Source organism: Argiope bruennichi, chromosome X1 (assembly GCF_947563725.1).
Source record: "Argiope bruennichi chromosome X1, qqArgBrue1.1, whole genome shotgun sequence".
In the NCBI taxonomy this organism is placed as follows: domain Eukaryota; kingdom Metazoa; phylum Arthropoda; class Arachnida; order Araneae; family Araneidae; genus Argiope; species Argiope bruennichi.
This window is the reverse complement of record NC_079162.1, coordinates 60,172,275-60,244,363: the sequence shown is the minus strand read 5'-3', so window position 1 is coordinate 60,244,363 and position 72,089 is coordinate 60,172,275. Positions and strand designations below refer to the sequence as shown.

General features: G+C 27.5%; 2 protein-coding genes across 2 annotated transcripts in view; one reads left to right on the top strand and one right to left on the bottom strand.

The window, feature by feature from the left end:
• LOC129958902 (uncharacterized) overlaps window positions 1-1,539 on the bottom strand; it is a 3,697-nt gene extending 2,158 nt beyond the window's left edge. Inside the window, exons 1-2 of the mRNA XM_056071628.1 lie at window positions 1,328-1,539; window positions 574-763 (exon numbers count right to left, since the gene is read on the bottom strand). Of these exons, the coding sequence (XP_055927603.1) occupies window positions 574-763; window positions 1,328-1,503 (366 nt within the window). The 5' untranslated portion in view covers window positions 1,504-1,539. The remainder of the gene's footprint in view (window positions 1-573; window positions 764-1,327) is intronic.
• A 34,907-nt stretch (window positions 1,540-36,446) lies between these two features.
• LOC129958599 (xylosyl- and glucuronyltransferase LARGE2s-like) lies at window positions 36,447-58,391 on the top strand. Its single transcript, XM_056071186.1, has 14 exons — window positions 36,447-36,890; window positions 38,853-39,042; window positions 40,022-40,150; window positions 42,163-42,230; window positions 42,413-42,564; window positions 43,762-43,879; window positions 44,504-44,662; window positions 45,628-45,750; window positions 46,244-46,397; window positions 50,370-50,448; window positions 51,591-51,708; window positions 56,145-56,234; window positions 57,238-57,319; window positions 58,222-58,391. The coding sequence occupies exons 1-14, from the start codon at window positions 36,742-36,744 to the stop codon at window positions 58,321-58,323; spliced, it is 1,713 nt and encodes a 570-aa protein (XP_055927161.1). The 5' UTR covers window positions 36,447-36,741; the 3' UTR covers window positions 58,324-58,391.
• The last annotated feature ends 13,698 nt before the right edge of the window (window positions 58,392-72,089 follow it).

The following is a 72,089-nucleotide window of genomic DNA, read 5'->3' as shown; positions in this document are numbered from 1 at the left end:
AATTAATTCTAAAGCTTAATTAATTTTTTATACATTTATAAATTATTTTGTTCGTTTAAATATTCAGAATCTTGTAGTAAACTTTCAAAAAGCATTATTTAAAAAAAAATGAGAAAATTCTGTTATTAGTTTTTACGACATTATGAAATCAATATGGCAGTTCTGACATTTGAGACTTTTAAAACTACATTTATCATACTTCTGAATAGAAAGCAATGTAATGTCTAGCTTCCAGCTTTGAGACCCGCTTCTGTAGAAAATTGAAGCTTGTTTGTGTTAAGTATTATCAGTGTTATCGATAATATATTTTAATAAATTATGAAGTTTGATCAGCTTTCACAGATCTTAAACATGACATAATGCAGTTCGCAAAACCGTTACAACAGGACTTCTTGAATTTGAATTTCATTGAAAAATTAAGTCTAATAATAATAATAATAAATTGGTCTTATTACGAGAAAATATGCATTTATATTGAAATTCAAGAAAAATTCTAAAAGCGTTGAAAATTTACATCAAGAAAAATGCAAATATATCTTTAAGAATAAAATATGAGTGCAAAAAAATTTTTACCTTCGTACGGCCCAAAATAAAGTCGCCAAAACCTAGACCAAAGGAATCCATCTCCCTCTCATATGCTTCCACATCTCTATTGAAGGAATCTAACAACCTCACGAAAGCTTCTATATCGATATCAAAGGAATGTAGCTCCCACTCAAAAGTTTTTGTATCGATATTAGAGACCATAACGCTTCGTCCAAATCTGTAATAAAGAAAAAAATATAAATTAATTAATTTAATAAAACATTTCTCTGAAAAAAGATTACTTTTGTACCAAAAATGTAAATTTAAATTTAAAAAGATGAAATTTTAAAGTATTTTTTTAAGGATTTTAAAGTTTATTCATATATAGAAGTAACAGTAAAATTTATTAGCCTCTTTTAAATATATTTATTTGTCATGAAATATACTAAGATATTAACACTACTTTTCTCTTAAAATATTAATGAAGTTAATTTAAAGAAAAACAATCAAAACAAAGGACAATTAAATTGCTTGAAAAAAATCATTTTTCAAACTACATGCATTAAAAAGTTATAAAATCTAAATTTGTTTGTATGCTCTTTGAAATACTAAATTATGTTCACTTATATATGAAAAAAATTTCATTTCAATATTCAAAAATGGACTTTCTCATTATTTTTCAAATTTAGTGCTTCACTTCAAATACTTTTGAAAAGTACAAGAAATTTAGTCAAATGTCCATAAAACCATTTTTAAAATTTAAATGAAATTATATAAATTTATTTTTTGTAAAATACATTACCTTGGCCTGGCCAAATTTTGATAGCGATCATCATATCTTTTCAGATATTTGTAAATTAAAATTAAGTCTGCAGTAGGCAAATTCTCGTAGTTCTTAGGTAACTTGTTCCAATCAATTGGGAAACTGGCCACAGCAGTAAATACGGCTAATAAAACGCAAATACGGTAAAGCTCCATCTTCGTCTTTCTGGGAGACCAAAGTCCTCTTTTGACTGCAACAGTGTTTCTGGATGAATCCGAAACAAAACTGGCATTTTAAGAGGTAAGAGGCGTTTTTGACTCCGCCTTCACCATACGCAAGATGCTGTGAAGAAGCTTTCCAGCCATTGGGAAAACAATATAAAAATAGCTGAACCAATCATAATTGGTGTGTTTTTCAGTAGGTAGTTTAGCGGAGAGAAAAAAATCAGATGCTTTTTTTCCCATTCATTTAACGGTAATACAATCATATATTTTAACACGGAAGTAATTTTATTCAATTTATTTCTCATGTTGCTTCTGTTGTTTCGCATGTCTTATTTAAATTGCTTTTTTATCTAATACTCTAGATGTAAATGAAAGGAAACATAGTAATTAGATCATCTACATAAATGATATGTTAATGAATCGATAGTTCTTCAGCAACAAGTGTTAATGACATAATAAAATTCGATTCAGCAATAATTTTGCAACGTAATATCACTCAACACGCAAACTTGTGTGATCATAAGTAAATACTAATAATTCCAAAAAAAATAAAATGATTAAAGTGGGTAACCTTGAATAAAATGGTATTATTTAATATTTCTAGAAAAGGTGTTTTTAAAATATGTCAGTAACAAACTGTGATTAAACTCCTATTTATTGATATATTTCAGATTCGTTTATCTGTATTAATAGCATATTTATAGCATTTCAGAACTGATCACAACACAGATATTAATTTAAAGCACATTCATTATAAAAAAAGAAATAAAAGATATTTTCTTTCTTTGTCTGTTATTCCGACAGCCACATTAATACTATTTAAAGCCTTTCAAGAGAACAAGGATTTTATATTTCTTGATGAAAACCGTATTAATGGTCAATAAACTCTTAAGGGAAAAAAACCTATTAAATTGGCTTTGTCGTAAATGACTTTTATTTGATACCTGTCCGCATTTTCCACAGTAAATCGTAGAAAGGCTATCACCTATCTAAGGAAACAGCTCTTCAAAATGTGGCTTCAATTTGAAATCTGGTATCTTTTTAAAAGCTATATTATTGATTTAAAATATCTCTGGTCAGCTCAGGTGTCGTCCTCGTCATCTGACCGATATTCACAATTACAAGGTCCGTCCCAAAACAGCCCTAGTGTTGCTTTAAAACGGGGAGTTAATATAACTAAACTAAACTAAAACTTCATTACACGTCACTGCATTATGCTGTGATATCTAAAGGAAAAATAGAATTTGGTATCCATTAGAAAATGGAACCAGTTTCAAATATTTTCATTCATTATTCAGCTGTTTTTGTTTGTTTTTTTACTTTAATTTCTTGCTTCGTAGATCAAAAAAATTTTGATATTAAAATTTTGAACCATATATTTTAGAACTCAGAATTCACTGACTTTTAGGATTATTCAAAGACAAATATGTTCACAAAGATTAAAACCCCCTCAAATTATTAGGATTTAAAAATATTAAACATATCATAAAAATTAGCTGAATTTAGTTTGATTTTAATGTTTGTGTTTAAGGCTTATAAATTTAGTTAAAACTTAAGTAAGAATATATGATAAATTATGAAGGTGTTAGGTTATGTCTATGTGGTTTTATTCATTTTAAGAATATAATAATTACAAATTAATTAATTTCTAAATTATCAATTTCTTTAATTAATATAAATTGAATTCTATTAAATATTTCCTTAATCGAATATTTTACTCCAAACGTATTCGCCTCAGTCTTGTTTTCGATCATATAAAATGTTTTTGATGCCAATAAAGTAAAGACAGTTCCACGAAGAAAATTTATTTTTTTTCCGAGCTACATAAAAACTTTGGTAACTTAATCAGAGGTAAAATTATTTCATTTGTAAATGAAACCATACAGTAGAACCTCAACTACTCGACATGCGATTTACGTTTATTTCCTACAATAAATCTTCCTTTGAACGAAATTTAATTTTTTTTCACTGGAAAAATAAATCTCAGATTTTTTTCAATATCAAAATTGAATGGCGACGACAACTTCCAAGAACAAGAATATTTCGTTTCTAATTAAATTGACGAGTCAATACATAAGAAATAGATATGTATATGAAAGATTTAAGAAAGTAATTTTTTCGCTTTCTAGAATATATTTACAATTGCATTCACTCAAAATCCCTTTAAAATGTAAAATTTAAATCAATATGAAACATGTCATCAAAAAATATATATATCCAATTAAAAATGTTGTATCTTTTTCTAGACATGAACTGAACATCTAAAAATTCCTCTTGTAAAATAATCATTTTTCAAAAAGAAAAATAGATTGAAAGGGTAAGTGTACTCATTTTCTCAATTTTTTTTCTATTACTTTTTGACATAGAATTTTTTTTTTTCAAAAGACAAGGTCTTATCCTTTATTTCAGTTCATAATTTTTCTCCATTTTTCCTTACATAAAATTTTTTCAAAGATTTTACAACTCTGAAATTTTATATGTGTCAAAACATTGCAAAATGTTCCCTTTGAATCTTAAAGTCTTCTTAATGAAAACACGTGTTGTTGTACTATATACTCCCGTATTTAACATTAAGCTATTAAGAAGAGAAAACGTTCAACACTATAGAATTAAAGTTTCCATTACATGAAGGATGTATAAGATACTTCACTTCCGCAACAATATATCTGAAAATCGATACTTGCTACTTTTAAGTGCTCCTCATTTGTAGCTGGTTTAACTTTCATTTTTCCATTTAGAAATGTGTTCTGGCACTTAATTGCGTTACATACATTCACATTTCTTTATGATATATTTACAAAGCATTTCAATTAATTACTAAGAACAACAATGCTTCAATCAAGAAAAATATATTACTCTAAATTTTCTACAAAGATGCTACAATATCAAATAAATTAAAAACGATTCTATCATTAAAATAACAATAAAATTTCAATATAATCTTTCTATGTTTTTACTTCTAAGAATCATGAAAGAGAAATTTATTAAAATAATTGTAACGAATTAATTAGAATAATGAGAATTAAATGCTTTAAAAGTTAATGAAGTTAAAAAGTTATATTATAACACAATTACTAAATAAAATAAAAATCTAATTTTCATAATCAAATAAAAAAATTACTAAAAACAAAAGAGAAAGCAGTTTCTTTTTGAATTATTCAATTTTTCCCTTTACATGAGATTCTTTCTCTTCTGACAAAGGCTAAACATCAGGCACATCAATTTAAATAAAATCATAAATGTTCCTTTAGTTTAAAAACTTTAAATTTGACATAAACATTTGAGAAATTAATACAGGAATTAAAAATGCTTCTTACAAATATACAAATCATTTTTAGTTTATTTATTCAGTCTTTTAGTAAACATTTAAAAATTATTATTTAAATAAATGGGAAAAAAATCTATTTTTATACAACACTAATAAATTTGTATTGGCATTGTGTCACTTGAAACTTTTAAAACTAGATTTCTCATAGTTCTGATTAGTATCTTTTTTTTTTTCATGTAAATAGTGTATAATGTCTTGCCTGCAACCGTCACAATGGGCTGCTGTAGTCTCATGATAGAATATCAGCTTTCAAACCCGAGGAAAACAAGATAAGCAGACAAATTACATACAATATTGAAGCTTGTCTGTTTAGAAACGGTAACAACCAGCCACATTTTTTTTTTTTTTCAGATTTTTCACTTGAATAATTTACGAAATTTTATCAGTTTTAGAATTTTTTTTTAAATTCCAACTTGACATCTTGAATTTAAAATGTATAAAAAAAAAGTTAAACTGTGCAAAAAATGAATGATATTTAACTCGCTATATTTTAATAAAATACTCTTCTATCTACTCTACTCTTTACTCTTTAAAAAAAGTCTTGAAAATTTCCAATGTCTAGAATAGCTCAAAATTCTCCTTAAAAAACAAGAGTTTGTGTAAAATGGTTTTCTTTGTTACCTTCATAATTTCCTCGGAATAGAGCAGAATGCTTCATTCAAATCTGAAATTAAGCAAAAATATATACTAATTACATTAATATAACAATTCTTGGGTATAAGATTACTTAAGTGACATCAAAATGAAAATAGGAATTTAAAAAATTAAATTTTGAAATTAATTTTAAAATGATTATAAGCTTTATTCATTTAAGAAACAATATGGATAAGCATTTTTTAAACATGTACATTTGTTATATAAAATTTTACAGATTATCATATTTCACTTTCAAAACATAGACAAAATTAATTTTAAAAAATAGATTTCAATAAAAGGGCAGAAAAATTGCTTTAAAAAATTATTATCTAGAAAATAATAAAATATAATCATGTATGTATCTTTATCTTTATATATTAATCTTTATATATCTTTAATCTTTATAATCTTTATCTCTGTAATCTCTGTATCTTTTATCTCTGTAATCTTTATATATTAAATCATATACAGTTACATATCAGAATAAATGCTATTTCATTATTCAATAACAGGCTTCCTTCCAGAAAAATCTATTGCTCACACTGAATTATACATTTCCAAGATTTCATTATTAAACTCTGAATTCCCCAAAGTTGCATCCGTTTTTCAAAAATACAAAAACAATTATTTGTCTATAAAATATTTCTTAAAATTTCCATAAGATAATATAAATTTATTGTTTAAAATATATATTATCTTGAACAGACTAAATTTTCAAATACACTTTCAATCTCTTTAAAATAGATCAGAAGCAAACGTAATTGGGCCACCGTAAGCCGTTATGAAAAATCTTACAGATTATCATATTTCACTTTCAAAATATAGACAAAATTAATTTTTTTTAAACAGTATCCAATAAAAGGACAATAAAATTGCTTGAAAAAAAAATTTTATCTAGAAAATAATAAAATCTAATCCTGCTTGTATGGCTTTTTAGATATTAAGTCATATACGTTTAGATATTAGTATACATGCTCTTTCGTTATTCATACACTGGCTTCCTTCCGAAAAAACCCATTATTCCCTCTGAATTATTCACTTCAAAGATTTCATTATTGAACTCTGAATTCACCAAAGTTCCATCATTTTTTCAAAAATACAAAAAAAAAATTATTATTCTATAAAATATTTCTTAAAAATTTTATAAGATAATATAAATTAATTGTTTGAAATATACATTGGCCTGGATAAATTTTCAAATACGTGCTCAACTCTTTAAAATAGATCAGAAGCAAGCGTAATTGGGCGGCCGTAAGCTCTTTCTCATTTGCTGGATATTTTTCCTTTTCCTGTAAAAAACTCCCCACGACAATAAAAGCACTGAGATCAATAAATTTTCTTAATTCTAGAAAAGATATTTTTAAAAATAATGTGTTAACATTAAATTATCTTTTTTTTTTTTTTACTTTTTAACATCTTACTTTTTTATTTTATTATATTTAATAAAAGCGTATTTGGTTAAGGATATAATGCTTACTCAGTTTAATTAAATTTCCACTGTTTCAAATTACTTCAAATTGGCACAAAAATCCTTCTTTTATCAAAATGTCTTATAATAACTCAAGCAAAAAAATGCGTACTCAGTAAGAAATCATCCTGTTTCAGACGATAATTCGCCAAGTGTAGCAATCCACAAAATTTCAATTCCAATTCTACATAATTGGTAGAAATTGTTTTCAACATGGTTTAAATTGCTTTTATACTTACTTCTTTACGCATTATGTTATACATTTGTAATCCACGAGGAGGAGTTAATGTTCAGTTATAAATTAATAAATCTACATAACGAAAAGTGACATTTCTTGGCGAAATTTCATTTTTGTCCCATTATGGTAGACGTTTAGTGAGCATTTTAACTATTATCGAATATTTCACTAACTAACCGACGAATTGTATCATAAATATAACTTATAACTGCAACTAATGAAGGTTTGCTCTAATAAATTAATCAATATATTTGTCTCCTTTATAATTTCACATTCCGAAATCTTAATTCCAAGAAACCATATTTATAAATTTTCTTAATGAAACTTCAACATACGATTGGTGGCCCTGAGATTCATTTCTTATGGAAATATTTTCGATGGATATTTCAATCCATTCTCATCAAATTAATTCATCCGTTTGAACTCAGAATTAGGAAGGATAATCTGAATTAAAACAATCAACTAAAATATTCACGAAAACAGAAATTCGTAAATAAAAATATCTAAACATCTCATATTATTAACTACTAGATAGAAAATTTTAAATATCACATTATACATTTTCTTTCTAGTAAGCAGATTTTTCATATTACTCAAAAAAATTGAACCATTTGGATATCTTTTTTATTATTATTTATTTATTTGCTTCAAAAATATTATTTTATCTGTTCAAAGAAACACAAATGAATCGAATATGGTTTGAATAAAATATTCGATTAAGTGTAGTTAAAATAATTATCTCTAGAATTTAATTTGCAATGATTATATAAATTAATATTTTAGGAAATAAATAATCTGTAATTATTATATTATGAGACTAAATGAAATCTGAATACGATCTAACAGTTTCGAAATCTTTTACATAATCTTAATTAAACTGTATCGACAGTTTTACTAATTTTTACCTCTCCCTTTAATAAGGCAGCATTTGACAACAATTAGCTGTTAGAGGAATAAGAGGGATACTCCACATTCAAACATTAATATTTATTATAACTTTATTATTTCTATATTACTCAAGCACTATCTCTCACGTTTATCCTTTTCAACAAATGCCCTCATCACCGATAAACTCATCAGTCACACTACAACCTCACTACCACAAGCATACCCATACCCATTTTACGATACACTATGTGATGTCCAAGGTGAATCTGCTAGATAAAAATGGTCGATCGTATTATTCTAATTATAGGCAAATGTTCATATAATAATTTATGAATTCATCATAGTATGGCAACAATGCAAAAAAATTCGTTATTCCTGATATTATTTCATTATTAAAATAAAGGGTTTTCTGTTGTAAAACCAGAGGAAGTAGTCTTCTCGTGATTTTTTCGCGTTTTTCTCAATAAAGGTGCTAACCTGCTTCCTTAATTGAGAAGGATATGATAAAAAAAATTATGAACTTTAGCTGTGAAAGCCACGAGTTCTCCTTTCAGAGTTTCGGAAATGAGCGTTTAATGCTTCGTATTATAAAGAAGAAAATATAGTATGCATTTTGGGTACCTTTTTTTCGATAGAATGAATCCAGAATTTGACATTGAACAAAAATTTTAGTAAAGAGATCACATACCAAATTTTATTTAACTAAATCGTTGCATTTTCAATTATTCTATTTACATATACTCGATTACACAGACCGACAGAGGCAAGTCCAATTACGAATTTGATTCAAATCTCAACTTGAATCTACTCATCGTATGCAATAGATGTGCTCCAAATTTTAGCTATTTAATTTTTTACATATTATAATTATGGAGTACACGTGTATTCGGACCGACAAACAGATGGGCAAATTTCTTTTTAATGTATTATTTACAATTTTCTTAAAGAATCGACAAATTTGGTGCAATCACCACTTACAAATTTCATCTGTCTAGTTGAATTTTGAAGCTATCGTGAATGAATGAATTTTGGAGTTATCGTATTCTTAGAGAGAAAAAACACAATTTTTAAAAAAATGTTTTTCGCGTTCAGGAAAGTTTAAAACATGTAGATTCGTCAATATGAAAAAGTTTTGTTTTTAAGTTGAATTTAACATGCCCTAAGATAACAGTACAATAAGGAAGCAGCACGTATAAATGAAAAAAACTGATGTAACTAATAAAATGAGGCGTCATCTACCTTTTCAGATTAAATACTGGAAGTTCCCTGTGAATTGCCATCTACATCCAACCAGTCTAATTCGCTATACAGCAGGCCAAAAAGTCAGAGTTTTTTTCACTTGATATTCGAGGAGACATTCTTCTGCTTTCAGGAGCCATTTTCTTCGCCGTATTTTTTCAAATTATGTTGTTATTTGACCCTTTTTAAAATATTTTTATTAACTAGCTTTCTTGTCTGTCTGTTGGTATAAATTTTGCAATTGGTTTTAAATCAATAAAAATTTTCATTACCGACAGATTGCTCCATGACAAGTCGTAGTAGTATTTATGTTCTTTATTATTTTTTAACACCTTTTTATTAAACCGCTTTCTCATCTGTCTGCTTGTTTACTTGTTTGAAATGAATCTTACGATCGATTTTAAACTAATTTCCTGATGATCTAGGTATCTGAACCTCTAAAAAAGGCTCAGAATTGCATGAAAATGTAATATGAAATGGTTTTTTTATTTGTTCCGCGCAAATTTTGACATCGGATATAGTTTAAAATCGATTGTAAAATTTCACGCACACAAAACTAAAAAGGAGAAAATAATTATTTATGTTAAAAAATTTAAGGTACCACGTTTTTAAAACGTACTAAAAAGTATAAAATAATTTCTCCTAGCCCTATACAGATTTATTTCCCCATACACATTGTCTAGGAAAATTTGTAATAGCGAATTTTAAAAACACACAATCACAAATTTCCAGGACAATCTGTTGTGGATTTATAAAATAAACAAATTTTCAAGATAATCTAAAGAAGGTTAGGAATTTGTATGGGACTAGGAGAAATTATTTCATATTTTTTAATCAGTTTTAAAAACATGCTTTATTTTTTTAAAATATTTAAATAATTATTCTAATATCGATCTATGTACGGTATCTGAAAATAATACAGCCAGTGCTGCTAATACCGTAGTTTTTTCTGAGTTTAATTAAACATTTACCCAAAAAAGAGCCTGTTATATTGAAAAGGAAATTAAATTCTGTGTTACAGCAGAACACCAAGCTTTATTATTTCAACATTATATCTACAGAAAAGGAAATTTGTACGTACATATCTGTGTTAGTTTCTTTAATGCTGTACACCCCATTCGAAATTTTAAAGTAGATGTAAAATAAATCTTAAAGATTTTTTCAGTTTATGAAATTTAAATCATATCTGTTTGATGTTTCATCGTATTTTTTTTTTTTTTCTTTTTATTTATCTGAGCCCCTTTTTAATGATTCCGATGTTTATTTTCTGGAGAACTCTAGTTTCTCTTAAGAAAACTCTAATTACAAGAAATGAAATCTTTCGGTCGTTTCCTAATCCTTCTCTGAAAATGAAAAGACAAAACTGAATCTTATTTCATCAGAAATCGGGGAAACTGAGGGAAACAGAACACCACTTAGTCATAAATGCGCAATGACTTCCAATTAAATTGTTATTGTGAAAACATAAGAAAGTGTTTCTTCCTATGATGAAATACGTCAGCTGGAACGGGGTTTAAGTTAAATTAGCTTTGTTAAAACACAAGAGGAAAAATAATCTTTTTACTTTCTCGTATACGTAGCATAGAGAAAGTATAATAATCATCAAAAAGGTCGAAGTTTGAAAAGCACGTTTTGGGAAAATGTCCGTGACAAATGTCTGTGACAAAGACAACTCAAAAATGCTTTCAAAACGATGAAATTTGGTAACGGTTTTTTGTACCAAATTTGTAGATATCTATCAAGATTTCAACAAAATCCAATCAGAGGAAGTCTGTAGGTCCTGCTGTTCGAATATAGAATAACATGATAACTACAAAATGAAGAGAGCTAGATGGATAAAATTCGGCTCACACATTTAACATCTACAGTGTTTAAGGCTGGGCGATGACAAAACTTCAACACCGCGATACATCGTCCAACACATATCGATAATTTTCGATATATCTTGATATCATTATATATTTATAGCTGTTATAAGTTATAAATTGCTTCTCTTAACATACTGACTAATCAGAGCGATTCCAAATAAAAGCAAGTTTCATTTTATGTAATAAAAATATTCCTTTTGTTTTCAATAACAATAGTTAGAAAATAATTGTGCTAAAACCCCTTTAATAAAGTGAGTCAATATCAAAGCATGTTACAATTTATCATATTGAGTTTTTTTGTTTCAATAAAACGCTTTAAAAATATTTTTTTCAATAATATATATTTTTTTTAATTTTACCTTTTTTACAGCCAATTTATTAAAAAAAAAAAAAAAAAAAAAAAAAAAACTTCAATTCCTTTCATTCCTCATAAAAAAAGGGAAACGACATAATAATGCCTTTAACAAGTGAAATCAAGAAGTTTTAATAAAAATCGAATTCGAAATCTGATGTCTTGAAAAATTAATTTTGTAAATTAATTGCATAAATTTTTATTCTTATTTTAACAGTATTATTGGCAGATTTAATTTAAATATGCGCTAGAATTTTATCAATAGATGTATTAGATAATTAAACATTCAATTTACTGTTCCAAAATTCAAAAAGAGACGAAAAATAGTAATTCCGAAATGCGTAAAACATTAACAACAAATATTATCAAGGGTAAATTTATTTATGGACGAATGATGTAAAACATTAAAAATGTTAGGAAATACTGTATTGCGATCAAATAAAAGAAAAATATGCCATTATTATATATCATCAATAATATAAACTCAAAGAAAATGTCACCAGTTCTCAAGTAGAATGCTATGTTTCTGAATATTAAAATTCCAGCTAATTATCTATAATTTCTAATGAAATTCGAAATAAAATGAAAAAATTAAAATTAAAAAAAAGTATGAAAAATTAAAATAAAAGGGGAAAATGAAAAAGATTATACAAAAAAAGATGAAAAATTAGATAAAAAAACAGGTAAACGATTGAAAAATTACCACTAAAATATCTTTACATTAAACGCAAAAATAATAATAATTTCACAAACTATTTCTTAAACCAACTGGATGGGGAAATTTTCAAATCATCAAAAGATTGCATTTTTGAAAATAAAAAAGAATATGAATAAGAAAGGGAAAGAAAAGAAAACACTTTCAATCTGCGTGAAAATTTGAAGAAAGTGCAGCATATAATCCAATCACATAAAGCGAAATAAATCGGAGTAATAAAATTTATTCATTAAAAATCCTTTCCATCTTAAATAAAAAATAAAATATTGTAATGAAAAATATATTATTAAATTTAAAAAGAGCACGTTTTAAAGATATAAAACAAGAAAAATTATACACTTTTAGAAATATAAAAGCGCATACTACAGAAAAGCATGCGGATAAGCACAAAAAGAAAAAAAGAAAAACTGATATTTCCGACCGGTATACAAAACAATGCCTTGAAATCCAAAAAAATATTAGTAAAACATTGTCAGGACTAATTCTTTTTAGTCATAAAAATTCGAGAAGCAACGAAAATTCGGTATGTATTGAAAGTTGCCAATGTTTTACGAATGGAACATTGCCAATTTTATAAACATTTTATATAATATTTTTACATATAAAATAATATAAATATTATATATAATATTTGCGTAAAAAATTATTATAGTTAATTAAAATAGGATTATTGGATCACTATGTCAAAAAAAGGTTTTAAAAATAGGATTTTCGTTTAAATCGAATTTATAAAAAATTTAGTTTTTTGCTTTAGAATGTGTATATGTAAGTAAATTTTTGAAATGCGTTACAAAATTTGGATTTGTACAAAAAAATTAAATAAAAAAAATGCTTGGGAAATGATGGCAACATTCATATTTAAATACATTTGCTCTGAATTTCAAATTTAAATGAATGTATTGTTAATGAAATGATAATTAATATATTACTTGATGTTTTAATTGGACTGTAGTTTCTTAATTGGATAAATGCTTTATGTTTTTTTTAATTAAATGATTTTTAGCATTTGTTTCCGAGTAGATACATTTAGAGTTTTCAATTATTTGTATGATTTTTTAATTTATAAAAGTATTAAAAATTATTACAGAACTGCTTTACCATTATACCTGGAAGATATTTCGCATGTTTAGAACGAATAAATCCTAAAAAATTTACTTGAAATTTAAATATAAATGAAAATAAAAGATGCCTAATTCTTTTATTATATTTAAATATAAATTTGTTGGTGATTTAAATATAAATTTATTGATAAATTTCTTGATTTATTAGGTATCATTCAGTTAGAGAACAGAAAAGAGTTTATTCTAAAATGTCTTGCTTAAAACATGTCATTCTGGAATAATAATAATTTTATATATGATAATATGACAGTATTTATATAAATACTAGCCGCCTTTGGCGACCAGCCGGTTCGTCAATCTAAATGCTCGTTAAAATTTAAAAAAACTTCAAATTGTGATAGTCATATAATTCACTCAAGGCCTTATAAATGCCTTCAGTCATAACGTAATATGTGTCTCTCTAATTTTCTGTTAGCTCCCGTAGAATGTATGCTTTAAATTAAAGTGGAAATGATTAATCTGCAATTAATATGATAATATTTTTTTACTGAAACAAAGCATTTTTTTTAATATGAATACTGAAAACAGAGCCGCTGAGCACTATGGGCACTAAAGAATATCTTTCTTAGTTTATGTAATATATCAAGAAGTTTTCTACAAAATTTTCTCCGGTCCATCATCAACAGATCAATTAATTAACAATGTTTAGTTTTAAATGCATGAAACTCTAAGAAAATAAACAGAATCGTTTGAAATAATCGGTCGGAAACATGTTAAGCCTTCAAACCCAAGTCTGTATCAGTTGAAAATAGAGTTCAGAACACAATGCGCATTCGTGAATTTTCAACGCCAATTATGGTAACGCAAATGCGTGAATTTTCTACTCCAGTTGGGGTAACACTACGCAGATTAGAAATTTTTTATTTCCTTTAATCTGTTTTATTTTAATTCAGAAGCCCTTCAGAATGCATCTTATTTTAATGCATCAAACATTAAGAAAATAAGCAGAATCGTTTGAAATAATCGTTCGGAAAATGTTAAACCTAACCTCATTAGCGTGGGAAAAAAACTGAAGCCTTACTCATTTGGCGGTGGGAAAATGAAGATTTTTTGGTGGAAAAGTTAGTTTTCAATTAATAATTAAAATTCTAATTAAAAATTCAAAAAAGGGACCCCAGGTGGACATTCCCGACATCCAATGTATACATGTACCAAAATTGGTAGCTGTAGGTCAAACGGTGTGGTCTTTAGAGAGCCAACACACACACACATTGAGCTTAATTAAAAGTATAGATTAAGAAAAATTAAATATTAAAGTGAAAAACAAAGAAAAGCAACAAAAGCAAACATTATCTGAACACCAAAACGATATCGGAAACGCAAATTAACTGTGAAAATCGATTTATTGTATCGCGATTCATAGTGAGCCGTGATTAATGATCACGAAATCGATAAATCGATATTTTTCAAAAACTGATATCGAAAAATCATTTTTTTCGATTAATTGAAAATCGGTACATTCCTAATAGACACCTATCAAATTTTGAGCTAAATCCTATGAAGGGTTGACTGTCTGTAGGTCTGTACTTTTAGAAATATAAAAAGGCGATAACCCAAAAAAGCAACGATTTAAGTATATTAAATTTGGCATGGGATTTTATGCCTACAAGTGTAGCTTTTTAAGTATTTTTTGCTTCAATAGATTTGGAAAAACCTATTTAAAATATAGATTTGATTTTCGTATAATTAATCGCATAGCAGGGTTTAATCTCCAAATAACTCGCCAAGCATGATCGATAGATTGAGTAAAAGTGCTAAATCCATGCCAAACACTAATATTTCTTAACTATTGTACGTCAGTGCCATGCGAGGCGTTTTCTGGTGTAGCACCTTTATTAGAGAGTACTCGAGAAAGTTTTTGAAAGGTCTCTCTCGCTGATTTTAAATAAAACTTTTTACAAATCACTTTTAAAAAGTCTTCTAAAACGATGTAATCTGAGATCTTACTACTTTGTTATAGCTTTAAATGTGCAATAAACAATAATAGAACAAGATATTATTACATCTCCATGATGCTGTTGGTTATTCTTACTGTTGCACAATATAGCAAAGATACCATGGAAGCATTGTTGGGCATTTTGTGCAAACGGTACGGTTACTCCTTAGCTTGCACGATACTCAAATGACATATTTTTGGATTGATATTATTAAAAAGTGAGAATAACTTCCATTTATGTGTCTCAACCTCTTCCTATGTATAAATCACAGAAACTGAATAGATTTAGTTTAGTTATCGTAATGTTCCCTTTTAAATCAACACTAGGGCTATTTTGTCGGATGTCGTAATTTAGAGCCGCGGACAGATGACGAGGACAACACCTGAACTAACACCCCCTCTCCGACCTTCCTCACCACACTAGCTGGAAGACGTTTGACCCTGACAAATTTAATGTGCGCCAGCCCGCTTACACTACAGTTATTCGCTGGAATCGGGTATCGAACTTGAAACCATCTCAATCGGAAGCCGAGACTTTACCAGCAGGCCACCGCCGCACAAAACTGAATGGAATTTTGGTTTAAAATATTTTCAGGTGTGAGATCAAGAATGCAGTTATGCAAAACAGTTAGGTTATAGTGACAAAATTTCGAATGGCAACAGCTACTTTTCTTTATTGGAATGTTATCTCTGTAGAGAAAAACCATCAATAGCGGACAAAAATTGCCGGGCTATGACAAACTAAGAGAAAACAATGTGGCGTTCACCAGAGCACGACTTTCATTTCTAATGAAATCACATTTCCCAATGTGTCTTCGGCTCTGTTACCAGCTTGCTGAATCTCCTTCTAAACGAAAAGAAGAGACCAAGATACACATATTTTCTGGTTTCATGTAAGACACAGTCGCATTAGGTAAAAGAAAAAGTGGTGTGAAATATCTTTGGCAAATATCTTTCTTGAAATCTGAACAACATGTCACTTACAGGGGAACAACTTGGGGAAATCCTAAAGATTTATTACTTTAATAGACAAAATGCAGCAGAGACACTGCTCGTCTGCCTCAAAATCCATGAACTACAACGAAGTCTCTGTATGTAAAAGCTGAATAATCGATAATAAAATTCGATAATCAAATTTGAAGAAGTTGCACATACGATTGATCTCGGCTTGAATGACCATCTGTTCCTGCCGAGATGGTTGCAGAAGACCATGAGATGATAAGTGAAGTTCATCGTACAAGTAAATGTGATGTTCCACACGTTCTGCAAATTTTATGGCCCTGAAGATTCTTTCTGTTTTCTACATATTCCCATTCTGTTCCAGATAGCGGATGATTACCAGTTACGGTTAGATTTTGCTAATAAATTCCTCATTCGGTTTGAAGATGATAACAACTGTCCTTTACGCAATGTAGGAAAACGAGACCCATTTCGCGCAAACTGGTAAAGTTAATTCGAAGAACTGCGTCGACGAATAGGCAACAATTCTCATGATGAGCTTGCACTTCCATTAGAAAAATAAAAAGCGACTGTGTGGAGCAGTATAACAAGCACCTTTATCCTCGTATTTTACTGTTTTGCAGAAATTACTGCCGAATGTCTACAAATGCTTACGGTAATGGGTGCTCGCTATCTAGAAATATTGACTAATTACGTAATTCCCAAATTTCAGCAGCGAAATCCTCTATCTGACGTCATCTGGGTGCAAGATGGCTCTCTCCCACATGTGGGGTCTTTTGTCAAACATTTCTTAACACAAAAGTTTGGTGACAAAATCATCTCCCACAACTGCACTTATCTTACTCCAATGGATTTCCGACTGAGGGGTTATCTAAAGTCCAACGTCCATGATTTAATCTGCAAATATCATCTAATTTGTGAAATACCATCAGGTATCAGTATCAACAGATTCCTCTTACAATGGTACGTGCCGGAGTGCTATGCATCAATTGTCGCATGCAAAATGTGTTTATTTACTAAAAAAAGTGGTTATTTTCTAATCAAGGTCTTCAAGATAAATTCTATCATCACCTTCTACCAAAACACTGACTCACATGTCTTCTTACTAACAACTTATAATAGCTTCTATCTGACTGACTTTCGGCTTCGGCTTCTTTTTTCTTATATACACACATTTTACTAACGCATATTTATTTCTATATTTATACCTAAATCCATGTGCATTCCTATCAAGTTGTTACATATTTAAATAAAAATATATTTAATATCAACAATATTTATTTGAATGGTCAAAATGACCCCTTCAGTAAAAGTAGGTATACTATATACATTTCTCCAAAACTTAAAAAATAGAAAAATAATATTTGTTTTTTTGAATGTAAGAAAAATTAATTAAAATATTCTCATAAAATACGGCAATAATTTTCTTCAAGATAATTAAAGTAAAGTTTTCTCAGAGGGGTCAACCTTGGTAACCTTGTGTTAATTTGAAAAAAGATAAGTTCCGAACAATTGGCTTAGTATTTTACCAACCCAATCTTAAAATTTTTTCAATCTTTCTAAATTGAAGATAGAATTTTTAATTAAAAATATCTCTGCTTATTAATAAACGTTGCAAATATAACATAAGTGATTCGAAATCGCTCTTAATTGGTTTATAAAATCCTCATTATCGTTATTTTTAAGAAGTCTTTCAATATACGTGTAATATAATAATTAGACTCTTTAGGGAGACATTTTGAAATTAATTGAAATACATCAACATTTTTCTCTTTATTTTTAAAACCTTGAATTAGTTTCAATCATTTCAACAGATTAGAATATGCATTATTAAAAAAACTTTACCGTTTCAAAAATTTATTTCATTCCAAATTAATCTAAATATTTCTTAAGGGATATCAATCTCTTCCGCTCTATTTTATTTTCTGTTTTAAAGATTAATGAAGTCTTAACTTTAAACAGAAAAAAGCTTCGTATATCCTTCTTCCCACTCTATTTATTTGTTATTGAAAGAAAACATTTTGAAATGAGATTGAAATTAATCTCATAAAATGATACGATAAGATAAGGGCTTAAAAGTTATTTAACTTCAATGTTTATATCAATAAATACGTATTTTCCCTAATATTTATTTAATTTCTTTTTCCTTCATTTGTTTGTAATTGAAAAAAAAAGAAGTAGAATTTTAAATGGTAACATATTTAACGATTTAACGATCAAATTATATTATAATTTGATAGTTTGATCAAGCTTTGAACATCTTTTACCATAATCAATATTGTTCTCAGCTGTAATTAACAAACACAGTTTCAAAAATGAATCTCTCCCTATAAAATTTTTCTAAAAATTTATTTATTAAATGCCCTAAAGTTTTATATGCAGATGTACATGAAAATACTTCTGTTAAAAACTCAAGAACCACAATCTTGTGTTCTCTTTACATTTACTCTATATTTTTCTTTAATTTTCACATTTTTCCCCGTCTTCCATCTTACTTTAAAGAAAATGTTTACTTTATAGTTTTGATTATTAATTTACGCACTAGCTAAAAGTTTTTAAGGATTATAACTGATTTTAATCATACACTTTGTAGATAAAAGGGCTTCTAAAAAACTCAAAAACAACGGCCTTCTTTCTATATTTTTTCTCTGTTTTTCTTTACTTTACACATTTTACTTTATATGTCCTTTCAACTTTTCCAATATAGTTTTGCTAATGCAAATATATGCAAATGAAATATTTTAAACTGTTTCTAATCATAAATATTGTAGTTTAAAGTGCTTCTGATAGAAACACCAGCATTTTTTTTAATATTCCTCTCTATGTTTTATTTTACTTCAAACATTTTATTGCACATGAATTCTTATTTAATAATGATATTCCATGAACATTCACTAATATCAAATTTAAAATGTTAAATTAATATGATCATTTACTTGATTGACAGCTAGAAAATCTTTTTGGAAATATTCTAAGCAAAATTAATATTTAAATTTAAAAAAGTATTCTAATAGACTCCCCTAAATTATTTGGAATGACTTATTGAAAAGAGAAACCTGTTTTACAAAAGAATAATAATAATTTACAAAACTACCTTTACTTCTGCATACCTGAAAATAAATATGAATTTAAAATTTTCTTTTCTTGATCATTATTATATTAATAATAAAAAAACTCAATAAAACTTGTATTAAGTATTCCAATAAACGAAAATAAGACAAATAATAACAACACTATTGCAATGCAAGTAATTTATTTTAAACTCCAAACTATATAAGTAATGATACAACTACAAACTTAGTAATGATAACCAGTGATAATGATAAGTGAATTCCATGAACATATAATGATACTATATTATGCTGACAAAAACAGTTTTGCAATGTTTTTATTATACATCAGTAAATGCATCATTTCATCAATAAAAAATTAATGATTTAATTAGTTATTGCTTTTAAATTAATACCTTATTCAATGTTTTACTTAGTTTTGACTTCAAACATTTAAAAACATAGTTATAAAATATATTTTTATTACAAAACAGAATAATCTTTTCATGTCAACTTGATTTCCTTTTCGAAATGTATCCTTTAAAAGATATTCTATTACTTTCACTTTTTTTATAAATTTCTATTTAGTAGCACAAATTTAGTAAGTGTTTTAACCAATTTTTAGTATTCAATTGACATCACTACATAATAAATTTTTCACATACTCTTCACCAACTACCTGTTCATGAATTTTCATCTTATTTCAAAGACACATTATTAATCTCAGAAAGCTGGAATTTTGACATAGGTTATGAAAATTAATTAGATTTGTAAGATAAGTTGTGGAAAGATACATAAACAGAATGCCATAGTTTTAAAAGAATAATGCAATTAAGCACCGAATGCAACAATAATCTAATACTTTGGAAAGTAAAATCACTCATCAATCAGTTATTTTGCACAAAAAAATTAACTTGCATTGGCATTACATAAAATAATAAATACATGATATAACATAAAAGAATTTTATTTTCATGAAATAGATATAATGAAATAAACAAGAAACACATGAATGATATATAAAATCATTTTAATAACTTTATGTACAAAAGAGATAAGAATTCTTAAAATAGGCGAGAAACAAAGTAAGATTGATGTCTTGGAAATAGGAAAAATTTTAAATTTAGGAATTATTTTTGTGAAGAATTTTTTTTTCTTTTCAGATTTCTTAAGATACGCTTCAAACTTATCATGAAGGTCCTATGGATTCCCTCAAAACGATGAAAAGTTCGAAAAACGATGAAAACGAATAAACGATGAAAAGTTAGCAATTACATTAACAAAATTGTAATTTTATGTAATATATATGTGAAAACATCTTCTGAAAATCAAAAGCACTTAGTTTGTGCTGATTTAACTTAATTTTGACTAAAAATCTAACTAAGAATATAATACTCCTTATAAATTGCATTCAACGAAAGTAGTTTTAAAACAATATTAAATTTTCATAATTAATTGATACTTATTTGAATTTCATTTTTTAAATTTCTATATGGAATTAAATTAATTAAATTTCTATAAAACATGGAAATAAATGTAAACACCACGGAAATGCACAAAAAAGACTTGTGTACACTTTAATTCTTTTTTAACACTAAAAGATAAGTGTTAGATGTTTATTGTTGTAAAATTTATAGCCACGTATTCACATATAAAAAAAATATTACTTTTGTAAATGCATTTACACTGTAAAGCCTTATCCAGCCAACATATCATTTAGGTTTATTTAAAATATAATCCATCCTTTGAATGAATTTTTTTTTCATTATTTTCTCTTAACAAGTCTCAGAATATGTGTAAAAAATGCCAATAAGCACAAAAACAAGCACGTTTATTTTTCCTATTAAATTTACAGTGGAATATTTGATTTCAACGCAATAGAACCGAAAATGTTTCATTACATGAAAGGTGAAAGAATCATATTCTCTAAAATATATCACAAATTCATTGCTTGGGACCATTAAATGCTCCTCAGTTGTAATTCGAGCAAACCTTCATTGCATCGTGTATGAAGTACTCTTTCATTTAATTATTTTTATATACAAACACATATATTTCTAATATATTTAATATATTTATATAATATAATAAATAATTATTGAAACCAACAAGGCTTCAATCAAAAAATAAAAGTTGCTCTAATTTTTCTAAAAAAATTACTATACACATCAGAAAAATTAAAAATGTTTCTACTGTTAAAATAACTATGAAATTTTAAGATAGATTTTCATTACTCTTATTTTTCAGAATCATAGATGAATAAATAAAATAAAGGCAATTATATGTGTTAAAAACTTATAAAAATAAAAATGAAATTATGACACAGTTATTACATCATAAAATAATCTAATTTTCATAACTCTAATTTTCAGAATCATAAATGAATAAGTAAAATAAAGGCAATTAAATATTTTAAAAGCTTATAAAAATATAAATGAAATTATGACACAGTTATTATATCAAAAATCTTCTAATTTTCATAACTCTTATTTTTCAGAATCATAAATGAATAAGTAAAATAAAGGCAATTAAATGTTTTAGAAGCTTATAAAAATAAAAAAAGAAATTATGTCACAGTTTTTATATCATAAAGCGATCTAATTTTCATTACCAGACATTTAATATTTTTCAGCATGAATTGTCAATGAATGCAAGATTCATTTTTTTCTCCTTTGATGGAGATGCATCATGTTCTGACAACGGTGGATTATCCGAAATCCCCTTTTGCATAAAAAATAAAAAATATATATGCATGTAATTTTAAATAAAATCAGGAGTGTTACTTCATTTTACAAACCTTAAATAAGACGCTAATTTTAAAAAATACAAAAGTTTAAAAAAATTTAACAAATAAACTATTTAGCTAGTTTAAATATTCAAAATTTAATTGTAAACTTCCTAAAAGAATTTTTTTAATTGAAAAAAAAAATCTGTTTTATAAGACATCATGAGACCAGTTGGGCCATAATAACACTTGTGACTTCTAACTCTACATTTAATACAATTCTTCTACATTTATAACTTTTTTCTCATAAATACGTGTGTAATGTCTGAGTTCCCTCTATCCCATTGGGCTATGGGGATCACAGCTCGAGTTCGAGACACAATTTCACTTGGAACTCAAATTCATACGTTTAAAGATTTAACATTGCTAACAATCTGGCTGACTTTATAAAAATTTCAAAAAGAACATTTGCATAAATTATAGATTTAATCAGTTTTAACAGAATAAAGGGAAAATCGAATATATTTTCTTGAATTCAAAATACATTCAAAGTTTAAGCCATACAAAGATAATAATAATAAACTGATCATATTTGAAGAAAATATTCATTTACTTTGAGCCTAGAATAAAATTCTAAAAATTTTATAAATTTACGAATCTAAGAAGTAAGAATTAATGTAAAATTTATTTCTTTATTATTTGCCTTCAAAATATCCTCGGAAGAATGTATAATGCTTCGTCCAAATCTGAAGTTCAAAAATTGGTTTTTCTAATAAAATAACTATCGGATATAAAACTATTTACGCGAATTCAAAATGTAAAATTTGGTATGTATGAATTTGTATATTAAATGTATGAATTTGGGATATTAAAGGGACAGTGAACTTCGAAATAAGCAAAAATGGACGGAAACGTGCAATTTTATTTTTATCGTTTCATCACCAAAATATATATTATTCAATTAAAATAGTTCAATGAATATTTGAAGGGTCAAGAGAAAAAAGTGCATCGTTTCTCAAAATGATATTGTAATTAGATTTAAATATCTTTGAAATGTTCTAGGTGTCTTAATTTTTGAAGAAATTAAATGAAATTTATAATAAAAATTTCATTTAAGCATTTAAAGAAAATAGGGTATGTATTTTATGTTTCGATTTTTTTTTTTTTTTTTTTTTTTTTTAAGATAGTTAAAAATCAATTTTAGCTCAGAGAAGCATAAAATTCCTTTGAAAAATCAGTAAGTGTGCATAAAAATATTTCTAAAAAATTAGTATTTAATTGGAATCATACGCAGTTTTGTTCCAAAAAAATTTACATTGGGTAATAAGAAGAAAATAATAGAAAAAATTCAAAATTTAGTCACCAGGAATATTTTGAATTTTTTAAAAATTATATATCTTTTAAATTTTTTTAAAATAATATATTTCATTTTAAAATGCTTTTTAAGAAATTTGACGTATTTATATTTTAATACATATGCATAAAAAATTTCGCAACTCTAAGAGAATAACTCGCAAAAGTGTCTAATAGAGTCCACCGTCCTCTTACGTTTTACAATTAATTTCGAAAAGAATAAAGCAGTTTATTCATATAAAAAGTATCAATGAAGTAGATTAATGTTTTTAATATGCATATTTGTCATGAAAATACTTATATATCATCATATTTCACTTCTAAAACATGTAGAAAATTAAAAAATAAAATAAACCAAAAAAAACTTATCATTCAAACTGAGTACCTCATTCTTGACTGGACTCTGAATTCACCAAAAGCAAGTTTTTCCAAAACAGAAAAAAACCTTAGTCAATTATTTATAAAATAAAGTAAGATCATATAAAATTATTTTTCACGAAGCAGTTCCTTCATTTGTAGGGCAATATAGATTGCTTCACCAGTCAGACAGTAGTCCCTAAACATTCGCGTTCTTGTAAAGCAAGAATGAATGGCTAAGCATATGCGACAATTCTGAGCATTTACTGCTCCGTCTGGGGTAAAAGGTGCCTTATCTGACCACAAAATATTCCAAGGTCATGACGGCTGTTCTGTCTAGAAAACAGGTAACCAAAATCAATACGTTGCTCCCGGCCTTTAAAGTGCAGCTTTGGATCTCACCGACCTTGTATGGATACTACTTTAAAAGGAGCTCCATAGCATTTCGTACTATACACCAAGGGAGATGCAAATCAAGTGATACCGCTCAAAAACTTAGAAATATCTAAAAATATTAGGAATAGAACGCTCTTTCAATCATAGTAAAAACGACTTCTTCCACACTTTCATTTGAAATCCATTTCCGTCCTCTTCCTGGTAACACACCCCAATCTTTTCAAATTTAGTAATTATATTTTTTCAATCTATTCGGCATAGGTCCTTCTCTCAGCTTTTCAAAGACGGCGGCAGAAATTTTCTCACAGAGGGGACAAAACATCTCACATGGGGGTATTCATATCACTGACTTTCCACCCCGACCGAAGGCACACGAATAAATAATACCGAATGACCGGACCGCCGCAACAGCAACACTGGCGGAAACTGTGGTTGAGTCCTAAGGGCCATCACCGGCCCCGGTACAACCCTTCCCGAAGGAAGTACGTCCCGTCATAGATGGGAGGAGCCAAATCCTTCAACTTTTTTGTGTACCCTCCAGGGTAGCGCTCATCCTCATTTCGAGGTAATTACCCCCATCTGAGAGTAAAACCCCTTCAGGGGATTTACTCTCAGATGGGGGTAAACAAAGTTTCTCTAATTTACCTTTAAAATAGTACACAATAATTAATAATTAATTACAATTAAATAACGATAAGTAATTACATAGTCAAATCAAGATAATTAAATATGCAAAATCTAATTTAATTATAGTAAATAATTATTCACAATAATTAAATATTTTTATGTGTCAATATGTCATGAACGACCAAATAAAGATGAATAATAGAAAATGGCATGACTTCAATAGCATAATCCTGAAAGGGAAATTAATAATGAACACAAATTTTCACAGTATTATTTAAATTTTAAAACAAAGTAAAAAAATGGTAGAAACAAGTGAAGATAATTAATAATTTATTATTAAAATTGATTACTACATGGTATATTAAGCTGAATCAAACTTACATTAATTAAATGATCGTTATATGAAGTGAAATCAATCAAATCAAATGTTAAAGAACTTCTCAAAGCCATATTTAGATTGTTCTTCAAAGTATCCATTATTATTACTGTTATTTTTAGTAAATAAAATAAATACTTGCTAAAAAATAAACTTGCTCTTTCTTCAATAAAAATTAAAGTATTAACATCAAATTTTATTAGTTAAAAAGAACTTTTGAAGGAATAATTCTTCTGATAATTTTCTAAATATAAATATTTTTTTTAATTAGAAGTTTTTATTTTTCAAATCCTCAAAATAAATCCTGTATAAGTTCTTTTAAAAGCAAGAATTACAATGAAAATTGCGGAGAAGTATTTATGTATTGTAAAATTCATGTTAATTTCTTAAGTATTCAAATTCTTTTAAAAGTTTTTTCCATAAGTTTGACATGCGTTGAAAGATAACAATAGAATTTTTTTAGTTTGAACATCTAAATTATAATGCTAAAATTAAATCGTAAATTTTAAAAATGATTTTGATTAAAAAATTCAAAACATAACAGTTGAAGAAACATTAGAAATAAGTTTTGTGCATTCTTGGATAAATTTTTAACTGTGGATTACATATACCATATCATCACATATTTACTTTTTGTTCTCAAGATGCATTTGGTAATATTTTATTAGTGAGATAAGTGTAGTTAATGAATTAAATAAAAAAACATGTTTTACTTTAAAGCAAATCTAATTTTCAGTTACTTATTCCATTGGCTTATATATTGAATTCATATAATATGACTACAGAAAAAGAACTCTTCTAAGCAAGTTTATATTGCAAGAAAATGATAACAACAGCTGAATAAATTTTTACTCGATTGGCTTTAAGTTTTAATTAGGCAAAGAATTATCATAAAGAATTAAGAATATAATAAATTAGAAAATCTTGGAAAATGTATTGCTGCAAAAAGAAACGATTAGATAAATGAAATGTTGCTTCTTAGTTCTTCAGTAAAATTTAATTCAAAGAAAACAAATCGAAAGGTGTCCATTAAGGTGAAACGAAAATGGCCTTTATTTTTATTTTTTTTTAAGATTTTAATTTGGCAATAGTGGAAAAAGTTGCCTTTTAGGTTCAAAAAGAATATTTAAAAATTTGGTTGTAACAATTCATGATCTTGAGATGCCTCAAAAAATTGAAAAAAAAAAATGGACACATTTTAAATGGGCCTTTAAATTTTTTTTAAGATTTTAGTTTGGTAATAGAGAAAGAAAGTTTTATTTTAGATTCAAAAAGAATTTTTAAAAATTTGGTTACAATACTAAAAAATCTTGAGGTGCCACAAAGAGCTTTAAGTTTGAAAAAAAAACTGAAAAATTATGAACTAATTAATAATATATTTCTTATATATATTAATAATATATTTCTTAATAAATTATAAAAAAAATAATTAATATATTTCTTATGAATTTTCCTTACGTATATTGTTACGGAATATGGTTTCAAACGCATTTATAAACATTGCAATTGGAAAAAAAATTATTAATTACAAAATATAATAATAAATAAAAAAAATATTTGTTAATGTCAAATTTTGTGTTTCTTAATTCTGTAACCTTAATTATTATAAATGTTACAGCTGAAAAATGTTTGTTTCTACTTCATTGCCACATTAAACTTTTTTTTGTATTAAATTTTGGCATATCCACACGCGACTCAATTTTTGCTCTTAACGTATCCATCTTTTGAGACTGAACCACAGACATTTTGAGCCAATTCGGTCTCCAGTTGAATAGCTCTTTCCACTGCTTACATGTGACAAGGAAGCCAGGGATTGTCGATAACCGGGCCACTATACTATCTGGTTCAGCTTCAGATGCCTTCTAATTTTCATCCTTTCTATTAACTTGGTTTTGTCTTCTTCTGTGATTACTCCCAAGTCCTGTAAAGCAGCACAACAGCTCTATCTAATATTTCGATACGGCCAGCAAAGGAAGCTACAAATGACAATTTAATATGCATATTTAATTTGAGTGTTCTAGCTTTTGTTGTCAGCCTTGTAGTTTTATCTCTATTACACTTGTAGGAACTGGTTGTTTTGCCTCTTCTTCTAAAGAACACTCTTGTTCGTCAGCGCTGTCATTGTCATTAATAAAAATTTCTGACACACTAGTATGTTTTATGTCCTTTCTTGATTAAACTTAACTAATCTCTGTAGATCTTTACTTTTTCTCGCTTATTTCTTCCCCAAAGTGCTGTGGTAGCTACATCAATAATACCTATAACAAATTCTCCTGTTAAAGCATTGATCGTTTAGAAACTCTTGTTCCAAAACTGGTACTTTTTTTTCCTTTTATACAAGTTTTGAAGTTTACGCACTCACAAGCAATAATATCAAAGAAATGTTTAGCTCCTTCACTAAATTTTGTGGGGTTGGAATAAAACTTGTCTCACCCTTTTCTGATTTCAGATATTAGTAAATTCCAGTACTTAGCATGTTAAGCTTTTATCATATTTAAAATTCTTTTGCTAGAAACAACTGGAATAGAAACTCTTGACCATATTTGTTCTATTTTGGAAACTAAAGTGTCATATATTTCACTTGCAGAAGGTTCCCTATTCTAAAGCAATTTTGAGATTATATCTGATATAACAGTAGCACTTCATAATAGATTCGTAAGTCGGTAGTTCAACTTCAAGCAAATCACTAAATTTCCCAAAAATAGAACATTGTGACATTTATCTTGTCTTCACTAATTTAGAGTGTCATTTTTACTCAAATGAACGCGGCCAAGCCAGTTCGTTTGAGTAAACCTGACACCAGCTCTGACCTTATCACAAATATCCGCCTCTCCTCAATAACATCAGCTCCGGCGATAACTCAGTGTCCTGTATGACATACCAGTGTAACAGTAAGACTGTTTTTATACATCTATTCATATTATAACGCCTATTTAAAACTTTTTATCTCGCAATTAAGAAACGCAAAAAACTTTGAAAAAGTTCCAAAAAGTGTGTTTTTATGAAATGTTAAAGTCCTTACGGCACCTCAAGACCTCAATATTTTTCGTATTTTTAATTTGTCTTATCTAAACCAAAAGGCAATTTTACGCACTATTATAGATTGAAAGTCAAAAGTTGATTATTTTGTTAAAAAAAAACTTTAAAATGTAGCAAAAATTTTAATTTTATGAAACTTGAACGTTTTTGCGGCAGCTCCAGAATTACTCCAATATTTTTCATATTTATAATTTATTTTATCTATACCAAAAGGCAACTTTTCCTCGCTATTACAAATAAAAAATCAAAAGTTGCTTTTTTCGTTCCACCCTAGTGTCCATGCATTCGCTGCGTTAACTCAATTTCTTAGTCTTGAATAATGCCGATATTCTAAAAAAAAAAGGTCCATCAATAAATGATAAAATTATTCAAAGAAAGCGACAATCTATACAAATTTTCATCCATCTTGATTTCTAAGTCGGTAAACTATAATTAGTCGACGAAACGCGAAGTCTGATTCACTTGTCGACATATCGGTTATTTTGCCAAATGTAATGAACACTGCTGGCTGAAATAGGCGACAAGAAAATCAGATGTCCGATCAGATTTAATAATATCACGATCTCATATCAAATTTCATTGATCTAATTCGTTGTGTACAGACCAACAAACGGTCAACTCTCAGCTGGATTTAATTCAAAATTTGATAAGTATCTAATTTTAAATGCTAAATTTGTATATCAATTTTATTCATATAGATATTTATTGTCTATTGTGCTCACCTGTACTCGAACAGTCAAACAGACAGACTTCATTAAAAATTTGATGGAAATCTACAAATTTGCTGTAAAAACCATGCAACCAAATTTCAATTTATCTACTCAAGACGTATTTATGCTATTGTGTTCACAGACTTATAGACAGACATAATTTCCAAACTGTGCTATATGCACTCAGAGAAATCTGAAATGTTGAGATTTGTCAAAATCTCGAGTTGAATTTTTTTGAGAATTACAATACTTTCTCTTTATACACATCGTTATATTAGTAAGTAAAAATGGGGTTGAGTTTATATATTACTAAACTTTTTTATAAATTACAATAAATTTTATTACAAATAGAGGACTATTATGGGGAAAATTTTATATTCTTTCTCAACTTCGAATTGAAATAAACATTGTCAACTTTCTATAACCCGAATAGCATATTCTATAATACCATATTTTCTGATAGAGAAATATTTATTCCAAATAGCAAACAAAATTAAATTAAATTTTAGAGGGAAGTATAAAAGTGAATATCAAGTAGCATTAAATTTATACTTTTGAAATGGTAATAAAAGAAATGAGTGAAATGAAAGTAAAGTTTTGCAAACATAGAAATAGATATTAAAAGTCATCAAAATAAAAAAAGGTCTCTTTTAATTGGGAAAACTAGTCTATAATTCTTTGATAATATCATTTTCAAAAAGTCTATAACCCGAATAACATATTCTATAATACCATATTTTCTGATAGAGAAATATTTATTTCAAATAGCAAACAAAATAAAATTTAATTTTAGAGGGAAGTATAAAAGTGCATATCGAGTAGCATTAAATTTATACTTTTGAGATGGCAATAAAAATAATGAGTGAAATGAAAGTAAAGTTTTGCAAACATAGAAATAGATATTAAAAGTCATCAAAATAAAAAAAAAGTCTCTTTTAATTGGGAAAACTTGTCTATAATTCTTTGATAATATCATTTTCAATAAATAAGAGAAACAGTTGGTTCATATTATTCCACACATAGAAAAAACAATCTCTCTCAATTTGCATTACAGATTCGGCATGGCTCTCCATTAGATTTCAATTTGAAGAAAACTAAACAAAAAAAGCAATGAAAGAAATGTTACTTAAATATTTAGTCACCATTTATAACTTACTGAATTTAGAAAGTTTCCATTAATTTAGAAGAAAAATGTACTAATATTATTCTCATTCATTTAAATGATCTGACATTACTGAAAATGAAAGCATTCGCCAAGAGTGACTATGGCACCTTTGAGGGGAAGAAAATAAAATCCCCTCATCACTGGCAACTCTGATTCAAAGAGAAAAGAAAAATCGCTCTACAGCACCAGAATTCGAAGGTTGATGTAAATGATTGCTATTCAAAATTAACAATTTTCATTGGATGAACAAAAGATTGATCGATATTCTTGTTATACTTTTAGCTTAAAAGATACTAACTGCTTTTAACGATCAGCTGTTCGCCCTTTTTATTAAAAGTAATTATAATTTAACCATTTCAGCTACTTTTGATCAACTAAATTTTACCAAGAAAGATGAAATAACTTTAAAAACGGGGTGGCAGGTAGGACACATGATTATTGATGATTTATTTAGAGATCATGTGCTTCCTATGAAATTGGCGAAATCAAACTGGTGGTTGAGGCTGGATAATAGGTCAACGTTTTTCCTTATTATTTTAACTATAGATTATTGATTTAATAATACCATTTTTGTCCTTTAATTTGATTTAACGTTATGAATTCTTCATGGCAAGAAACCGCAGTTATTAATTTTTCTAATAAAATTTCAACATTCGATTGATCATTCTGAAACTAAATCAAACATCATATAAAAATATTTTCGATGAATATTTCATTACATCTTCACCAAATTAATTAATCTGTTTTAATTCGAAATTAAGAAAACAATCTGAGCTATATGAGCATTTAAAATATTCATGAAGCATAACTCGGAAATTAAAAATATACTGACATCTCGTTAAGTGAGTTGAACACTTGAGGTACGTACACATAATAATTAAGTTTTATATTTAATTAAAAAGAAAATTAAGTATTATTTGGCTTCTTTTTTTACTCAGATATTGATCTTTTTTTTTTCTTCTTTTTTTTTTTTTTTTTTTCATTGTTAAGAATTTAGAAAGATATTTGTAAAAAAATGTTCTCAGTTTCTTTTACTGACCATCAAAAGATTGTCAATATTTGAGTCTATTTTTTATGAGACTTGAGATTTCGGTGCACTGAGATCTTATTTCAGAAAAAGTATGGGTATATTTATTTCATTCCAAATAGTAGAATATAAATAGAAACACAGATAATGACGTGTCATGCTGAATGAACAAATGCATTCTGTTATCAAGAAAGCTATATAAAATAAATGTAGAAACTAAATTTAAAAAGTTTTATAAAAGAAACTTTTTAGAAATCCAGAATTATAAATAAAGAAAATTGATGTTATCGCCAACAATCGATATTTTTTTAGCGTAGTCCCTTACCTAAAGTAGTTTTTAAATAAGTATTGCAACAAGGAGCAGGAATTCAAATATATTTCGAATACGAGGTGAATAAAGGCACGTGTACAGCAATAATTTACTATATAGCTCAGACACGAATAATAATAATGCGGAAAAGATGCAATAATATTACTGTTTCTTAAGTAGGTTAGACAAAATATTTTGTAAATATATGTAAAAACTTACTATTTTACGTAAGATATGATAAATGTATTAATGAAAAAATGACTCTTTAAACATTAGATTCCCCATGTATTTCAATGTATAATTAGGTTCCAACGCATTTTATTAAAAAACAATTAGATCTTGAATAAGAACACAGCTTCTTGAATATGAATTCCCCTCTCTATTAAACATAGCATATGTTTTTATGGTTAATTACTTTTTCCCTCGAAGCTGTTGCAAGCTTATTCCTTCCAGAAAGTGAACTTTATCCGCTCAGTTTCATGCATGAGTTTTTCTTAACCCCTTCATATATAAAGACGAATCTGACTCGCGCATCGAATAAATAAATTTTTTTTAACTGAAATTAAGTGAAAATATTAAATAATTTAAAATGAAAAAATCACTTGAAAACGCATTATTACCTTAAATGTCCTTATATTATTCTAAGGAGGAAAATAATAATAATCGTTCCAAATGTGCCATCTAATTAGGAAGTTTAGTAAATTCATATGTCAAGTGGTTAATGTGTTATATATAAATATTCTATGAATAACTATTTTAATCGTCATTTTATCTTTATCCAAAACCTATTAAAAATTTAAAACTACCTGAAATTATGCAGTTTTGGCCGCGAAGAGTAATTGAAAGAAAAAGATGAAAAAGAAAATATAAAAAAAAAGCTCCTCGATTACATAGTTATAATGCTGAATTCAGAATCTGAAGAATTTGGGTAATAATTTATTTAACAAATTAGTATTCAGTTGGGTAAGCTCTTTTAGTGTAGCTAAAAAGCCACCATACCCAAATATTTATTTTTTGTTATCAATTGCAGTCGATAACAAAAAATAAATAAATCTAATAGCCTGATAAATTAGATTGCAAAAAGCAGATATTTTATGGATAAATAAACTTAATTTATAATTATACAATTTATTTATTTCACTGATTTATAATGAATTCACACAATTTGGCTAAAGCAAAGTAACTTTTCGGAGCATGCATATTGCGCAAGAGTGGCGAGAGAAGAGTGTTTTATTAAACTTACTTTAACCATTAACTAGAATTTAGTCAGAGAATTCTCACAGTGAAATAAACAAAATAAGTTTTCTAATTCATTACCGAGAAAGTTAAAATGAGATAAATAAAATGACGATTAGTCATTGAATTATTAGTCATTATTTGTCATTGAATTTGGAATTATGGAAAACAACACTATTAGTCTCTTTATGTATAATATAAAATAATATTTCCCTAATAATTCCACTGAAAGGTAATCGAAATACTCGATGAGAACAATTTCTTTTTTTTTTTTTTTTCATAACCTATGATAATACCTTGACCGAAAGACAAAGGAAAGTCGACAAAAATCTGACACTTTATTCACTTGCCAGCTTATCGATTATTCTTCTAAATATATTGCAAATTATATGCTGAAGGAAACAACATTTAAATCAGATGTCACTTAAGATAAACTTAACGTCGTTAACATCCATCACACTGATTTCTTAGTCGGCTGATCAGATGTTTCTTATACACTTATAGCTTTGCCTATTATATTGCTAAATGTAGTGCCCATTGTAAACTGAATGAAGGACATATATATCGATGTCTGAAAATCTATGGACTTAATCGACGACATCCAGCGCATTGAGTTCATAGTCAGCTGTCTAAAACTTGTCAGCAGAAGGTACTGTCATCTTCTAGATATCTTATTCGCCTGTCATCTTGTCGCTTATATTGCCAAAACTGGTGTAAATTATGACATTTTATAAACAACATTTGAACACTGAAACTCTGTGGACAACGTCTTCGACATCCATTACATTCAATTCTTAGTCGGTTGATAAAAATTTTCCGCAAAATGCGCATTTTTTGACATACCATCCTTTCGATTATTTTGCCAAATATAATCAAACCGTTTTAACCGGAACTTGGATATTTCGACTGTTTATAATATATTACCGTTAAGATGATTTCTAAATTATCATATTCAATAACATGCAGCTCTTCACAAACATTCTGAAGTGGTGAAGACTTTTGCCGATGAAACTCTCAATGTCTTGCCGACGAGGGGGGAGGCACAATTGATTGTCGACAGGGGGAAGTTTCTCTCTGCTAACGCTGCCTCTGATCCCATAACGATATTTTCTAACTGCCTGTGAAGTTACCTTCTAATGGCGTCCATTATGTATAATAGGGTAGAACGAAAAAAAAAATCAATTTTTGATTTTTAATTTGTTATAGCGTAAGAAAGTTGCCTTTTGGTATATATAAGATGAGTTATAAATATGAAAAATATTGGAGTAGGCCTTGAGATGCCACAAGGACGTTAAAGTTTCATAAAATAAAATTTTTGCTACATTTTAAAGGTGGTTTTTTTTTTTTTTAACGAAATAATCACCTTTTGAATTTGTAATAGCTCGGAAAAGTTGCCTTTTGGTATAGATAAGATAAATAAAAATTATAAAAAATATCAGAGTACATCTTGAGGTGCCACAAAGATGTTCAAGTCCTTTTTGCAACATTTTAAAGATTTTTGAGGGACTCGATTGTGAAATAAAAAGCTTTAAATAGGCGTTTTCATATGAATAAAAGTATAAAAACAGTTTTACTATTGCACTAAGTCGTCGCCGGAGTGGTTGTTATTGAGGTAAGGAGGAGAGGGGAGATTTGTCTGCTTCCGGTGACCAGAACAGAATTGGTTTCAAATCAGTAGCTTTGCCGAGTTCAGTTGAGTTGGCATCCCCGCTCCGTCTATTGTGTAACTGATTAACGTAACTGATTTGTTAGTTTGTGCACTTGTGTACTTTTCTGTAAGTAAAAATTATTCAGTCGAAATTAGTGAAGAGAAGACAAATATCTGAGTGTTCTATTTTTAGGAAATTTAGTGACTTACTTTAAGTTGAACTCACTACATACGAATCTAGTACTACTGTTAAATTATGTATAACCTCAAAATTGCTTCAGAGAAGAATCCTTCTGTAAGCGAAATATGTGGCAATTTAGTTCCGATAATAGAACAAATATGGTCAAGAGCTTCTATTCCAGTTGCTTGTAGCAAAAGAATTTCACAAATGATAAAAGCTTATCATGCTACATACAGGAATTTATTAAAAGCTAAAAGCAAAAAAATGTTCAGATAAATTTTGATTCCAACCTCACAGAATTTAGAGAAGAAAGTAAACGTTTATTTGATATTGCCGACTTGTATAAAAGAGAAAGTTCCAGTTATGGAATAAAAGGTTCTAAATGATAAACGTTCCAACAGGAAAATGTTTATAGGTAATATTGACTTTTGAATCTAAAAGTTAACTTTTCTCCACTAATACAAAACTAAAATCTTAAAAAAAAAAAAAAAAAAATTTAAGGCTCTTTTTAAAAATTTCCATTTTTTTTCAGTTTTTTTACAAATTTCAAGCTCTTTGCGGTACCTTAAGATAATGTAATATTTCAACCAAATTTTTAAAAAAATGTTTTTGAACCTAAAAGGCAGCTTTTCCGCACTATTACCCAACTAAAATCTTTAAAAAAAAATTTTAAGGCCTTTTTCGTTCCACCCTAATGTATAATATAAATACTGGAGCCATCTATGGACAGAATATAGAATTAAAATGAAAACTTTAACTATACTTTTTATGGTAATTAACAAGAAATTAATTATTTTAAATAAATTATAGTAATTTAAAAAATACTTTACTGCAATAAATAAATTAAACAAATGGTTTTCAAAAATATTAAATAAAAATAAAGCTTAAATCGATAAATTAAATCAACCACACTGTACATAAATTAATAAATTAATTATTAATCACAATTAACTAATTTAATTAATAATAATTAGTAATTTTTAATTAAAAGTGTGATTGAAGTAATCGTTATTTGGAAAAAATATTTGAAATTAACAATATCAAAAATATTTGTTAAATTAATAAATGAATTATTAATTACAATTAATAAATTTTATTATTAATAATTAATAATTTTTAATTAAAAGTGTGATTGCAGTAACAGTTATTTGGAACAAATATTTAAAATTAACAATAGCAAAGATATTTGTTATTAAAAAATTCTTGGATTATGCATCTCTTAATCCCTCCTCTCTTGAATAGTATTGATCACTGGTATTTGTGACTTTTTGATATTAGTTGCATAATAACAGTTCGTAAAATATTCGTCATCCTACTGTACAATCCCTTATTTGCATTATGTTAAAAAAATTTTATGAATCTTTATTAAATCTTCATTTATCTTAGCGTATATTAATATGATCCAGAGGATAATTATTCAATGTAGCTTTGAGTTTTTAATACTCTGAAAATAAATATACTGCGCTTCAGATGTAGGAACTTATTTTATTGACTATTCACTATTCTGATTTAGTGGCTTTGGTTTGGATTAGAGGGAGTCATCGATATTAAAATATTATTTCTTATAAAACACAGCATCTTGTTAACATTATCCTAAAATTCTCACCTGTAGTTAATTTTACTATATGATCAGTTAGTTGTATGTACCATACAAGGGGATATTAATGTATAAATTAATCAATATCTAATATCGCTAAACTTTCATAGCCAATGTTAAAATCACTGTAAGAAAAAATATTTACAAGGCATTATCAAAATAACTTTTTAAATATTTATAGTAAATATCATATTTTCATAAATGCTAATCTTTCTTAACTAGCTTTATTATTGATTTACAAAGCAACTTATAATTATCTGACAAATTTTCAGCAATGATACATGTAAACTTATTGACGCATTTTAACTTCATTCGTGCTGCCATCTATTAGCATAATATTGCAATCAGCATAGATACCGGTAAGTTAAAATCCATAGTTTGTTTACATTATTAATGAAAAAAGGAACTTACTGTGTGTGGGCTGTGTCAGAACATGTCAGTACTTATGCTGCATAGTTAAAGGTGGGGTTTGATTAAAAATGCTGTCGTAGAAATAAAGGTTACTTAAGTTCAAATAGTTTTTTTTTTTGTAATGGTTGTAATTATTTTCGGAATAATTTAAAATCTACTGGGTGCCAAGACTCTGTGAATCAATTCCTCTATCTGATAATATCAATTTTCAAGAACTGAACGTAGAATTTATTGCCGTAAATAGATAATCAAAATATGTTTAAAATTTAATTATGACATCTGTGGCAAAATGGAAAAGAACGTTTCGACAAACGAACACATTTCAGATAATACTGTGTGTTATTTTGTTTCATTCATTAGCCTCGATTTTTATTATCTACGTTCACCTTGCCTGGTTCTTTTCTGAAGAAGAAAAAATATGGTACGAATTATTTTTTAACAATTATATAGATTTTATTATATATCGAATACTGAAAATTTTCTCTAGTAGCAGTGTATTCTTTTTAATTATTGTTTATTGTTTTATCTCTAGATAATATTTTAACAACCTTCAGATCAATTTATTCCTCATAAGTATAAGATTATTTATAGTTAAGCCTTTAGTATTAATTCATTTCTATTCTATAAAGTATTGATGTTTAATATAGCATTTGATGTTTTCTTATTGCATAAAAATATTGGAAGAAACTACTATATTTTAATTAAAATAATTCTTTTAATTTGTTTAAACTATGAATAGGCTCTTCACATTTTTGACTAAAGTGTTTTCTTGTCTCTTTTTTAATGTTATTCTATAATCAAAGATATTTTTACATAATTGTGATTTTCATCAAAGACCTCTGAAATATTGTGCATTTCTTACAACCGTATTTTGGTAAACATTTAATATTTAAAATTCCATCTTTCAAATGTTTTAATTTGAAATCTGTTAATTTTTTGTTTAGAGAAACAATTATGCATTACATATATAATTCATATCCTCTAAAATTGATTAGTTAACTCATAAATAATAACTGAAACAATTCATATGCCCCAGGTAATAATTAGTTATAGACAATACTTATTCCATTCATGCAGAAAGTTCATTAAACTCAGAAATTTAATTTAGGGATTTCAAGTGTTTGATAAGTGATATAATCGTTTTTAAATAGATTTCAGAATTTTAGAGCAAAGGTACAAATTGTTTCTTTTGTTTTTTCAAATATTTGAAGATTTCCTATTTACTCAAGATTTGTTATTTTCTTGTTACTAGCAGTAATATTAAATTAAAATACAAAATGCTGGAAATACATTGATATTAACACTTTGCTGATAAAAAAGAATTATTTCAAAAAATCTGTTTTTAGATTATATATGTTCAGTTTATAACCTGATTGTTTATAACTATTTATATAAGGCATTATTAGGTCTTTGTATATTTATTTCAATAATAGCTGTGAATTGAACTATTGAAGCTGTCTATTTTCAGATACAGAAACTCTGCATTTTTTTACAATTGCCAGTCAGCTGTGACATTATTAAAACAGGAGTAAGTTAAAAGTTGTGGGTGAAAACATTAATTTTTTACTTAGCAGTATAAAATAGAAACTACAGAAGTTTTGGGTTAAAGCAAAGTAGTGAAAATTTAAAAAGAAAATTAATATCAATAGCAAAAAGGAAAAATAGAAAATACATCTAAGAACTGTATTAAAGAACTGTTTTTGCACACTGCATATAATTTTTTTAATAATGAAATCATCTGAAAATCATAACTGTGAAAATCTGAAATGAACAGCTTATTAATTTTTTTTTATCATAATAGTTGTTTTATTATTATCTCCAATGACTCACTTTGTAGTTTTATATACATTTAATTAGTCTGTATTATTTATGATTCAACTGCTGGGAAAAATTGACTAATTAGAACAAACAGTGTTTATTACATAATTATGAATTATGTAGTATAATAAATATATTTTGAATGCAACTTTTTTTTTATTTGACATGGTTTGTAAGCTAGTTTCTTATATTCTGTTTAAGAACAGAATTAATGTGATAACTTAAAAGGAAATTTTTCTGAAATGTAATTGTTTTGCTTTGTAATTACTTACTGTACACGTGGTAATATTTTTTTATTTTAAATTATTCTTTTTTTTTTTTTTTTTTTTTTGTCCCTTTATGCATTTAAATAACTTGAACCAGTTTGATGTTCAATTACCATAGTATATATGCAATCTTGTGTTATAATTTAGTTATTCAGATTTTGGGTTGAAGTAGGTGTGAAATACTGTATAGTTATCTTTTATCTTCAAATCCAGTTTCCTTTATCTTATTATTTTTTAAGTCTATATTTATGTTTATTAACTGCTTTGCATTTAATTTTGAATAAATCTTATTGTTTCAGGGACAAAACTGATGATGCCTATCATTCAAAGAAAGATTTTATTTTTTGGAATATGCGTTCTGTCCTCAATGTTCTCTCAAGCAAAGTTATTTCAAATGATGAAATTTCATTAATGGGATGGTGGATGGATCATGCTAGATGGGATACAGATATTAGATGTTTTAATCAGAAATGGACTTTATGCTCAAAGGTAAAATTTTGATATTTATTTCATGAATAATTTATAAGCTTTACTTTAAAATATTTTTTAGAAATTTGGGAAACACAGGTATTTTTTCTTCAAAGTTATAATTGTGAAATGTATTGTATGCATGAAATGCATTTGCTAAATTTTTATTTCTAAATCAGCTAAAACATTAAGAATTTTGTAGCTGATGTATGACTTTTTAGTTATGACCACAGAGACGTGTGAAAAAATATTAGGATTTTTTTTTTTTTTTAGGTCTTAAAAGAAGATTCTGAAATTAAATGTGTTGTGGCAGTGTTAATCAATGATTACTGGCCTAATCTTATTTCACAAATAGCTTTAATTACATGATTTAAAAACCTTTCTGATACAATTGATCAGTAAAATAAGCCACTAAGGTCTATAAAATAGGTTTCTTTTGTGTGTGAGAGAGAGAGAAAGAGATTAAGACGTGTAACTTTTATTTTTACATTTTTTTAATACAAAATTATAAAAACTACAGCTCCTTTCTTTTAGAAAATAAGTGATGCACTTGTATTATTGATGTATATATCAATTGTTACTAATGTATTTTATACTATTACCAAAGAAATAAACTTAATTCCAAACAGCAGATTCTTTTTTAAAATAATCATCTTTAAATTGATATATATATATTAATTTTTTTAAAAACTCAACTGAGTAGCCTAATTGTATGAACACTTCTTGGAGATCAACTAAAAAAGAATCAGAGCTAGTAAAGTTATGCAATTTTATGCTCAGAAGGTTTATGGGTATCATATTAGTATGAAAAAAAAAGTCCTTAAGCAATCAACATTTGTTTTGACAGATTTCAGACTAATTTATTTAAAAATAATAATAAGATTAAGTGAAAAGATCTTGAACATAATTCTTCATAACTTAACTGTATTTAGTGAAAGATTTTACTATATGCATATAGTATATCCTTAAATAATTCACCTGATTCTGCTTTATTTTGCAGGGATTCAGTACTAATTGCAAATCAGATGGTATAAGAGCAATTTATCAGTATGTAACCTTTACGAAAGACCCTCCCATAAAGAGGTTGGAACTGTCAGTTACAGCAACTGCTGATCAGCTGGAACCTCAAGTAAGTTTATGTAGGGAAAGTGTCAGTTACTTATAATATGTATTGAAAGTCAATATTTAATTATAGATTTTTAAGGATTTCTGAAAAAATGTCGTAATACTTGTCTCTGCGTTCATTTTAATTACTGCAAAAAACAAATTGATAATGCAACGCATAATTTGCTTCTGTGGATTTTTTTCAATTGTCCTATGTTATTTCACGTAATGGAAACATACATGACATTATTCTTTTCATTTCAGCTCTTGCCTGTAAGATATGACAGTAATGTTATTTAACACATTTAATTTGGCTTAGCTTATAGGAAATTATTGAATATTATTAATAAATTATGTAAAACAATTTAATAGATTGAAAAAACTCCACAACACTTCTATTAATTTACAGTAAGCTAATTAGAAATAAAATGAATAAAATAACAAATTTAAAAGTATTTTGTTCCATTCCAAAAGCTTCTTTTATATAGCATTTTTGAAGGAATTTTGTTTAAGCTGTCTCTTTCCGAATTCCAACAAATATTTTGTAATTTAGCCACACTAAATCTCAAGAGTTAGAACTGATAAAGAAAAACTGTTTTTTATATTTGAAACCAGCTTGCTAAAAATGTGGTAAAAAATGCTGGACACCAAATAAAAGTTTTTTTTTTTTTTTTTTTATTGTTGATGTAATTTTTTACAATGTTGCATAAGATTATTGATTTTTGCTTATGGACTTATAATACCTAAAAAATGATAGTGTTTTTTATTCTGACTTTAATAGTTTTAATAATATGTATTTTTGCATTTTCAGTTTTTAGTAATTTGGCATCTTCTAACTTTTCATTTTAGTGAATAGTGTGATTTTTGAAATTGCAATTGTTGTTTAATTTTTGTGAACAGTGTTTATTTGCTTTCCAAGATTTGAACTTATATACAATAAAGCCCATTTTGAGCACTATTTATTAAGAGCAGAAATTTTTATTTTTAAATCATGTATGATGACTATAGAATATATTTTTTTGGAATTTAATTGAAAAATATTTAATCTGTTTGCATTATTATTATTAATTATTTATAGGAATATTTCTAATGTCGTATTTTTCTGTTAAATAACTTATTTAAATGAAAAACTAAAATGCTTTATAAAATTTATCAAAATTATTGAACTTTTTGCTATAAAATAGTTAAATTAATTCTCATAATTAATTATTCATCTGTCTTATGGTAATATTGCTATTATTATGGGACTTAATATTATTAATATTAAGTCTCATAATAATATTAATAATTATGAGTATAAATATTAGTAATTATTCTCATAACTATTGGTATTACTATAATCTTAAAATATTATGATTGAAGTAATCATAATACTTTAATCATCATTAAAATATTATTAATTCTCATAATTAATAATGCTTTATATTTTCTCTCTTTTATGAAAATATGAAGCATTATTAAGTTATCAGTCTAGAATTTATTTAAAAATTTAAAAAAAAAAAAAAGATTTGCAATAATCAGAATTAAATTAGGCTCATAATTTACTGCAAAATTTCTTTTCTCTTCTCTTCTTGTTTTTCTCATTTGATATCATTTCAGTAAAAGCTGACAACTTCCAGCTGAAAAAACTATCAACTGATAGCTTAATGCAAGCACAAAGTGCCATGTGAAAAAAAAAAAAGAAATCATAAGTTACTAGATTTTATGAAACTACGATTCACATCTGCTGTTTTCGTTCATCCATTTCACTACTCACCTTTATGGCACATTTTTGGAACAATTAGTTGTTTCAATGAAATTTGGATGCTCTCTTAAAATTTGCTAATTTTTGTAAGGTTATATAAGAAACATATCTCTTTATGAATGAGAAATACATCTTTTAATAGCTTTTGCTTTTTGGACATCAGATTTAATTTAACTTTTAAAGATTCCTAATTGTTATTTCCATGACTTTTGATTGTTGTCTTTTGGAGAATTCTATAAGATATTTTCTTTATCAGGCATGCATAAATCTCATTCTCTTCATTTTTCTTATAGGTGATAGGTGCTTCTTTCGGGGCTCTTGCTTTTATTAAACTGAATGATGGAAGCTCTGAAACCATTCAGTAGGTTTTCTGATTAAGTTCTAATTGTCTGTTTAATTTACAAAATGCTGAAGTGATCGTTTACTTACAATTTAAAGATGTAGAAAGTCTGCATTCACTGCTGTCAATTTACATAATTTAGTAATATGAACTTTCTATAAATTGGACTCTTTATATATTACTGTGTTACTTATCTCTTACAGAATACAATTTCCTTCAAATATTGATCCCCTTACTATGAAGAGTGTCAGCTTTTCTACAAGTCAATCATCTATTACTAGTGTTACTGTAATGCTGATGTGTTATGGTTATACTGGTAGTATTCATTTTACTGATCCAGTTTTAATTCCGCATGGTAAGAATAATCATTCATATGTCTAATAGATGTTTCATTTCAAACATAATAAGAAACTCTTTAGTCTGTTGTATGTCATCTGCCATTTCTAAGTTTTGATTTTGTCCTATTAAATAATCATTTAATATTTGAGCTAATTGGCATATTTTTCTGTTTTCTTTTACCACACCCTTCCAAAGTTTATATCTTTATTTTACTCCATCAGAGTTTCTATTAATTGATTTTTTGAACGAAGCTGAGCAGCCAGCAAAGAAATTAAAAAATAGTTTCTAAGATCCTATTGAGCAAGGCACTGTTCACTGTTTGTTGAAATTATTGTTCAAACTATTATAATTTTAATAATTCTTGTGTAATATTTAGTTATTTTTTTTTTAATTTCGCTTGATATTAATCATATAGTTTGTTTATTTTTTAACTAATTTTTAATTAACAATTGTCCGATATATTTTAAGTCTAGTTTATTGTTTAAAAAACTTCCCATTGTTATTTTTGTGTCTTTGACCTCTACAATAACTCGATAAAAACTGATGAACTGTAGTTGATTTTATTATTGGAAAGAACTAGTTCTAATACAAAATAATGAGTCTTTACACAGCAGCCATGTAGGTGTCTTTGCTCTCTGAGTTCTGCATCTAATCTGACTTAAAACCAACAGTCTCTGGCATCTAAATTCAACCTTAAGGGCAAGACACAAAATGTAGTTAACGAGTTCAGTAGTTTTTAAATCATTTACACTGTTGTACTCGTTATTGTATTTAGATTAAGTTCTAAATATTATTGAAAGAATTGTCTATATGTTCACTGCACGTTTTATGAAAATCTTTACCACAAAATGGTTGTGTAATTGGTGATGTTAAAATCATTTTTTAATTATTTTATGCCTTGTAGCTATAATGGATACATAAATATTAGACGCCAAAAAATGTCTTGAAATTTTAGTGTTGTTTTATTTAGTTTACTGTTACAGGTTGTTGCTATTTGTATTATAGCCATTGCATATTTAGAAAATTTCAAGCTTCATTATAATAATACAATGCTGAAGTGTGATGGAAATTATTTCAAGCAGAATAAAAGTATTTTATAAATCATGGTTAGAAGCGAGTATTGAAAGTGGGTTTATTATTCTTACATTATAAGGATTATTTTAACTTGCTTGAAAGTGTCATGTAATTATAAAAGTGCTGTTGTTACTTTCAGTTTCATCATATCTTCCTAAAAGAAAATTAACTGAAGTTTGTCCTGCAAAAACTATTAATCCTCGATCTTCCATTACACTTGGTAAAACTGAGGACATATTTAAGCCGAATAATAAAAGGTATTGTATCAGAGCATTTATTCAATTTTTTTCCCTTTAAAGAGTTAAAAAAGGAATACATTTGATAAATCATATGCAAACGATGTTTAAAAAGTTGGAAATGAAAGTTGATATTTTGATAATAAAGATTAATGTGTCTTTATTTCAAATTTTAATTAAAATTGATGAATCTCTGTACATCGCTCTTTTATTGTCAAAAATCTAATAAGAGAGTCAAGCATTCAGAAATTGTTTTTTACATTTTTTTGGTCATTTCCACGACTATGAAATTTAATGAGTAAAAAATGTTTAAAAAGAACGATTTACATCATTTATTTTTGTTACGATTAATAGCAAATCCTGGTTATACCTTCAACCGTTTGCTTGAAATTATAAAATATAACATTTTCTTATAAAAAATATGAATCGCATTTATTTCATGAATGGTGATTAGAATCAGAAACGAGTTAAATTTTCAGTGCATATTCAGTTTTCAACATAAAGTTGTTGTTGTTTTTTTAAAGTAGAAATATATAAATGTTTGCTTAAAATAAAGTATTTTTGGCATTTTTAAGAAAAATAGAAGACTTGTTCTTTTTATCTGTTAGTATTTAAGAAATAATTTTTAATTGTCATGTTTTATAGCATTAAAGATCACTACCATATGATTACTCTTGTAACTCAAGTTTCAATGGAGAGATTAGCAACTCTAGAGAGAAGTCTTCAATTATGGGATGGTCCTGTATCTTTAGTAATTTATGTGACAACAAAACACAATGAAAAGTCTTCTTATGAGTGGCAAAGGTGATTATTTATTGATAGATTTATTATTAGTAGATTTTAGATTTAGTTAGTAGATTTATTATTAATTGAAACTGAATTAAAATAAATCGTTTCTCAATCATGAAATGAATGAAAAAATTAAAATTATAGATATGAATATCGAAAAATGCTTTAAAATATATTATTGGAGATAATAAATGCTAGAAAGTAAATGTAACATCTATTGATGAATTCTATTTCTATAGAGTGTTTCTTATATATAGAAAAAATGTCTAATTTTATTTCATATATTGTACTTGAAGGACAGACATTTACTATTTATGCGATAGGAAATGATTCAACTTAAAGGAATGAAACTGTTCGTGTTAATAGAAAATTTATTTCATGTCATACTGATTAATGCTGTAATTCTACCTACTGAAGGACATGTTTGATTTGAGTACAGAATTTTTTTTAAATTCTTGTCTTATTTTATATTTACTGACATTATTATTATTATTATTTCATTTCTTTCTACAACAAATGATTAAAATGACCATACAGATTCTTCTAGTTAATATATTAAAAATTCTGATTTTTTTTTCATACGTTCTTTCTATATTTAACAGAATTATTTTCAAGAAGGCGCTTTTAGAATTTTATGATCTGTAGTTTCATACATAATTCACACTTCTTTATTTTATATATGCGTATTATTGATCAATATAAATTAAGGTTATCTGCAAATGTGCCTATTTACTTATCTAATCTATGCAATCATTTTTAATAGCTATTAAAGTAACTTCCATATAGTCTCTTATCATATAACAATTTATGTAAAGGTGAAAAACATACATTACTGCTGTTTATTTATGTATTAGTAGCTACCATGCGTATTTATGAACGATGTTTATAAATTTACTCAATACTTCTGAGGTGTTTATTTTCTATCATTTCGTCTAAATTTACCATAAAATGATTTTAAAATGTATATTTTTATTTTCTAGACTTTACATCCAGAAGAAACTAAAAAACATTAAACTTGCACCATCAAGCCATGTTACATTAGTTTTTGGAGATTCAAATAATGAAGACTATCCCATTAATGCCTTGAGAAATATTGCAATCAAGTAATGAATGTTTTCAATCATGTGTTTTATTCTGTAAAACAGATTATTTCATTGTATAATATGTAGAATATATAATGCTAATGTTGGCAGAAATTTTTCTGTAATATTATTTGTGCTGATGTATATTTTTAATGTCCCTCTCTTGCCTCGCTCAAGATCTATATTATTTCAGAAAGCTCAAAAATAAGCTTTTGTCATAAGGTAAGATGCATGGTATAAAGTATAAATAATAAGGTAAGATGCTGTTGTTATAGTATCTTTAACATTCCTTCTTATCGAAGACAATTATTTAGCTTAATGACATATTTCTAAAACACATTCAGTTGCTCATCATATAGTGTTAGATAATTTTATTTGTACTGTAAATTAGCAAAATTAAAGAACTTTATAATTTGGGGAGGTTATCAGTTTTGATTTTGAACTTGTAATTAAGTGAAGCTCAACAATGCTTCAATTGAGAATTTAATTTTCATATTCATTTCTTATTTTGCAGGCAAGTAAAATCAAAATATATGTTTCTATTGGATGCTGATTTTCAACCTTCACCTGATTTTCAACAAAAATTTGCTGCGCATTTGAAACATTCCACTTATAATCAAAAAACGGCATTTGTTGTTCCAGCTTTTGAATACATAGAGCTCCCTCAGGTATAGCATAATGATTACAATAATTTAAGGTTTTTGTCCTACTGTTGTAAAATGTGTTGGCACATTCTTTTTATAATGTATTTGTTGCACATATAGAGATTTATCTGTTACTAATATTAATATGTATATGATTTATTATTATCTTCAATATTATGGAGATTTCTTGAAATGCTGTTAGTAGTAACCAGTACTTAATTAATGTAAATCTTTTTCATTAACAAAAATCTTCTCATCAAATTGGTATAATCTCTAATATTAAGGAAGGTGAAAGTTTGTCTGTAGGCGATCTGCAAAAGAAACCGTTTAACGTGGATTTTGTGTAGATTTACTTTGAATACTTCAGAGCCCCCCCCCCTTTTTTTTTAACTTAATTCGCATTTCAATTATTTAAAAATTGAGTCAAATTTAATGTTGTCGGCCATTTTTTTCTCCAATAACATCTGAAAGAATATTTACAAAGAAAGACGAAAATAATTTTTATATCTGTTAAAATACAAAAATTATGTTTCCTTGATATTAGTTTATTGAACGATATTTTGTCCAATTTTAATGAGTTTTTAAAGTTATCGTTATCTTATTTCACGAGGGAACCTGAGTAAGATACTGAAGAGGGGCTGTATATTGTTACGTAAAATTCTTCAGAAATTTCGTAAAATTCAACGGGTTTGGTGTAGTGGGTGTATGGAGACACAGTCGGACAGGCTCAATAACAAATAACGACGTTTATGACACCCTGGGGTCATTGATCTGACACCCAATCAGTATCCGAAGGAGCTGTCCCTAAAACTATCTTTTTTACGATGGAATTAACTGCTCTGGGAAGTAACATTACAAATTCTTAGCAGTATCGTGCTTGTTAACAGTATTAACGCTTGCGGGCTTTCGGAACTTGTTAATGATGAAAATTAGGTTGAACTTTTTCAATTCCCTCTACGCATATGTAATTTTTAGCTTATATAAGAAAAAAAAAGTTTGGATGCCTTATATTTTTCAAGGTAATAATATTGAAGAGTTCTATTGAAATTACTTGGAGTTGTTATTTTAACATTAAATTTCATTTAAAATTTAAGTCTATCTTTCAACACTCTTATATAAATTTGGTATATATATATATATATATAATGATATTTTAAACTCTTAATTTAATCCAAATTAATTTCCAATATTTTATCTTAATTTACCCATAGTAGCTTCATTCTAAAATATTCTCTTATTTCCAGATCGCATTCCATTTTCTCTACTTAATTAATTCAAGAGAAGCTTTGTAAAAATGCTTACATTTGCACTTTCACGTGCTCTGCGTGACGAGATAGAAAAATGTCCAATAAGCACATTCTTTTTTAAAAGATCCCTGTGTTTCCTTTACTTGTGATTGACATGCGTCAGAAATCCCTATCGGAATCTTACTAATAGTAATACTGTGAGAAAAAAAAATTCCCTGTAAATATCTCATGTTATATAAGACGGAGAATAATTTGTTTCTTTTTTCTTCCCCATTTCTGCTCTTGTCTTGTCCTGTGGCAGACATGTTTTGTCCGCACCTTCTTTCAAAAAAATTATGCCTTCTCGGGATGGATTAAAGCAAATTTAAAGATGCAAAGTATATTCACTACTTGTCGCACCTGCATTCTGCTTCACATAAAATAATGCTCACACACACGCACACACACATATACTCATTCACTCTATGAAAAATTCCAATTAAAAACTATTTCTGAAACAATCTAAAAAAACTAAAATTATTTTTGAATCAAACTAAAAATGCACAATTGTATTTAGAGAGCGCTAATGCTGCTACTCCTAAAACACAGATGAACAAACCAACATAGTAAAAATAAAAAAAGGAATCAAAAGTAAAAATAAAAAAGAATCCAGCCTGAAGACTTTTTCAAGGGTTACCCTCAGGCAGGGATTCAAAATAAGGGATTTTTTTCTGTGAGGTGTCTGACTTTTTGTTCAACAATATTGACCCCTCGTGACCCTAAATCCGCTGAGGGGCCACAATTAGGTCTCTTAGGCCTCAATTTCAGGGGATTTTCATGAGCCATAATTGCCCATACTGCACTGAGCCAAAGATTAAATCAAAGAGCAGATTTTTTAAAAATACTTATGGAGATATAAAAGCAAAAGAAAGAAATGCTAAAATATGCTAGAAATACTAAAATATAACGATACAAAGAAAAAACAAGCATGGTTTAAAATTTCAGCATCTTAAAACTGTATATTAATTCTAAAAAGATGAAACAATGATGAAATGCAAGTTCAAAATGTTTAACACAAACAGAAATTAAAAACTGCTAAATGCAAGAATAAAAGCGAATGGCTTTTAGAATGTTAAAAATATTCGATTGATGTTTCTTATCCACCAAGTCTTGGAAACCTAATGAAGATGAATGAAAAAAGTGGAGATGGTAAGAATTAAAATGTGACGAAAAATGCAATCAGCTTGATAGTAATTACGTGTAGGAACATTTCGCCTAAAATTAGATGCCTGTGTGTGTATGTCAATACGGAGGCGTAGGAACACTAAGCCATAAAGCAATGTTATGTTTGGTAGAATGCTATTTGTTGTACATCATCCAAATCCCATGGTTTTTGCCAAGTGTATTAGATGTGATAAATAAAGGATCTCTTAACATTACTGTACGGAAGTTCTTGGTTTAGAAGCCGCTATACAGATTTTGCAGCAGAATCCTTCATTTCATTGCAAGAAATGCTTACATGACCGGAATCCACCACAAAATTATATTGAAACCATTGTTTTGTAAAAGGCGCAAAGTGAACAGAATTCTAATCGCAATCGGATGCGTTCGATTGTATTAGTGAGAAAGTATCCAAGGCACCCGTGCAGTCGGTATAAATAATAAATTTTTATAGTAAAACATTCTGTAGAGCACAGAAAATTGCTTGCAACTTACTAATAAAAATTAAACAACTGCTATGTTGACGATGCTCATTTTATCAGATGAAATAATTACCAACCAACGTGACCATTTAATCTCGGGCCATTAATAAAAATTGGATCAAAAGAAGAATGCCAGTAACGATTAGAATTAAAAATTTTGAAAGTGCTGTTGCAGATCTATTGAATACTTTGAAGGGATGCAAAAAAAGAAGTGTGGTGTATCCTAAGATGAAAAGAAAAGAAATCACCAGACAAAAACAAAAAAAATATTGTTGATCCTAAAGCACTTGATAATAAAGTTTAAAAAAAAAAAATATTATTTATACTTTTCCTTTATAAGTCATTCAATTTCAATGAATGTATTAATCGTCGACTAGAAAATAAATATCATTATTTCTATCATTCTTAATTTAACAAGATAGCTATTTCAAATTTAAAAAGATATTTCCAAAAAGTATTTCTTTTCGACAGTAACTCGCCGGATACATACTAAAAAGTATTGTGCATCGATTGAGTATCAGTCAGTTTTTTTATAGTATTTATTTTTAAAAATAAATACTATTTTCTTTTGAAAAAAAGTTGTTTCATTAACAAACACAAAGAAAATATTATTTTCCTATAGACATGTGTCTGGCAGTGATCGATAGTGTTTATTTTATTTACAGAATAAAGCGTTTGATTTAATTCGATTCAGAGCTGTTTCTCAAAAATCTTGGTTTCGATTCTTCTGTTCGATTGATATTTGATGTCTTTTGGTTGCGTAGCTGTTTAATATTTTTTCATTAGGTTATAACCATTATATTCTTCATGATGAGTTCTCTATTCTCATTCTTCCAAAGTAAACTGAATGTGTTAATTTTCCTCGCAAAAAAAGAAAATATGTGTTTTAATTCATTTTTCTCATAAAATTTTTTTCTTCTTAAAGGACAATCAGCCTTATGATACTCTCTTGTTTAATGTAAAAAGCTTTAAAACTTTCTTTTTAACTTTTTAAAATTTCATTTAATATGAATCTGACTGTATTTTAAAGATTTACAGACTTAAGTGTAATGATTTTCTTCTTGCAGCGAAGTGATAATGCTCCTCAAACCAAAGAAGAATTACTCCAGTTGTTACACAGAGAAGAACCTTTTATACTTCCATTCCGTATCCTTATTAGTATGGTTAACTCTCTATTTGATTTAAATGGTTTAATTGAGATACCACAGTGAAAAAGCTTGATTGAAAGATTTTGAATCATTGGAATAATTCATCTGATATATTTTACTGTTATCTTAGGAATAGTGCCAGTTGATTATAATACATTGCTGTGGATCGGCATATAATACGTCTAAAATTATAGGCTAAGCTTGTTTTTGAAAATATCTTTCAATCCCCTCATCACACTGTGTTGATTTTGTAGAATGCTAACAAATCATATTCTTTTCTGTGTTATCTTCAATCTAAAAATTAGAAAATAATTTGAAAGAACTATATATGACATAGCTGTTAGCCCCCACCACCGAAGCATTTACCACATTGGTAGAAGCTGCTACAACAAAATGTTTTGCTGCGATGTTAACAAAAGTTATAATCATAAAAGAGCTGGTTTTTGTATGACTATTTCCAAAGTTATTTTTTTCTATACATTCTTGGTGAAATATAAGTTTCAATTAGTCATATTTTGAAATACTTTTAAGAGCCGAAGAAATATCAAATTAAGTTTATGATTAAGCTTCAAAATATTTAATTCTTTGATTTGATAAATTAAATTAATACAGTGTTGGAGCTTCAAAGTAAACAGTACTCACGCCCCTGAAGTGTTTTATATTAAAATTTCAAAATATGATATTAGGCGCTTTTATCCATATTATGTTTATGAGTTTATAATTAGTTTAAGAAATAATTATTTCTTAGCTAAAGAATAAGGAAAATTGTTGAGCCTTATTTCTAATAGTATTTACTTTTTGTGTAAGTGTCATGATAATTATGTTTTGTAAAGATTTTTATAAAGGTTCAATTTACTGTATTTAACTATGTAATCTTCAATAATATGAAATATCATTTTTTTTAATATCCACATAATTTAACATTGGAAGTGGGATGTGATCACAACTGGAAAAAAAAAAAAATCTTTCTATTGCCTATTTTGAAAACTCTTTTTATGTTTTCTATATTTTAAATGCAAACATTAAAGAAAAATATAATTAAACAATGTTCTTGTTTATTCACTAAGATAATATAAATCAACACAAATTTTATACCTGTTCAGTTACCAGAATTTTGCATATTTACCTAAACTAGCACAGGTATATCTGAATCAAGTGAATCACACAGGATAACTGATTACTGGAAATGGTACAGAGCTGATAAAGCATATTCTCTTAACACATTCTGTGATAAATATGAACCTTATGTGATTTTACGGTAAGATCATGATAATTTCATTTTATTTGCAGTGTGTGTGTGTGTTTTAATTAGTAAATATGTTATGTAATTCCACCTGATGTATGGTATTCTCTCTCGCTTTTTTTAGTATTTTCAATGAAATATATAGACAGAGTGTTATAATAAACAATGTTTTAGATTATTTTTTATTATTATTATTATTATTATTCCTTTTGTTTAGATTTTTTTACCCACAGTATTTCTGTAAAACATAAACACTTTATTCAAAAATTAATGCTGTCAAATATTTAAGGTTAAAATAAAATATTTTCTGTCCATTTAGATTAATAAATTCATGTATTAGGAAATATTTTTTAATGAATAACAGATTTGTACAATATTTCATAGGGAGAAAAATACCATAAATTGAAAGCAGTTAAAACGTTGTGCAAACCTATGCCTTTAAATAAAACAACTACTGAAACATTTAGCGATAAAGATATTATACTGAAAAGGTATGAGGAAATGCTATTCCCCAAGAACGAACTAAAATAATTATCTCTCAAAATTTAGCAAATAATATTGAAAGTGAATGTTGAAATAAGATGGAAACATCTAAAAAGGAAAGAGAAATTATTTCAAACTTCTCTATTCATAGAAACTGCATACAGTAAAACACCGTTTATACATGTGCCATTTGTACGAAGTTTCATTGAAGCCCTTATTAATTCGGTAACAATGTAATGCTAAAATATTTCATTTATACGATTTTTTCGTAGTTTCTATTAAGGAAAGATCTTTTCATATAAAGCATATTTTAACTAAATATCTTTTAGAAAAATTATGCTGATGAAATCGATCGTGTAATTGTGTATATAGATGAAGATGAATATAGAGCAGAGAGTATTTTCAAGAACTAAATCAACTGTGATTCTTATGTCTTAACTTCTGAATTATTTAAAATTGATGAATTAATTGAAAACGTATTGTTTAATTCTAATTTAAACGATAATGAAAATATTCTCTTTTCTTTAAAGGTGCTATGAGCATCATTGAAAAACTTCGAATTTATTTTATTTGTCAAAATACTGGCGAAAATCATGATGAAATTAATTCAATTCATAATTTTCATAACAGCAGAAGCGAAAAGAAGAAAGGGAATTAAACGAATATTTGAAAAGAAAAAGAGAAGCTCAGTATCAGTTTAAAGAAATAAAGGGGAAAAAAATTAATTCTTGAGCCAACTCAGAAAGATTATTTTGAGAATTGGAAAAGAAATTGCAGGTCACAAAATTTTGCAAAAGTAGCATTTGAAACTCTGATTCGCTTAAAGCAGGGCTGGTGGTTTTAAACTTTTTTCATAAGTATTTTAATAACTGATGTTTCAATTTTGTAATTAATAATTATCATTTGTTTCTTGAATTATTATCTTTAAATTTGCATCTTACATCTATCATTATTTGCAATAATAAATGGAATAAAAAACTTTAATTGATTTATAAAAACGTGCTTTTGATTATAGCAAGTAATTTCTTATTTGTTCAATACAAAATATTTGAAGTAATATTTTTTTTTTTTCAATCTTTGCTACATTATGTATTATTAGGTGCATATAACCATACTGTTTTGATATACAGGTGTTTCCGAATTCGACCGAAAAATTCAGAGATGTGATAGTAGGCACTAAAGGGATAAAAGAATCCCATAGGGTCCCAAACGGCATTTAGTAGATGTAAATCGCAAAAATACAGGGTGCCCGATAATTGCTGGAAACAGTAAAAAATTAATAAAAAAAAGAACAAATAACGTTTCAACAATGAATTCCTTTTAAGTGAAAGGACATTCTTTAAAGTGCTTTTTCTTGTAGGTAACATGATGATTTGATGATCCAGGATGGCGTAAATTATTGAAACGAAAAAGTAGTTTGGAACACTTATCTGCAAAAATATTAAAACTTGAAGGAAAATAAAATCATGAAAATGTAAGGAATTTTATACTCTTTTATTTGATATAAGCATGTAGTGTGAAAACTGAAGAGTTTTTAAAATATTCAAGAAAAACTAAAATGGGCACCAGAACACGTCGTTGCAATATCCTTACCGATGTTTGCAGAGGATGTTGCCAAATTCGAAAGATAAATTTAGAGACGTGATAGTAGGCATTAAGGATGTGAAAAATTACCATAAAATATAGGGCTGCAAGTGATATATATTCGGTGAAAATCGCAAAAACAGGCGTCGAGAAATCAATGAACCTGGCGAAAAGAATGGCCCTATAAAAGCAAGGATTAGGAAAGCAAGGAAGGTAGTAAAGAAGAAGAAGCCTTCTCGTATGTAAATTTTCCATGCGTTCGAGGAAAATAAAATCAGCGGGCAAGCATTCATTAATGAGCATTACAGAACTGATGGTCGTTAAACTTCATTCTCAAAGAACACGTTAGATTTCATGACGAATATGCTGATATGCATTTAACTTACGACCGAGCGGATGGCAATGCACGAGGTTATGCTTGCTGAAAACATGCACACCTTCCACTTTCAAAAAGTCCAACTCCTATGCGATGATGATTACAACCGTCGAGTGGAGTTCGTACACTGGATGCTTGATGCCACACAGAAAGATGCACACTTTTCTGCAAGAATTTTAATCTCGGATGAAACCTGCTTTTCGAGAGAATGGGTCTTCAACATGCACAATGTGCATATTTAGTCAATCGAAAATCCCCACATCTCTGTCTCGTTCGAATGTACGACATTGTGACTGCATCTTCTGCCAGAAAACCTCAGTGGCCCACAGTGGTTTTCTTACAGAACGTCCCTCCGGATTTACTGCATGGAATACCGACCATTCTGTGCCAGAACATTTGGTTAATGCCTGATGGTGCACCAGCACTTTTTATTTGCATTCGTGAAATCTAACATGTTGTTTGCGAATTAAGTTTAATGACCATCAATTCTACAATACTCATTAATGAATACTTGCTCGCTGTTTTTATTTTCATCAAACGCATGGAAAAATTTACATACGAGAAGGTTTCTTCTCAACTGTCTTATTCCTAATCCTGGCATTCATAGGACCATTCTCTTCACCAGGCTCGTCGATTTCTCGACATCAGTTTTTGCGATTTTCACCGAATAAATGTTACCTGCGACCTTACGTTTTAGGGTAACTTTTCAAATCCTTAATACCTACTATCGCCTCTCTGAATTTCGACTATGGCAACACCCTCTACAAGCATCGCTACCGATGTTGCCGCGATGTTTCCTGGTATTCATTTTAGTTTTTCTTGAGTATCTAAAAACTCCTCAGTTTTCACACTACATGCTTAGATCAAATTAAAGAGTAGAAAATTCTTTACATTTTCATGCTTTTTTCTTCTTCAAATTTTAATTTTTTACAAATAAGGGTTCGAAACTACTTTTTCATTTTCAGTAATTTACGGCCCCCTTTTTCTTCACATCGTCATGTTACCTACCTGAAAAAACACTTTTTAGAATGTGCTTTCATTTAAAAAAAAAATTCATTATTGGAATATCATTTGTTAATTTTTTTACAATTTCCAACAATTCTCGGGCTCTCTATATTTTTGTGATTTTCACCTACTAAACGTTATTTGGGACCCTACGTTCTATGATGATTTTTTATTCTCTTCATGTCTACTGTCACCTCTCTGAATTTGTCGGTCGAATTCGGCAGCACCCTGTATATGCTGCAACATGTAATTCTGGTACTTATACAAAAAGCACTAGTTAGTTATTGAATTGTTTTAAGATTTTGTGAAAAATCATAATAATCTTTAGTGTTAATATAATTTAACTTGTGTCGCAAAGAATAGATTTAATGTTTCTTAGAATTCTTATGTAGTTTTAGAAATAAAGTATTTTGTTCAAATTTTCAATATTTTTTACATATAAAAAATATTATATGTTTTAATAATTTTGTTGGTTGATCCTTGCATTTTTTTAAAATTAAATTTCATAAAATTTATTATTTTTTAATATTAAATTATTCGTAAAGTGTTTTAACAATGTATTTTGTTCAAATGCAATGATTTTGAATAGAGAGATTAATATAATTAATAGCCTAAGTCAAGGAATTATTGCAAGTTTAATCAGGGAAATTTTTTCCACTGTTTATGTAACCACCCTGTAGTAGCAGTTGACTTGTATATGGTTTTTAATGATTTTAAACCTGACCATATTTTCTCTTGTCGAAATTAATTTAAAAAATTTTGTTATCGAATATCATGAATGTCTCTGTGACTTAAATGCAGAATAAACTAAAGCAAAACTATTGTGTGCTTTAAATTTTCTCACATTTGAAAATGTGAAATTGTGTCTCACATTTGAAAATTTCCACACTGCAAAAGTTTATACCGTAATTGACTCTCGATTGCCATATTTCCCGTCATAATGCGATTAAGTAAGCAGTTTTATATTTATATAATTTGTAAATACTTTTTTTTTTCTTTTTAGCAAAACAAATTCAGTTCCATACTATGATGAAAGATTTTCTGGTTATGGAATGAACAAAGTTACTCATGTAACTGAACTTTTTGCAGCTAAGTATGTTTTTAAATTACATTAATTTTTATATGAAGATTCTTGAACTTAAAATATAACTGTCAAAAAATTTTTAGTTCAATCGTAATATTTCAGTACCAAGAGTTTCTGCAATTACTAAAATTCGTGATATTGAATTAACAGCTCACAAAAAAAATTGAATTTTAATAACTTAAAAAAAAATTATATCTTTTTTAAGATTAACATCAGTTGAACTTTATTTTATATTGTTGTAAAGTAATCTCGAATTTGTCAAATTTATGTATGCTTGGATTTAAGTTGATCGTGTTAGTAAAATGCTGATTTTAGTTCTAACTATTGTTATCGTTTTTGAAATATTGCTTATCCAATATTTCAGTTAATTCATACCAGAACAGGAAGCTTTCTGAAAGAAAATCCAAAAAATGATTGTCTGAATCCTCCTAAATTTGAATTAATATTATTACAAATTCAGCACAAATTTATTTCATCTCACTAGCATTTACAACTAAGAATTTGTCTTTGTTTTATAGATGATTTTTAGCCGAAAAATGCAGGAAATGTTAACTTTCGGTTTGCAATGATTTTGCATCATAGTGAATATGTACTCCTAAAATTTAGATGATTATGATATTATCCAAATTAGATTTGCCTAATGGTGTGGATTTTCTGAGTAATGCAGGTCATTAATAATCATTTGTAGTGCAACTGAAGTTTAGTTGTCCTATGAAAATTTCAGTTTTCTATGTATACTAAGGTCTAATTGGAGAAAGTGATATTTTTACATCGAAATATGTTTATTAGCTTATCTTTCTCTCCCTGTATTACACCATCATTAATCAAACAACATTGATATTGATCTCTTAATTATACAGGAGAGATGCACTATGTCTTGACTGTTAGTATTTCATTTGTATAATATACTATGTCAGGCATTTATAAATATGTTTTTTAGAAATAAATAAGGCAGATGAATCTTTTAAAATAAATTTTACATGCTATGCTAACTTTTATGAATTTCTTTCAGCTTTACATTTACTGTATTGCCTGATATGTGGGTATTGCATTTACCACACAAGATTTCTACTTATGCTATTGAGTTTCTTCAGGTATGGTTTTTTAATTATTTCTTTAGTTAAAATGCAGTTTTTCTACTTTTTATATTGATAGTATAACTCTGAAATAAGTATCACACTGTTCGTAATGAAAAGGAAAACATAATCAAGTAATAGAGAGATTTTTTTTATAGTTTTCATAGAATAATTATATGCTTATAGAAAAGTTTCTTCTCAAAACTATAGTAGATAGTTCCTTTAATATAGTCCTATTATAAAACGTTTACTGTATATCTTATATCTCGAATATAAATATAACGGTTACCAAATGTCATAGAAACTGGAATTGCTTCTTTAATCATTATAATGTATTCATTGTATGCTGACATACATACGAAGGTGTTCGGAAATAGCTAAACAGTTCTGAAATTTTCTATGGATTATACCTATGAAAAACAACCAATAAAATAATTGTGTAAATTTTATATTATCAAAAGATAAGCATAAGTGTCTTGTTTTTAGTGCTGTTCACTTAACCAACTAAAAATAGTAATAACTAATGGCGCATTTAAACGTTAATAGCGAATTGTATTTTTATGCCTAAACATGTAATTACATGACCTTTGATTTTAAAAAATAGTCCTTAGCTCCCCTCCCCCTACCCCACCTTTAATAAGAGTGGGAACCCTCTCTTGTTTTCAAAATTACTTTTCTACTTCAATATCTTTACAAAATATTTTGATTAAATGTAATTTAAAATGGGGAAAGATATGGCTAGAATAGTTCATAGATGAAAAATTGTTAGTACATTATGAATACTCTCGCTACACTTGTAAATTAAAAAGTCCGACATGAACGAAAGCTTATGAATATTAAAACTAATTCAATATATTTAGATGTATCATGTTGTATGCATTTTCCACCTTGCAACTGAAATTTGTTTATATTTTTTCCAGAATGCACACCAACGTCTTAAAAATAGGATGGAGAGATTTGAATTTGTTGCAGATATTATGAATACCTACAAAATTGGTCATTGTAATAGTCAAGGAGTTTAAATTTTATCATTCTAAATTCGTATTATTTTGCTATTGTCCAAGTTGCTAAATAAAATATTTAATATCAAGTGTGTTTTTATGAATTTTGACACTATTGGTGATTATTTCCTTTATAGTTTCTATTTCTTTTATAGCTGTATTAAATGAATGTTAGTGCATATTCTTCCAAGACTTCTAATCTTCAATATTATTGTATTAACCCTATTTTTTTTTAGTATTAGCAAACTACAAGAAGAATGTCTTCATGAAATGGTCTACACGTTTTGACTAAAAGTCCAATCATTTGACGTAAATGATGAAAAGAAGGGGCATTTTTTCCACATTTAAGAATTTAAAAAAGGAAATAATCGTATATATGTTTAAGGAATTCGAGGAGGAATGTTTCCAGGAAATGAGTAATCTGTATATGATAATTAAATTCAGGATAGCAATTTTAAATTGAAATTCATGTTTGCATTTCTTCTTAATATGCTTAATTCAAAATTATAGCGAAATACTGATTTTTGAAAACTGTAGTCAAAAGCAAGTTTAAATTATTTCAGAGGGATTATGTAATACATATTTCTATGTTTTTATAGGTTACACATATAGTTTTGATTGTACTGATATAGATTTTTATATGTATCCCCCCCCCTCAAAAAAAGTTAATTTATGAGTCGAACTGGTTTCCCTCATAAAATTTAATCAAAAATTCATGCACTGTTTGGTTTTTTTCCCCAGCTATGTTGATAAACCAGAATCATGATATTAATGAATAGAGCACCATAAGAAGCAAATTTTAGGCATTTTTTTACCGATTTATAATTATATTTATTTTAATATTTGAAAAAGATTAGTATGAACAAGAAAAAAAATTAATAGATTTAATTTTTTTTATACTGTAGTTAATATGTGGAGAATTGTTTTCATTGATTATAATGCCCGTTCTTTTAAACTACGGTTTTGATGGAAGCAAGATTATGTACCGCGACTTTCCATATATGAAATTAGGCTTAATGGCAGTTTGATTCTCTCTAAAATACTTTGTGTATACTGACTTAACATACGTTAAAGCCGATTAGAATTCAAGCGGTGTTAAGTTCATATAAGGTGGGAATATGTGAGAACTCGCGTCCCTATTAAGCCGGATCCTAACAACCCTTTTGTTGCGTCACAGTGGTATGTTAATGTAATGCATACATCTTAAATTGATATGAGAATCTCGAGAATCTTTCAATGAAGTTTTAGTATTTGGAATAATTTTCTCATTTAAAATTGGAATCTAACATACGTAATAATTTATGAATTAAGATATGAAATCTTCATCAAAGTTTTATTCAGAAAGCATCTAGATTACTTTTGTTTCAATAAGCATCAGCCCTTTGCTTTTCAAGTTAAAAACTGAATAAAATTTTTATTTAAAGCCTGCTCTCAAAACGGAGTTTCTTGTATGAGATGTAGCCCAGGAAACTAAGCTTAATCAATGGCATATCACAACAGTTATATAGCATTAACTGCTGCCCATGTAAAGAAAAATTAGATTTGCATGACTTTCATAGTTTCATTAAAAACACTAATATTCACTAATTCGTTAACTTAGAAGTTATGATTCGATGAAGATGTGTGAATTACCTTATTATATATAGTAATTATATTATAGAAAGCATTATATAATGAATTTCTGAATTTTACATTTCGATTACTTTCGCACAAATTATTTGAAGAATATCAAAAAAAAAAAAAAATGCCCGCTTTATTTGAAAAATTCATTCACGTCAAAGGAAACATTCATTTAAACGTAGAAAGCGTAAATAACAATACTTGATACAAATCGACATTCCTTAATAAATTCATAGTTACAATAATTTTCATTAAAATTTCTTCTTTTCTTAAACTTTAAAGATTATTGAAAATTGGTTTGAATTTTTAAATGCCTTGCTATTCCTTTGCACATTAAATTCCTAATTCGTAAGTTTAGCTCTGAATATTCTTGAAAAAATAAGAAAAACATAGAAAAAATAATCAAACTATTGCAAATTTACATCATTTAAAAAGATTTCTTTAAAGATTAAAATTAATTCTAAAGGTTTAATTAATAATTAGTATTTCATGCATAAGAAATTTAAAAAGAATTGTAATATTTCGCTTTATATTAACTTTTTTTTTCTCTTCATTGAGAATAGTCAAATAGCTTTGAGAATTTGCATAATATTATATATATTTTTAAATAATTATTCCATTGTTAGGATATTACTATAGGCGTGTGTGTGTGTTCGTTTAACTTTCTGTAAGTAATCAGCTTTGGTTGCTTTCATATCATCCAATTTTTTTCAAGTTTTAAGTGTTAAAATTAATCTGTTTTTCAAATAAATTTGGTCAAAGAAACAAACTATGACTTTATAAATGGTGATATATTTCTCTTCACTAATACAATAGCTGAAAAATTATTCTTGTGTTGTACAGTGGTTGATAAAACCTATACTTAAAATCCCGTTCCTTCTGTTTCGTAACTCCATAAATACCATTTTTGAAATATTTTAAAATTGTTTTATTGCTCGTATTTTGTATCTGAGCTTTATTATCATTTTTATATGCCCGACATATAAATTAATATGAAATAAACACACATTTTAAATGAAAATAAAACAAGATTATTTCAGTATTTTATTAAAGCTACATTTTTTTTAAATGCATAAAAACAAACAGAAAAGCAACAATTTCTGATTAGAAAAAAAATGTCATTACATAAACATAAGATATTTAGATGAAATAAAGTAAAAATTCATTGGAGTTTCATTTTGAAAAAGTAATTCTATCTATAGAATTCAATTTTCTTTTTATTGCAATGCTTCATATACTTTTTTATAAAATGCTGCGTAAGCTTCGCTAAGCTCTGATTGCTGGCTTTTTCTGTAACGCATTCCATCTGCTGTTCGAATACAGTCATCATATAATTTCAGCATTTCTATAACTTCTTCACGAATATTTTCATTCTGATCTAGAATTTCGAGGACTTGTTCAGGTGTTATATCATCTAGGTGAAAAAGATGAAAAGAAATCAATAGTTTTTAAAAGTTGCTATAGATGAAGTAAGTAATAAATCAGTTGCTTACAAATTAATTTAACAGCTCTCAAGTTGAAATTAATTTGGCATTTTGTGAAATTATATTGGAACGTTTTTTTATACATACAGTATTGTACGTTTTTTATTAATACAGTTTCGATAAACAGCTTTATTTATCAATCGACTGATATAATTTATTTTGATGCTTTAACATGTTATAGAAAATAACTATTATCTTCCTATTTTGTACAAAAGAAAGTTTCGAGAAAGGGTTCTATTTATTTATAAAAATCATTTCTTAACTGCATATTTAAATGGTTTTTAAGAGTTACGTTGGGGTAATTAATGGATGATAAGGTCAAAAATCTTGTACCTACCAGCTATGGATAACTCCAAAAACCTTGTACCTACTCGTCATAATTGACTTGTATTTGAATCAAGCTTTTAAAACTTTCAAAATTTAGATGATAAAATATATATTTAATTGAATTTAAAAAGAATAATTTCTCGAATTTACGAGGGTTGATCAAACGGGTATTGACCTTATTTGCACAAGGTACTGTACGTGTCTACACGATGTTGCTCGATATTCTGAATGGTGGACAATATCTTGAAGATATTTTAATAATATTTTTCGATATTTTGTCGTAATCGGTGGAGGGGGGGGGGGGAGCTTTCTTTATGATCAAGAACCATTCTTCGCAGAAGTTTGCAAATATCTATGGTATGGTAAACTATTGAAGGAATAATTCCTACTATGATGTCAATATTTTTGGAGGGATGATGAGAGTTGAAGGGGAATTTTAGGAAAGATTGACGCTTAGTTGTGAGTTTTTATAAATATTAGCGTCTTTATACTTCACAGTAATGAAATAAATTTAGAATACATTTATGACTCAGATTTTTCAGCGGCAGTTAATCTTCTCTTAACAAATGGAGAATTTTCTCAAATTTGATGAAGAATAGAGTGAAATATCTTCTCGCAATTTGGTACAGTTGAATCGCGCACAGTATATCATAAAGAAGCTCGTCATAAATATGGAGAAAATTTATAAAATACTCTCCTGTGAATAACTTTATGCCTTTAAAAATAGACTTTAATTCTGAAGTACCATAAAATATTTAAGATTTACTTTAACTGCTGATTCTGAAATACTTTTAATAAAAGTATTAAGTATATCTCCAATAAGTAAACTACGCAATTTCTATAAAAATGTGTTTTCTGTTTCAATAAGCATTACATACTATTCACGCATCACACTAACATAAGAACCACGGCACAAATTTAATTTGCAATAGGACCTATAAACGATGGATGTTCGGGACAATCAGATCTTGAATCCACGTTTCTTTACATCTAAAAAACTCTATTGCCTGTCTATAACGAAATGCTGTATACTCACAGTCGTGTAAATATTTTATCTTAATGCCTAGGTTGCTAAAGCTGTCTAATATGTGGAAGAATTTTTCAATTATACGAAATATGAAATTTTCAAAAAATAAAGACTTCTATATTTTTTCAGCCGGCGTCCTTGCATAGGGGTAGCGCGTCTTCCCCGTGATCTGGGCCGGTTCGGGCATGGTTGTTTTTCTTCTTCTGTGTTCTATCTGTGAGGTGTGTGAATGTTCCCCTCTGTAAAAAGGGGTTGTGCAAGCGAATGTGACGCATGAATTAGCTAAGTCATACTCTTGGCCCTAGTTGGCGCTACTGAAAAAACAAGAGGGGCTCACTCGGCTTAAATCGCTGACAGATAACTGTCAGCGGACTTATCAAGTGCCATAAGTCACAACAACACAACACATATTTTTTCAAACAATTGCATCCGTCAAATTCCAAGGCACTCCGCTTAACCGCGACTTTGTTTCGCAACATCTTTAGTTCGGATATGTGTACTTGATTTTGTGCTAGGATAATTTTCACAAATCAAAGTGTCGAAAAATCGCCGAGTCGATTAATCAGTTTGAGTTTCAGAATACGAGGTTAAATTATGTGACTAAAATAATAAAAATTATAAATGGAGATAAAAATATTTCATAACCTTCAATTTCAATGAAAAACTTTTAAAATGCCATTTTCTACCTAGTTCTTGGTTATGTATTTTGTATTAACATTAACTAAATATTGAATACAATTAAGTTGATATATATATTATAGCATTATTTAAATATTTGAATTATTTAGTCGATTATGTATAATTATTACTTACGCGATGATGTAATGTGTTATAAAACATAAATTATGGCGTTCTGATTTGCTTATCTTAATTACATTACAGTCGGCTCTGATAGTGAAAGTAAAATATGCCAAACTGACGGGCTGCATGCGGCTCAGTAAGCATTATACAGTGTAACAATTTTTTAATAAAAATTTCGTAGCTTAACTTTGAAAGCTCCTAATTATACATAAATATTAACACATTGCTACAAAGAACGGCTGTGACCACCCAATTTTCCCTGGAACAATTATGTGCTAGAACAAAATGTATATGGTAATGTGTTAATAATGCGTCACAATATTCACTAATGGTCGGATACTATTTTGTTACACTGACGCACCCTTTTACACTACAACTGAAATGCATATTATAGAAAAAGATAACAAACTAATATCTGCAACTGTACTTTTGCGGAAAGAATTCGAAAAATATTTACCAGTCAGGTTTAAAAGCATACGATAATTGACAGTATATCGATGAGAGTGAGATAATTAATATATTATTATCTGTGAGAGTAATTATTTCCTCTTATAAAAGGAAATCGGTTTCCGGTGAGCTCCAGAACTACTGTCATTTATAAAGAAATTTTTCATTTCTAATTTATTTCTTGATATCCCCAACGTTGTATGTAAACATGATTTTTATGAATGGTGATATGATTAATTTAACGATAAAAACATATAAAGATAAATATTAAATGGCGAACTTAATTATTTAAGCTGCTTTAGAGATTTTGTTTAGTTTGCTCTAAAGTGCTCTTTCCAAGTTTTAGGAAAATTCTTGAATTGATGAAAATATAGAATTTAACTGGAATTTCATAAGTTTTAATCCCCCCCCAGATTATTAAAAAAGAAGAGAATACAATTTTGTTAAATGTTAACCCATTGCAACAGCTAAAACGCATTTTAATGTTGTAACCATTCGAAAAGAATCTTAAACTTTATCTTTATTAACATTCCGGATTTTTTCAAAATCTTGAAGAATAGAAAATTGTTTTAAATAATAACAAAATATATTAAAATGTATTACTGTTGCTGTTGTTTTCTTTTCAGACAAAGATTATATACATACATTGTCAAATTTGGCAATATGTTGTCATATCAGTTAACTGTTGAAAATCTAATAATATTTTACTAGATCATGTTATATAAAATAACGATAAAAAATGAATATTATCTTTTAAAACCTCTAATACTAAAGAACCAGGACCATCCCAGACGGCAAATATCACAACAGCTTATAAATATCAGTTTAAATTCAGGAAAACTAAAGAAGAGTAGTATGAGAGTAGAATTTCATTCTATAATTTTCGATATGTGAAAGAAAATCTTTAACAGAGATAGGAATACAGAAAATAATGTAAATTGGTATTTTGAACATATATAGAAAATAATGTAAAGAAATAATATTACAACATTCCGTTCAGTTTCTATTTTTTTTCTTTAAAATTAAATATATAAAATCTAAAATATTATTTTAAGACAGAGAGTTTAAAGAAGAAAGAGGGAATTTCGGTTCAAATTATTGGAAAACCAAATCTGCCTTTCCCTTTTGGCCGCAGCAATCAATCTAGACATCATACAAGTGGTTATATAATAGAATAACAACAAAGTGTATACATATACATTATATATATATATATATATATATATATATATATATATATCCGCACTGTGATAGCTTCTGGAATGAACTATATGACTGGCCTCCGCGAATAGTAAATTGGAGCAATATGGTCGAAGCCCAATAGTTCCTATTAGGAGTGGAGCAAATGACAACTCAGACAGAGATACATCATCGGCAGTGGGTCGTTAATCAGGCGACACCACTTTAATGACCCTCCAAGGAAGAGAGAATTAACTTACTTATACGACAAATCTCCTTTAAATACTCGAGAAGCATTTTGGTGAGATTGATTCATCTTTGCATATGTTTAAGTTATGCACATTTAAAAAAAAATCTTTGAGCCTTGAGCAAATAAATAACATACTATGTTTAACTAAAAAGTAGTCTTTAAAAATTTATGAATTTTTTCGAGGAAATAAATGTCTAAAATTCTCTTCATTGGAAATTTTTCTAAATAGTTGACTCGGAATTGTTAACATAATAAACTAAAAATAAAAAAAATGACTCAGATGATAGGAATTTAACTATTCAGGAGGTTAAGATTATCATTTTAGTGATTCGTTTAATTGATTAAAGAGAGCAAAATGAAAGGCAATAACTTTAAAGATACGGCTTCAGTGAAAATGCAGTCAAATTACTAAGGAAATTTTTGTGAAATACGAAGTCAAAAATTTTTATCTTACTATTTTTAATAAAGATATAGCTGTCAGCCAAATGTACTGAATTCTATAAACAAAAGAATGCACTACTGACCATTAGATTCTAAATCTGAAAATTACCGCCATTGAAACGATGGGCTGTAGACTTCTAGTGAAATAAGACTCGTTATGCTACGGCACCGTGTAGTTACTAGCCCTCCACCAAAAAGATTCAAATCTTTATTAATCTATCATCATCTGAAAAACGAGAATTAACTAGTACTCCGTCTTTAAATTCTCCCTTGATATCTAAAACTAATAATTTGTATGATGGTACTCGAACAGGGCTTGGTGACCTAGTCTTACAGTCTCGGATTCGGAGAATTGTGAATTCGAGACTATATTACATTAAAGTTTCACTGTGCTTGTAAGACAGGTGCACGTTATACCCGCTATCGGAGGTCAAAAATCTTCATGTTTATGAGGTGGGGAGGTTTGGAAAGCAGAGTGTCGGTCCAAGTGTTACCCTGTTTATCTGGCAACAGTTCACAAAATTACTAAATCCTTCTTAAAATAACTCGTATGATAAAGAAAGTTGTGTTAATATAAAAATCATGTAAGTTAACCATGGAACTAGAAATAGTTTTGATTTTGAGCTGGTCCCAAAGAGTACAGAATTTTATAAAAAAGAAATTAATACAAAGTATAATCAAATATTGTACATAAAAAATCTATAGTAATAATAATCTTACTAATTTACTAACTTAATACTTATGATCCCATTAAAAGAAAATACATGTCATTTGTATAAAAATCTACAATATTAAAATTAAAAGTTCAAAAAGTTTCGAAATTTATTTTAATATGGACATAACTATTCATTGGTGTTTTCTTTGAAGTAAGTATGCATTTTTAACCTCATTCATTCGAAGATGTAAATGCATATTGAAAGCCTTCTTTTGCTATTTCTTCCAACTTCTCTGTTGCTGTACTTTTTCAGAACATAAGAATCGTTGAAATGCTTCATCCGAAAAAAAGTCCCATAGGCAATATCAGGGAGTTGCACTGGCTGTGTAAGAACTTTAGTGCGACGCTTAAAAATAGTTTGATATTTAAATAAACCTGTAAGGCGCCACCTTATCGTGACTGAGAACATTTATCTCATCTTTCCCCGGATGGGAGGTTTAAAATGCTTGCAATTACGACCGATACTTATACTCTGTAGTATTTGAACTGTATGAAATATTTTCTTATTAATCAGTCACATGATACCCTTTTCTTGTTCTGCAGTAAATGGCATAATAAATTTATATTTGGAAAATATTTTTTAAACTCCAGAACTTTTTAAACATAATTGTAGAATGAGTATATGTAATTTTTAAATGATAATAAAAATAATAATTGCAAAACTTTTGAAAAAATAAATATATTAATTCAAAAATCTCAGGCTTATGCATAATAGAATACACAACATTTTAAATTGTCATAAAGAGACAACTTATTCTGTTTAGAAGGAATTTATATTATATGTCTGTACAATAAAGATACACAAACAAAAATTAAAGAATCATTAGGCTAATAGAGTACACAGCAATTAAAATGTTCATAAATCAACAACTTATTCTATTCAGAACTGTAATTTATGTCTTGCAATAAAGATACACAAAAAAATTAAAGAATCATTAAACTAATAGAATAAACAACAATTTAAATTATCACAGAGTAACAACTTATTTTGTTTAGAAATAATTTTATATTATATGTCTGTATAATAAAGGTACACAAAAAATTAAAGAGTTATTAAAATATTTTTTTTAAATTTCTTACTGTCCGCTGTACTTTCATCCAGAATTTGAAGAAGGGGATTTCTGCCGCAGCCATGAGATCGAACTTCAATCCGATGATAGATATTTGAAGAACGAACTTTTCCTTCTGAAAGAAGTGATCCAAATAAAAGTATGAGAGCAAGGAAGTTTGAGAAATGCATTTTGGTACTGGAAAATGACTCAGGAATTCAACCGCTGCTTGGTGGACAATAATTTTTAGTAGCTTATATACTACCTTATGAAACCTTATGACAATCGCAATTAATTAAGTCTCATTAGTAAAGGCAATAAAACTTTCATTACGGCAGTTGTTGAAGATATTTTGAGAGCTCTTTGCTCCCCCCAGTCCTTTCCCCTTCTTTTGAAGTTTAGTTTAGAAATTTGAATTTGAATTAATTTGGGGTTATTTCCTCAATTTACAGTTATATTTTGAGAATTCGCAGTTAGTTTTTGTTAGAAACTTTTCGCATCAACTTTTACTTCCAGAATTTCATCATGTTTGTTGAAATACAAAACCTGTATTGCTTCTTTTAATTGTTCGTATTTATATACTTAAGAAATATTGAGAAACATTAAAGATGTTTATCAGTATTTTATCTTTTTAATAATGATATTAAAGAAATTGAAAATAACTTTTAACTACATAATTAATAAATAAAAATAAAGAATAAAATTCAGTAATTGAATGCATCTTTAATTAAAAGTTAAATATAAAGTAAACATGGCGATTTCCGCGATTTTGAAATAGCTAACTGTCTCGAAACTGTATATCTTTTTAACTCTGTATGAAATTTAAAAAAGAAGAAAAAGGACGATTGGAAAGTGGGATGATATATCATCAGTCATCTTTCCTCATCCTTCATTGGTTCTGTTTCTTTCTTTCTTTCTGTTTTAAAAATTCAGAACTTAAAAATGATATATTATTAATTCCATTGCAAATATAATCTCAATAAAATTTTGTATTTAAATCTATTTGTAGAATAAGTGGATGATGGCTTTCAAATAAAAATAATTTTTAAGAATACTTTTTCATTCCTGTAATATGAAATAACTTTTTAAAAATTATTTTAACGTTTTCTATTTTTCCACTTTTAATTTATAGTTTTTTAAAAATTTAAATCACTTTCTACTTTTCCACTTTTAATTTATAATTTTTTAAAAATTTAAATCAGCCTTTAATCAAATTTCCCATCTTGTGGCATTACTCGTGTGAAATCAAAATTTAGTTAAATCAATCGATTAACTGATAATTAAGTTTTGGAAATTAGTGTTTTATCATCGAGTTGCTTCTGCTTATAGCCAGGAAGAGAGAATAATTGCTCATATAGAAATACTTGAGCAGCGATCTTTCTGAATTAGGTTTTGCACCTTTATAGCTAGAAATGTTTCGAGTTCAGAAAACAACCGATATATTTATATCTATATATATAAATATATTTATATCTGTACCGATTTTATATCCATAGCGATATGTATATAAAAAAATTCTTTATTTGGGCCCCCTATGGCCTTGGCCTATAATCCGTCTTTGTAGATAGGTCATCTCAAACATTTAATTGTAATAAATTTATTTATTTATAATTAAATTCTGAAAATATTAAAATAACGTGTTGTTATTGGAACTGTGAAAATATCAGAATTCCAATACATCAGTAAGAGAATAAAAATACAATTACAAAATTTCATCTTTACAAACATAAGAAAATCAGGTTTAATGAAAGAGTGTAATATTCTACAGCTATCGTAAAATGCGTCCAAATTCAGATTTATAATATTTCCATTTGCAAATGGGATGATTCATCTAGCATTAGTCAAGTTATTGAAAAAGAGATATTGAATATATTATGCAACAATCATTTCTCCAGTTTAGAAAAATATGAACATCAATTTTCATATAGCGGTTATCCATCTGGCGCTGGTTAAATTTTCGCGCTCCATTCAACTTTCTGTTTGATGCCTATTTCTATCATTTTGATTTCTGTCGCACTTCTGGATGGAGGTTTCGACGACACGATGAGAACTCCTCCTAACATTTCTAATAATATTTTGCAATTTTATTAATTAAATAAGCGAAGGGTTGGATCAAGTACTGCTATAAAATCATTCAATGAAATTGGACTGTAGTCGGCAGTTCGAAGGGCGATTTGTTTACATTTGACTGTTGTCATTGACTGTCAATAAATACAAAGAGCGATTTTTATATCATGTACGTTAGCGTTTTATATATGTACAGAAAGAGAGATTTACACTTCTCTCACTCTCTGTGTAAATAATATATTGAAAATTCAGATTGTATGGTAAAAGATATTTTCTACTTGGCATTTTTTTTCTTATATTTCCAATATCTTTCTTTTTTTTCAATAATTTTTTTTTCATAGGAATCATTAACATTTATCGAGAAATTTGTGCAAAGCCGAAAATTTAATTTCTAAGAGCCAAATTTATTTTCCACCTTTTTCTTATATTTTGTTCGTACATTTAGTGGGATTTTTTTTTCTTTTATATACTCAATCTTTTTCCTTTTTCTGTATTCTTTCTTTTTTCTTACCTATTTAACGAATTTTTAAAAAATCCTATTTAAACACTCTTTATGCCGAATGCTTTCAGTTTTAGTGAAAAACTTTATACGTTCACTATTTTCAACGTAGATGAATAAATAGATGAGAAATGATTTTGCATGTGTTCTTGAATTCTGTTTTTATTCTCGTTTAAAGCCTACAGCGACAAATTTTTTCAGCGATAAAAATTATTTAGCTTTTAATTACTTCTTTGTTAGTTTGATATCGACTTCAATTCAGTGGCGCAGGAGAAATTGAAGAAGAAAAGAATTCTTTTGAATAAAATTTTTATTCAAAAAAATTTTATTTTATTGAGAATAATTTCAATTTATAAAAATGTTCATATATTCCTGTATTCTAAAAGAAATAAACAAGGCTTCTATATTACTTAATTAATATGTGTTCCAGATAAATTATTTACTTATTTCGATTTTCATTTAATTACGACTTCTGTGTTAGTTGTTCTTTCCTAACAATAGGAAGCGCCTTGTAAGGAAACAACTTCTACAGTATTGATTCATATCCACATGTGAAGGACTGCTTTACTTGTAAGCGTTGCTTATACGTAATTATTTTTTTAATTCAATATTTAATATTATTATAATAGCACAAAATGCCCTAAAACATTGTTAGAATATCTTCATGTTGTTGTACGACATTCACAATATCGAACATCATTGTGAGGTTATCATACAATATCTTATGTTTACGGGGTAAAAATATGAGTGATCAATCATCATTTATTCTCTATGCTTATGAATGAAGTTGTATTTTAGCCTACTTAATCCACCTTCTGGTTAAAACCAATTACGAAAAAATTCAATGTCGTAATTGCGAAGGACGGGATGATTAGCTATCCTTGAAGTTTCATTTTGTATTACTTATTGCATTATTTCATTGAAAAGCGACTTCTACGTTTGCTGTTCTTTCCTAGCAACAGCGAGCGCCTAGTAAGGAAACAACTTCTACAGAATTGATACATAAGTGAAGGGCTGCTTTATTTGTAAACGTTGCTTGTACTTTATTTAAAAATTTCAATATTCAATAATATTCTAATAGCTCAAAATGCCCTTCAATATTGTTATATCTTCATGTTGTTGTACAACATTCAGAAAATCTAGCAATACCAAGATATCGTTCAATATCTTACGCTTATAGGGTAAGAATATGTATGATCATCTTTTCTATCATTATATCATATATTTTATCATATATGGATGATGGATTATTTAATCCATCTCTTGTTTATCTTAAAACAAATTTCGAAAACATTTAGTATCGTAATTGAGAACCAGTCGAGGCTTCATTTTGCATTCTCAATAATTTAGAGTAATTTCATTTGTAATCAGTTTCATCAATATAGTTATTGATATTGTAAATATTCTTTAAAAGTAACCAATTTTTGATATTTAAATGATAAAATGTAAAATTTTTTAAACATTTATCAACAGAATATTGAAAACATTGTTTTTGAATTCATATTTTAATGACGAAATTGATTCGAGAGATGAATGCTATAAATAGGTAATTACAAAAACAATGTTTCAAGAAAAACGTAAATGCATGGATTTTTAATTATTAATATTATTATTTCAAGGAAATGTGAGGATCTGGATAAAATTAAAATTAGCTGCTCGGGATAAACTATAACAGTTACTCATTCTAGCATATTGTGAACTCAGCTTAATGACATCCTTTTCTGTATTTATTTATAATTACTCAATTTTTCATCGTTACCCCTTAATCCCTCGAATCAAGCTTTGGTTCCATCATACGTATCAAAATCAAAGCTAAGAATTGAAAGAAAAAATTATAAAGAATTAAAATAATAATAAATTGAAATAAATTCCGCAGACAGT

What these genes read in the sequence shown, in the direction of transcription:
- LOC129958599 (XM_056071186.1), top strand. Translation starts at nt 36,742, where the DNA reads ATGACATCTGTGGCAAAATGGAAAAGAACGTTTCGACAAACGAACACA. An exon ending in AATACATAGAGCTCCCTCAG is followed by an intron (nt 46,398 to 50,369) that starts GTATAGCATAAT and finishes TTCTTCTTGCAG; the next exon opens with CGAAGTGATAATGCTCCTCA. An exon ending in ATGCTATTGAGTTTCTTCAG is followed by an intron (nt 57,320 to 58,221) that starts GTATGGTTTTTT and finishes TATTTTTTCCAG; the next exon opens with AATGCACACCAACGTCTTAA.